Source organism: Passer montanus, unplaced genomic scaffold (assembly GCF_014805655.1).
Source record: "Passer montanus isolate IOZ18808 unplaced genomic scaffold, ASM1480565v1 scaffold50, whole genome shotgun sequence".
NCBI lineage: Eukaryota > Metazoa > Chordata > Aves > Passeriformes > Passeridae > Passer > Passer montanus.
Window position 1 is genome coordinate 704020 of NW_024369930.1, and position 72089 is coordinate 776108.

Genomic DNA, 72089 nt, shown 5'->3' on the forward strand with positions numbered 1-72089 from the left:
CAGGTTTAGCTGGAAACAACCCTTGCCTGGGAAGCTCAGATATTATTTCAGGTTTATTGGCATACATGTCTGGAGTCTTTTCACAAGACTGGGTATCCTGTATGGGCTTTTCTTCTAGTCTGGAAGGGCACAAATATTTTTGGTAGGTATTTATGTCTGTCCAGCAACTTCAGAGCATCTCAGATCAGATCAGGTGTCCTAGCTTGAATCAACCAGGCCAGTGAGTTCATGCCTCTGTTTGCTTTCTATCTAAACCTAATCAAGACTGAGGCAAAAAGCTTCATCCCCATCTGAGCTTTTGACTGGCTGCCTATGGCCCATTAAAGTGCATCTAATGCACAGAAAGATGATGACTCTCACTAAATCCATCTGACACAAACCCTAATGTGCTGACATTGGATCAGTAAGTAATCACAGAGGTGGCTTTTAGTGTCATAATGTACCACTTAGACCACTTGCACAGGAAGTGAGGAAACTGGTTTCTCTTCCTTCCTCAGACAGAGGGGACCAGACCTATATTTCCTCATTCCCAGGAGTGTGAATGACAGCCAGAATTTATGTCAGGAGGGTTAATGGGGGAGGGCAGAGGCACCTCCTACCTCTCCAATGGGGAAATGGATACAAGATTTACTGTCCCCAAGAGTGAATTAGGAAAAAAGAAATAAGCTCTAACTGTGTAATATGATGGTTAGGGCTTCTTAAGAAGAATAGAGTCACAGGTTTTGTTTCCCCAGTTAAAGGTCTATTTTGTGTTTTCCAGTAAATCCTAATTGAATAAAATTAGAAGGCTAAGTTCCATGATGTCAATTGAGTGTCCCTACTCAGATTGTCAGTAGATCTTTTTCTACCCTTGGCTTATACTAAGCAGAAAGTGTAAAAATATTTTGTTTTATAATGTTGCTAATTTAGAAAAATAAAACATTCCAAATGAGGTGGCTCAGGGGGAAATTTACCACTCCCTACAGTTATCTGAAAGGAGGTTGTAGCCATGAGGGAGTTCTCTTCTCCTAGGTAACAAGTGACAAAAAAGGAAATGGCCTGAAGTTGCTTCAGAGAATGCTTAGGTTGGATATTAGAAAAAATTTCTTAACTGAAGGAGTGGTCAAGCATTGGAACAGGCTGTCCAGGGATGTGGAGGAATTGCCACCTCTATATTTGTTCAAAAGGTGTGTGGATGTGGCACTTGGTGACATGGTTTAGTGGTGAATACTGCAGTTCTGGGTTAATGGCTGGAATTAATGATCTTTGAAATCTTTCCAACCTTAATGATTCCATGATTTTATATTTTTTCTTCTGAAAAAAATACTGTGTCTGGATGGCTGAGAATTTAAACACGCAGATCAATTTGTTTTCAGGGAAATTGAGGTCTGTAATATGTATCCAGGACTGCATCTTTAAAACTGCAGCATGCCTTTTTAGAGGAACATGTAGAAATGGTTAAATTTTTAATTAGAAAAGTAACAGTGTCATTTGAAAACACTGTTGGTGTGTCCTGGTACCTCCCCAGTTCACTCCAAAGTGGTGATCTGCATTTACAGGGGCAACCTCTGAAGCACACCTTAGGTTTTTGGGCTGTGCATTAGACCTGTAACTGGGTGTCATACATCCAAAGAGCTTTTGGATGCAGCACAAAAAATAAACGGGAAAGCAAGAAAGTCACAATTGTTTTAAAAGATCATATTTTCACATCTGCCTTGCAGGATATTTGGCAGTTTCTTTTCTCTGTAGAAGGGGCTACATAAAGAAAGTACAAAGTTTTTTTGATCTAAAAAATCCCTGTGGGATTTAATAATTTATATCAGAATTTACCAGCCCAGAGGAACCCATTTTTATATACTGGAGTAATTTTGCTTTGCTTTTGTCAGACCAGCTCTACTTGAAACAGAGACTTGCTATTAATGGAACTGAACTATATTTCAATGTCTCAGATACTTTGGTGGCTTTCATTCTACCATATTTCACTCTGGTTCCAGTTCAGCAAAGATTTTAAACACATTTCTAAATCTAATAATTTAAATGGGACTGAAGACCATATGTAGATATTTTATAAAAATTTGGTCAGCTTATAAACTCTTCTTTATGATACTTTTAATGACAAGTAATATGCTGAGACAGATCCTTTTTGTTTAATTTTCTTTAGTAACTTACTGTATTGATTGAATATGAAATAAGGCACAGATATGAGGGCTGGAAGAAAAAAATCTTGTTATTTTCTTCTGCACAGAGCCATAGTAGCAGGAATCACACACATCTGACATAACCAATATAGTAGATGCCCTCATTTAAAATAGACATCTACATTTTCTTTAATATTAGTGGGCAGAAATACGTGTGTTTACAATTCATTTTGCTCCTCCCTAATACAGACGCCTGAAACAACCCAAACTTCTGTACTCCAGAAGTGTCTGTTGCTCCTATCAGATGATGAAGAGGACTTTCACATGGGCATTTACACAGCAGATATGGAGTTTGATGCAAGTTGACATTCATCCCATGGGACATTTAGAGCAGAGGGGAGAAGACCTCTCAGACCAAGGTCCTCCTCACTCCCATCTTCTCCCTGAGTCTGGGCAGCAGCAGACACATAGGCAAAGAGGAAAGGAGCAAACACATGTACAAAAATGTCTTGGTCTAGCAAATTTTCCAGTAATCAGTGGTTTTAGAACTTTATGATCCAGATTTTGTTCTGGCAAATCATGTTTAGTAACACCAGTTGATTTACTCTCCATTTGTTCCTTTTTACATCCATGTGTATTTTTTACCTCCATGAAATCCTGTGGTTATGAGCTCTATAATGTAATTACATGTTGTGTGGAAAAAAATACTCTGCTTTGCTGTATAAGTCACTCCTTAATGCTTTCATTATATGTCTGCTGATCCTTGTGCTATGAGGTGGAGTGAATATTCACTCTGTTCATGTTCTGCACACAGTTTATGACTTAAAGCCCTCTGTCATTTCCCCCTATCAGTCATCTTTTTCCCAAGCCTAAGAATCCTAATGTATTTGCTATTTCCTCATATGGAAAACATTCAGATCTAGACATTAGAGATACAAAGAGGATTTTCAAAATCAGAATTTAAATGGCTTTAGTATAAAGAAAGTCAACAATGACAGGGGAACTAGACTTCATTAGAAGAAGTCCTCACCCTAACATGGTGATGTGCAAGAAACCATGCAAAAATATTGAATGCTGATTAATCATTGTTTAGTCCATTATATCAAATTTTGTGTGGTTATTGTGCATTAATTTATTTATAAAGCAAATTGAAGCTGGTTATTGTTTAGCTATAAGAAAAACAAAATCCTTCAGAAGAAAAAAAAACTTGGACACACTTGGTTACTTCTTTTATCTCCATTTTTATATATGAGACCCTTCAAGTTGGAATGAAGGGCATGCAGACTCTTCATGTCTGCATTAACAGTTACAAATCAGGCAATATCTTAAGCCCATTTGGTTGTCTCCATCATTGTGGGAAGATTGTATTTTGACATGAATTGGTGGACTCAGTCCAATTCCTAATTGAAAGAGTCATTACCCCACAGTGACAGGACAGAACAAAGAATTGAACATGCATGAAGGTATTTCATCTCCCTCAAGATATTTCTGTGACTCTACAACCAGTGGTGTAGCCAAACGTGTGTTCTGGGTTTGTTCCTGCTATTTATTACAAGTATTAGTGCACCCCCTAGAAGCTCCCATGAAAAATGGAGTCCCATTGCGAATAACATACTGATTTCCAACACATTTTATGCACACATCACTCAATAAGAAGTGTGTCTTCCAAAGCAAAACAAAACAATGTGTTTTGCATGATTCACTATGCTTTGCTGCAAGAAATACAAAATAATTGAGCAAGACTGCAGTAACTCTCCAATACTTTGTTATGGTTTTTAGCTGTACTCAGCAGAATAAAGTGACCCTGGTTCACAACTCCCAAAATGTATTTGCAAAGGTGAAATTACACATTGAAAGGTTTCTGTTGAGGACATAACTCTTAGGGCTGACATTTTAAATCTGTAAAGTTCATGAAAAAATGAACACCCTTTCCCTGTGGCGTGTGACACGTTTGAGTCACCACAATTTTGCTCTCAGTGGTTGTGCTGGAGAACAATATATTCACAAATTGTCACCCACATTCACCATTTGAATTTGTGGGGTGTTTAAAGCCCTGCACTTGTCAGTTGTGTAAAGAGGGAAGAACACTATTCCCTTCAGTAAGGCAAGAGCTGGAAAGAAGCAGGTGAGGGCTCAGGTGAGCAAGCTGACAGGCCAGCTGTGCTCTTCATGCACTGGCAAGAAAATCCCCATCAGGGAATGCTTCAGCTTTACTTTGGTGTTCAGTGCTTTAGCAGAGCAGTATTCTACTCAGCTGCTCTGTCTCATATTGGAGCAATCTTCACCCATGCCTCTGCAGTCAGCAGGAGGGCAATTACCAGCTCCATGGCCATATAAAGGCCACAGGAGTAATCTGTGACAGATTTGATGACAGCAGGGGAAATACTCCTGAGAATTGTAATTGTAAGGGCTAACTGCAGACCCAGATAGCTCTCAGCTGATGATCAGGAATAGCCCCAGAGTCAATGGCTACTCAAGCTTCAAAGATAAGGACATGCTCTGATTTAAGAGCCTATTTCTGTGGGCAAGGCTGTGAACTCCTTACTGCTGTTGAAGACATCCATCAGCCCTTTGACATTAGCAGCATTAATTCCTGGTTAGGAGGGCAGCAATCTGGCTCAGTGACACTGATAAATTTCTGCTTGTGTGTTGTCACATTTTTGCAAGCATGCACAGGAAAAAACCCCAAACATGGGCAATGCTTGTTGCATAGAAATTCTCTCTGCAAGGGTGTATAAGAATGGAACATGGTTCTAAGGATTTGGCTCTCCAGGATCAGTGTCAGCTTACTTCAGCCCGGATGCATTTCTGTGTCCTGGCCCTAGTGCTGTTGTCTGGCATGGCTCCCATGTATCAGTTTGTTACAAAGAATCATAATTAACTGGAAGAATCTGTCTATATCCTTAGGAAGGAAAATAGGTCAATGTATAGTATAGAAAAGGTCTCCTTTATGCGCATTTCTATCCTGATTAGTTATACAAGAATTGACCTGCTTTTGTGGTCCCAAGATGAGTGTGTCACAGCAAAATAAGTGTACTCTCATGGCTAAGCTTTTCACCCAGTTTAGTCTGGGAGCATTATGGACATCCCTTTGGTGACAGTGTAAAAATTGATCTCTGTATTTTGTAGGCTCTTCTGGAGTTCCAACCTCCAATCAAAGTATCCAAAATCTGGCCTTGGCTGATAAATTCAGCAATGGTCATTCAAAGATTTGTCCAGTAGAAATCAGACTGTTTTCAGGTCTTCTCTGAGATTAGATGGCAATGATTAAGAGACAACAAAACCTGGGCTTAATTTAAATATACAGTAATCCTTTAGCTACTCTAGCCTCTTTCTCTGCAGTGCCACAAGGAGAGCAGTCACAAGTCAGCAGTGAGACAGTCCTGACTACCCATGATAAAGTCATGCAGAAAAATGGAATTCTAAAGTAAAAAATTAACATTTTCAAGTTGCTGGAACACATCCTTTCAGTTTCAAATTTTTACATCCATTCCACTCATAAGAATCAGAAAAATGGAATTCTAATGTGAAAAATTAACATTTTCAAGTTGGTTGCTGGAACACATCCTTTCAGTTTCAAATTTTTACATCCATTCCACTCATAAGAAAATTAATATTCTTTTTGCCTGTTTGTCAGACTAGGAAGACTAACAAACAACTTCCCACAATAATGCCTGTAATTGTGCAATTCTTAGATTAAACTGCTAATGCTCTGCAAAGAGGTAATGGGCTGGTCTAATTTCAGCACATTTTCTTCTCCAAATTTCAGAGTGGGCACTTTTGAAAGAAATATGCAACCTTTTGTCTCTGACTGCTATAACTAATAACCATATTTTTTGCTTATGTGTTAAAGAGTGAGATAAAGGATTGTGGATCAGAAAAAACACATTTTCTGTGATTTGAGCCGAAGTCCATCACTGGAAAATACAACAGTTCATCCAGATTATGAAGTGACCCAGAAGAAGGCCTAAAAAATACCAACCAATGCGTTACTTACATGTGGGGTTTGTGCAGACTCTGTGTATGGAATATAAGAATGTAATGAAATGCATTCACATTTTCATATTCCATAAAATAAAGACTGTATTACTCTATAGCATTACACAAGCATGGTGTCATGAGATGAAGCAGAAAAACTCCCAGGCCTGTTTCTTCAGTCATGCTTGTGTTTTGGTTCAGTCCCCAAGGTTTCTGGCTTATCAGATGCAGACAAAGTGAAAAGAAACAGTACCAGTGAAAACTACTATAGATCCATACATCGCGTGATGCAGAGTGGAATGAGACTGAAATGTGTTCTTTAATAATGAATACTAAAGTCAACATTTATAATAGTAACAGGAGATACTGAGTTTTCTTTTCATTTGAAGGTCAAGAGTTGATGTCATATCTCAGCTAGGGAGCTTAGACATACAGTGCCCCATTTATTACCACTGCAGTGTGTCAGTCGGACGCCAGCAGACAATGTCAGTATCTGGCACAGTTTCATGAGGAATGAAGTTTTTACAAAGGCATGATCACTTCTGTATTAAAGTTTGATGATATTATTTCTTAGGTAAGCTGCAACTTCTCTAACACTAGATGTTTTCTGGCTGAGACTTTTGCTGTGAATGACAAAATATTTTTGCCTTGTTTCCATGGCTCATTTTAGCTATGGAAAGGAGCAGAGTTGGAAAATGGGTTCAGGACACAAACAAGGCAAGGTGCTTGTTTGTGTCCTGAACCCAGCTTATTCCAAGTCAATAAGGTAATAAGCCAAATCCAGTTGTTCATCTCTATACATGTGTGCATGTGTTTATAAGAAGATTGACATTTGACCGTGAGTTTTTGCCAAACACAGACTTATAGTGTCAACACCAGTTGGAGAAATAAGCAGGGAAGTGTGCAAGGAGCCACATGCAGACTACTGTGTATACAATACCGATCCTGGAAGTAAAAACAGGACCTTAAATTAAACAACAGGCTCCCCTGACTGTCCTTCTCTTTTTGTTTTCAGTACCACTGGCACAAAATTGGTGTTTTCATCCAGTACAAATGTGAAAATCTAATGTGAGTATCTCAGTTTATGTTAAGCCTCAGTTGACCAAGTCATCATTCTCATGCTCAGTGGTGAATATTGACTTGTATCTTGTGCTCTTTAATATTCCCTGTTTGTTCCTGCAGAAGTCATGGATTAAAAAGAATTATTGTTACCCAAATGGTTGTTACTCAAAATGCCTTTGAAATGATAAAAAATATTGCACAGAGGTAATTCCAGATGATTTTCTAACACACTGATATAAGAAAATACAGAAAGAAGATCAAATCTCCACTTATGTCTTGTAAACCACTGCTGAACATCTATTCAGCACATTCAGATGCTCGGCTGTGGCTGCTAAACACACACAAGTTTTTACACATCCTGTTCAAAGACTTGAAATACCACCTGGAAGAGGTGAAAGAGTTTGAAAATTTACTATATATACCTAATTTAAGAATTTTCAGAACTCTCTATTGACTGAACAAGGCACAGAAGTTTGACATTAAAATCACTGAGGCATCCCAGCTGACATTTAAGTTTGTGGTAGCCTTCAGAGATTCTATTGAGAACAGAAACCTTTTCACCTGTTCATACTTTCAAGAGAGGCATCTTTTCTCTCCTCTGAGGTACGGAAACAGAGCTGCACAGACAGCAGCTTGGTGAGGGTATCTGTTCTGTTGCGTGACTTCTGGTGGGGAGGAGACCACCCTCTTTTTTTTTGAGTGTCACAGAACACAGCTTGATTTCTGTGAGCTGGGGCCAAAGTTTTCTTTCTTTTCTTTTTTTCCTCTCCCTGCTCCCCTCCTTCCTTCCCCCCGCATGGTGTCTGCTTTCAAGATTGCTTCAATAGCCAGCATTGTAACATACAGAGATGGATTTCCACAAAATTAATTTCAGGGCTTGGATAGGAACTGATTATGAATCTTTGTAGTCCTACAGATGAAGTCATTAAGAAAGAACTCAGAGTGGAATGCAGCCAAGGTTCTTAGCAAGAGCATGGCAGTGGTTGCACAACAGAATATGGGAAGAGTAAGAAAAATGACACAACATAATCATTTCATATCATTCATTAGTTTCTCCAAACAATGAAGGAACACAGTGGCACATGTTAAATCAAAACAGGCCTCTACAAAAAGTAGCAGAACTACACATGTGATCCAGCAGGATTTTGAGGTGAAAGATATTTGGATTAAAATCTTAATTGTCACAAATCTATTTGAAATACATCCATAATATTGTAGTGGTTTCAGTGGTATTTTAAACAAGCATTTAAAGTTCCTCATGTGCAGTAATTTAATGCAGTAAATGGAATTATAAAAATTGTAACAGTGTATACAAAAAAGTTAGAAGTCATATACTTCATTATATTATAAAATAGATTGATAATTTTCCATCATATTTTTACTAGAATTTTTTTCTTTATTTTTTTTTTCTCTTGAAAGGAGAGGAAAATAGCAGTAGAAGAAGGAGAGTGATAAGATCCTCACGTAAACTAAGTTTTGCTTTTTGCACAGTTTTTTATGGTGCTCAGCTAACATTACCCACAGCATTCCCAATAACATCATTTATGCCATCTCAGCTTTTACAAGATTAGGTTTGTTCTAAAGACCTGTAGTTTGTTTTTCAAATCAGTATTTAATCTTCAAAAAAAGCCTTTATCAGTTAAAAAAAAGCCAAACAAACAAAAAAAAAAACAACCCTACAAACATATATGTCTAGTGTTTTAATCCCAAGCACTTTAAGCTGAATGCAAAATATACAAAATATTTGGACAAGACGCAAGACATGTTTAGGATGGATTCATTTTATTCCCCTTTCTGTAACTCAGCTGTCCAGTGTGTAAGATTACCACTTGGAATCTGGAAAAGAAATGCTCAGTTTCCTCCTCTATCTGATCTATACCATGGATTTCCAACACATCTCTGGAAAGGACTCCTCACCATTGAAAACGGGATGTCTTGAAGGATTCATGATCTGTAATTCCTGCAGCCCTAAGGATAACTAGTTCAGACATAAAAATTATCTGATAAACAGCTGAGACAATTCTCCCTTTGAAGTTGTTTGCTTTACAGATGGATGTGCTGTTGAAAGAAGTATTTCTCCTTCTTTTCCACTAGTGCTCTATCCATGTGTCCCATGTTCTGGCTGTGTGACCCAAGTAGGTGACTATAATCCTCCTCTGGGATATTTAAGTTTTGTTTAAAGTCAAACTGCTTCAAAAATAATAATGGGAGAGCATCAGGCATTATTTCATAGAATCATAAAGAGTTAAGGGGCTGGAATGGACCTTAAAGACCATTTAGTCCCAGCCTACCCAACATAGGCAAGGACAGCTCCCTCTAGACCAGGTTGCTCTAGGCTTATCCAACCTGGATTTCATTATCCATTTCTTTGCATTACCCATTTCTCATGAAAGGATGTGATTTCTGTTGCAGGTTACAGCTACACATCCCAGTGGAGTGTTGCCCAGAGAAATTATTTTTCTCAAAACCAAATAGAGATATTACAACAGGCTTATACCAAAGCTATCAGACTCTGCTTCTGAGTTGGAGCAGCTTAATGCTGACTTCCTGGGCTGGCTTCAAGGCCTTTTGCTCAGGTGTCTGTGAATTACAGTCCCTATCAGAGTTGCTGAAATGGCCTTAGATAACTCGAATAGAAATGGATTTGCTTCTTGACACAGCATTGATAGTGGTGTCAATTCGTGTGAACTGTAGGCCTCTGAGATATGGATTTCTGTGCTAATTTTCCTATGCTCTATTTATATTCAGTGAAGAGAAATAGAAATTCTTGTGGCCTAATTTATCTCATCTACTGAAATATTTCAGTTGGATTGCTAAGATATTCCTTTTTTTGACCAGTTACTGTAAAGAGAGCATCTGTTCAGCAGCACATGCTTATACTGCATTTAGTGAAGAATCTCACCTTAGTTGTCTGTCACTTGCTTCACACTTCTTGCATACTAAGAACACATCATTATACTGATCCTGAGAGTCTGAATGCTCCAGGCAGGATTCACTGATGCACTGGGGATTGAATAGCACAGAGGAATTTCGTAGATATGAAAGAGTTAAAATGACATTATGAGGTTGATATTATGAGCTGATAAAGAAAAAAAAAAAAGGCAAATAAAAGCAAAATTGCAGAGAGAGAGAGAAAAGGTTCATATGTGCTGACATGCCTGTCCTGGCACAGTTTAGCTTAATCCACCCTACTTGCTTTTTTCACCCTATTCTTCAATCCTCCCTTCCAGAAACAGATTTAGGTATCCCTTTATCTCTGTGAGACTGTACTTCAGTTACCTTCACTAGTAACTTATTCCATATGTCTCCTTCTCTGAGAGTGAAGCAACCCTGCCCAAGTCCCTGTTTGTTCATTCTTACCTAATATTTCAATTTAGTCCCTAAGTTTTCCCCTTTAAGTAGTAATAACAAAAGACCACCCTTTGAGGTTGCTTTATATTTTCACTCCCTTTCTTAATACTGAAAGTTTCAACTACACCATCTCCCAGATTTTCTTTCCCATGGAGAATAGCACCACTTCCCACATATTTTTTTCAATTTACATACACATATATATGAGTAAAAAAACCAGAACTGTTAAGAATAAAAATTTAACATTTCCTCTTTTATTTTTTTTTTATCACATAGCAAGAACTTGGTCCTGAAAAAGTCTTTAATCAGGTGACAAATCCAATTAATCCAATATAGCAGACAACATCTAAGAGGTCCTAAATGCTGACTGGGAGGACAGAGAAGCAGAACATAGTCTCATGTCAGGTAGTCATAACACATATGGCTTCTCCAAGTCATGCCACCAGGAATAGGTGCAGCAGTATATTATAAGCAGAACCAGCAGAAAGGAGAAAGAAAAGGTCTGAAAAGCTCTGACATTTCTTTTTGGAAGGAAAATGTCTTTTAAATATTTTTCTGTTAGAACTGGTGCTAATGGTGAAAAATCAGATTTTCTTATCTAGAGACATATAGTGAAGTAATGAAGCACTGATGTGCCAGAGTAAGCCTTCTTTTTTTTTTCTTTTATAAAGATAATATAATTGTTTTTATATACCTTCAAACAGGATTAACATTGAAGAGATAAAAATGGAAAAATGGAGAGGAAAAAGACACTTTTTACTGCCTGATTCTCTTCTGTCTTACATTGAGCTCTGGTTTACACTGGCAGCTGTCCAGTGGCTTGCTGCTGATTTATACCTTCATTTGTGAACTTCAGGCTTTGAGAACAGGCTGCTGTTATAGTTAATACACTAGACACAGATTAAAACAATTTGACTTTAATTCCTGGGGTTGCCAAACTGTCCTAAAAACAGAGCCTAAGAAAGATGTTTCTGAAAGCAGATCCATGATTTTGGAGCTTCCTAACCATTTTGCTGAGTTGCTTAGGTACTCTGTCTGATCAGTTTTCCTTGAAAAAGAGTTCTTGGCTGTATTCATTAAGAGATTTACAGGTCTGCATCTTTAGATTCAAAAATGAAAATTGAGTTTTTCATGGACCGCCTTTTCAACTGCTCCTAAATTTGTGGATACTGTAAGTCCATCACCTTCTTGTTAGAATGGTATTTTACAATCATCTTCAGGTCTCCCTAAGAATCTGCCTCAACTTCATTTGTACTCTCATCTCTTCCATACTCAAGTGCACACACAAAAACCTCCAGCCCAATCCACTTGGTGTTGCTCAATGTACTTGGAATATGAGATTCTGCAAAAAGCATTGATGAAGATTTTTGCATTCCCAGGTTCTGCTATTAATACATAGCTCAGGGGTTAGGACATATGAGGAAACTAGAAAGGCTGTCTTTCTTTTTAGCTATAAGGAATTTGAACTTAACTTGCCCCACACTTTTTTCAGTCAAAACTGCTCCACTTTATGCAGAAAAATTAAATATTAACTGGGCCCAAGACAGTGACCTAGTTTACTTCTAGCTCTTGCTCTACAAACTAGTTAGTATAAGCCAAGGAATTATTAACTAGAAAAAGAAATAGAAACCAGAGCTATTTTTGTTCAGGTGAGTTCTATAAGTGTTTAAAAAAATTTGTTTTCTTTTGTTTTGACCTAATTTGTGCTTGAATATTCCATGCAAAATACAGCTGTTTCCACAGGAAAGAAAGACATTTTATAATATCTGGGTCACATCAATTATTCTTCTAGAAAGTAATACAATAGATTTGGATTACTATAGGTATTGTGAAAGAATATATTAATTATTAATTTCAGGGGAAAAAAAAACCCAACTGTCAGAGTTACACATTAAATAGGGGGTGGAGAGGGTGGGTGTTCTACAACCCTACAAACTCATTTTTGTGTGGCTGTTCTTTGAAAGACAAAATGTGAATAGGACCCAGATCCTCCAATGAAAATTTGGTGTTTTTCATTCCCAAGAAGGAGACCTTAGGGATCAGGTAAGAATGTAATGTCTTGGAGGAGTTTTATTGTTTCCTACAGGCCATAATAAGTAGCCACAAACTAGGGGATTCAGATAATAGGGCATGTTAAGGATTTTTAGAGAACAGGAGGTGGTATATTTTTCATGTATGACCTCCCAGTGGAATTCACAGCCTCTGAAACAGTAACATAAGCTTCCCAACAATGAGGAGTAAAAAATAAGCACCTGAAAACAGAACTCAGAAAAGCCAGAATTTTAAGTGAATAAGTGGTTATAGTCAGGATGGAAACCCTTAGGAGAAGATAAGGATTACTTAAGTAGTAAATCCTTCCATTCAAAAAGAAAACAAACCACTTTCCCTTCATAATAAATAACTCATCACATCGAGCGCTCTGACATGAGATTAGATAGCTCAAATTCAAAGCTGACTTAAGGGATTTGAACCTACAAAACATACCTTCACTGTCTAAATCTTCAAACAATGAAACTCACTGGGGTGTAGCTCTTGTTGAAACTTGACTAAAAATAATATTTGAGAGAGGGGAGAAAATACCTTTTCTGCAGGTGACTGCCACACTTTCTTGAGAGACAGATTTAATTATCTAATTTAGTACATACTTGAGTACTTCACTAGAGGTAAAAATATTTCAGAAAGAAATCCTGATTATTGCCTAAAATAGTATTCTAGACCAAGGAACAGGACATCTCTGAGAGGTGAAAGTGGACTGGAAGCCTTGTGCAGCAGTTTGTGACAGGGGTGCACAACTGATGCCCTGCCTGAGCCACTCAGCCATTGAGCAGAGCAATGCAGATGTGTCATGGAGTGGAGCAATGCAGATGTGTCATGGAGCAAAGCAATGCAGATGTGTCATGGAGCAGAGCAATGCAGATGTGTCATGGAGCGGAGCAATGCAGATGTGTCATGGAGCAGAACAATACAGATGTGTCATGGAGTGGAGCAATGCAGATGTGTCATGGAGCAGAACAATACAGATGTGTCATGGAGTGGAGCAATGCAGATGTGTCATGGAGCAGAGCAATGCAGATGTGTCATGGAGCAAAGCAATGCAGATGTGCCATGGAGTGGAGCAATGAAGATGTGTCATTGAGCAGGCTTCCCACACCCATACCCCAAGGCCTCCACCCTTAGGAACTAAAGGCCTAATGCAGAGGAGAATTAATTGCCTGCAGGAGTTACTTCCACTGTACTGTGGAGAAACCAGGGACATGGAGTTGAGGGATTCTGTGATTCTGAGTGTCCTAGAAAATGTCTTCCTTAAGCTCTCTGCATCTTATAAAATAAGGATGATGCTTTGTCCTACTTTTGTCTCTTCCAGTTTAAGTAATTTCTACCCTGTACTACCCAGCAGTAGTCTTGTGACATTTCCCAAGCTGGAGGCATGTGAAAACTATTTGTTATTGTAATAAAAATAATAACAATAGGATCATCTTGAATCAGTGCTTCTCTCAATTTCTGACTGATTTAGGCTGCCTGTGAGGCCTAAATCATATAATTAACAAATTTTCTATTGAGCTTTTACCTATTTTGGCTACAGCTGTTAAAATGTGATTATAAGCTGTGAGCTGGTTCTGTTATAAAATGCCTCTATAATGTTTTTATAGAAAAAATCTTAGTTTACTTTTGGTGATTTCATTGTACTGTGATTTATATTTAACACCTCTGTTTTCCATTGTCAGCAAGAGCTAGTACTTCCAAGTGTTCATTTTACTGATCAGAATTTTATTAACAGTACAGAAAGCTCACAACAAGCTGGTATTCATTACTAGAAGTATAGAATTTTAAGATTAAATTTATAGTTTAATAACTCACTGATATTTTCACCAAGAATGTGTTCACTGTTGGATACCCAGTTGTTTTTTTATAATTTAGGCCCGCCATCAGAAATTAATGCTTTCTTCTTCTGAACTTAATCTGATTTATAAACTACAGAGGATACACACACACACACATGTCCACACTCTATCATCTTACACAAAGAGCAAATGATATGTGACATGACATTGCATAGCCTGTTGCTTTAAGTCAATACTGTCAAACAGTATTGAAGAGTTTAAAGCAATGGCTTACAGGAATTCCAGTAACACATACAATGTTTTGTTTCTTCTGCTTCTGAACTCAGTTTCAAGCCTTTCTCAGTGATGGAGAAGAATAACAAGGATGTTCCATACCACTGCATGAATAATTGACAGCAATGTTTTCTCACTGACATGATACATTTGAGCTATATAATGCAATATTTTGTGCTCCGAGATACACATGCTCATACCTGCACACATAAATATAAACATACACATGTATGTCTACTTTTGAACCTGTTAAACAGTTCCACAGAATGAAACAGTCCTATAAATATACTCCTTTTATTGAGAAAAAGTATAGGTAACTGTGCTGAACCCAATACAGCTGTATCAGGTGACACTAAACAAAAATTTGGTCCAATATCAAATGACACTAAATAAAAATTTGGCCCAAATCTTCTCAGCTAGACCTACACAATGTAGTAGCCTTTTTTATTGTGTCAGCAGCTAGGTTTCAACTCATGTAAATAATTAGTAGTTGTACCATTACCATGATTAAAACCTTGGTGTTAAATACTGTTTAAGTCTTGTAAACCTAAGGTGACAGAAAGCAATAACTACTCATATTTCCTTTTAAATGAATTTTCTTAGTAATGAAATAGGATGGATTGAATCAGTGTTCAAGTAATGAGAGTGAAGAGTATCAATAGAATAATCAGGATAGGAACAGCTGGGTTTTTAAGAACATTTGTTAAATTGCTGAGGAGATTGGTGTAACTCTATAAAAGGCAAAACCAAATTTTCCTTTCATAATATATTAAAAACGTCATATTTGAAGGAAAAAAATATATTACTTGAAATAGACACTGGTTTTGTAACGAGATTTTGGAATATAATTTAGCAACCAAATAAATTTTTTGGGAAAAAAAGGACAAGTCAGCATGTAAAAAAAATACTCTGTAACCCACCATTGCCTTGCTTTCATTCTTGCATACATTACTTTTTTGAGGCTAGGAACAATTATCTTTTTTTAATCTGAAAAAATATTTTATTGCAAGGATTTATCCTGCTCAGCTGTTGATTCCTTTAAAATTGTTGTTTTTCTTCCACAGTCTGTAGTTTTAATAATTTCAAGAGACATCTCATTTAACATACGAGAAGACAGTATTTTCAAAGGTTTCCTTGAAGTAAATTCACTAGATGCTCATCTGAATTGAAATTTGTCCATGTTTTTGATTTGACAGAAATTCTGAGAGGGTTTGGCTCCAGGCTGAGTGAAGAAGTGCTTACTGGCAGAGCCACATGGCCAGCGACCTGGGCACAGGGCAGTTTCATTTGAGGATCAATTAGCTTCAATTTACACAATTAAGATCCATGGCATTTGGCCAAGCAAGGACATTAAGGTTTGTAAGGTAGGAGGGAAAGGCTCAGTAATTACTGTCGTTAATGACCAAACTGGAGAGGGCTTTAAGCACCAAGAGGATCAGGATCTGATGTTGATGCATGCTCTTGGGGGACCACCAGAGGACCTTGTCAGCAGGTGTGGCTCAGTGTTTATCAGGGTGGCTCCCTGGAGCTGATAGCAGTGCTTGACTCACAGCACACACAGGTGTGAATAACTACTGAAAAGGAACGTGGGCCAGTGAATTTCAAGTTGTATTTCTCTCACTCTCAAGCTGGAATACTCAAACATATGTTTCCCAACGAGGATTGTACTCTTTTAGAACTTAAGACTCAACATGTTTCCATTAATTCCAGTCAATGTGTTTTAGACTTTTCCTTCATTTGTCTGGAAAGCATCCAATACATGACATGATTTCTCTTTCCTCTCTATCAGTTATTCTTATGCTAAATGGAGATATGAAAGCACAGAAATGTTCCCAATATCACTTACTCATTTACACAGTCTTCTACCCTCCCACGTTGCCTGCTGTGCTCAAAATCCCTTGTCTTCAGTTACATACTTAGTTAAATAGATTTCCTTTAATCTTAAACTATTTCAAATGTAAATCTTGAAGGGCATGATATTGCACCCATTGAAGTCTTTCCAATGTGCAGAGATGGCCCAACTATAAAGAAATATCACCAAGGGAACTCTGATGCAGTGGGGAAGATTGAACAAAAGGCTGAATAAAGATGACAGTATTTCATGAGTGACTGTGTTCAAATGTAGATGGCAATGTTGTACTTTTTCTGCCACTGGTGGATCTTGGAAAGTCAGCCCTTATGAAGACTGTAAACTTGACTTCAATATCATGACCTTTTTTGTCAGAATAACCAACAATAAAATTATTTTTTACAATTTTCAGGAGGCCATAAGAAATACACTATGAGTCTCTTGCCTCAACTGTCCTCACAAAACTTTCTGTGAAGATTCCCCATTGCCTTATACCTGGTATAATGGGACTTTGATTTGTGTCCTGCTCACAAAAATTATAAATATGGAGGGTAAATGAGTGGGGCTGTGTGATCAGGAGATCTATCCCAGTAAATATTTCCTGGTAGATGGCTGTAAACCAAAATACCTGGAAATCCCCAAATCTTAGAGCTGTCAGTGGTTATTGCTACCATTAGTGTTGAGGAATGGCTTTAAACTGAAAGAGAGTAGGTTCAGATTGGATATCAGGGTGGAGAGGTACCAGACCAGGCTGTTCAGGTAAGCTGTGGATGTCCCATCCCTGAAAGTGTTCAAGGCAGGTACAATGGGGCTTTGAGAAGCCTGGTCTAGTAGATGGCCCTGCCCATGGCTTGGGGTGCTTGGAGCTAGATGAATTTAGTCCCTTCCTACTCAATCTTAAGAGAAATGTCATGAAAAATGGTATTTTCTGAAGAACAGGCACTGCTGCTCACAGCTTGAAAAATGTAGTTTTCTACATTTCTAATCCTTTCACTAATTAGTGCCACTTGTGAGAATTCCATGGTAATAGTGATATTTCAGATATGTAACTTGGTTTTAATTTTCAATCTTGTGAAACATTTTCACATATCTTCCAACATAAAATGATAAATGTCTGAAGGAAATGCTTGGTTGTATTATATAACTGGTAATCCATAGATATGTTTAACAAGAACTGTAAGCAACAGGAATTATTAATATCCTTTTACTCCTGCCCCTTACCTAGCATTACTCCAGAGTGAAAAGCAAGATTTTGAACCACTGATTCATGGTTGATGGATTTGTTCTCTGAATTTTGTTATGTTATGGTGGATTTGGAAATGGAAACCTTGCAAGTGAGATAATTTCATATCACTGTTGGTATTCTCATATACCCCTTTCCCACAGCTTTGACGGTGTTGTTTTCAGCTAATGGCATGCAATAAATATTTTGTGAAACATAGAACATTTCTGAGGTTTTATTAAGGGATATTTAAAAATATACAGCTCTACAGCATTTCCTGAAGGATTTAACCTTGATTCTCTTTAATGAGCAAGTAATGCTTATCACAAACCTGAAATGTGTTACTGTAAATTTTCCAGTAGTTATAAAACACCTTTTTTTCCAGACACTTGCTTTAAAGCACTATTGCAAAAAAAACCCCATGTATTTGCAAATGGAAAACTGGAAGCCAGCATTTTAAACCATCAAAACTGGCATTTAAAAAATTCTGAACAGAAGAAAAATGGAGCATTAATTTCCATATAACCAAGTAAGTCTAAAAAAATAACTATTCAAAAATATATTTCAGATTTAAAAAAAGAAAAAAAAAAACACATGCAAATTCTTGTCTGTGGTATAGCAAATTAATTCTTCTAATCATAAATGTAGAGATGAATCTGAATTGTAGAGTTATTTTAGGCCAGAAGGAACCTCTGGAATTATCTGATCCAACTCCTTTCTCAAGAAAGGTTTAGATAAAGCAAGTGCTCAGGACCTTGACCACTTAAGTGTTGAATGTCTCAAGGTCCAGTCTGTACACTGTCCCTCCTCATACAAGCTGTAGTGCAAGAGAAAGCAAGAACTTAATCATATGTCATTTACACCTCATTAAATTAGCCTTATGTTTTGGATCATCAGCTTATATAAAGACAGCCTGTAGATCAGACATCCTTAGGATGATAAAAAAATTTGTTTCCTTGGGGCTCTAAGCAACCACACCTCTAAGCCTCCAACAACTCCAGCTTTGATACATTTTGGAAAAAGAAATAAAACTGTGATAGAAAATCAGTAATGGGGGAAAAAATCCTAAAAATACCCCACAACAACAAATTGGCAAAATCAAAGCATAGCTACAAGTAAAGCTTTGAACTAAACCTCAACCATTGTGGCATTTCAAAACCTGGTGAGAAAAGCATGCTGCATATAGAATGAGTGGAAACTTCCAGTTGAGAAATATAATTCTCATCCAGGAATTCATATTGGTGAACTAATACTGAGATGAAAGGTTGGGATCAGCAGAAGCCTGGGTTGTGTTGCAGTCCTCTGCTGTGGGTGTTCCCATATGAATCTGCCGTAAACTGTGGTGGTTTTTTTGTGCTGTGCATAAAGCTTTTTTGTTTCAGACCAAGGTGAGACTTGTAAATTTCTTCTTTCATATTTTCCTTTATTTTCTGCAGAAGTAAATCCATACTGCCACTGTCAACACAACCATAATCTCAGTGATTACTTGCTGGCTATTTCATGTTCTATTAACTGATAAAGCAACACCCACTAAGTGGGTGATTATTCAAACCACAAAGCTGTGATGATTAGGTATTGAAAACAGAATTGTTTTAATACGACATCTTTAGCTGAGTCTTTTTGTAATGCCATAAGGACAGAAAAAAAATGCACTGTAGACAACCAAATTATAATTTTATTTACAATTTTTCTTTTTAAATTGGAAGTTTCACAGGGAATTTGCATAATGAACTGATCTGTATGTTTTAAACAAGAAATCTAATCTTATTGGAATATGTTTCAGGATTCTTGGATTCATGAGCCTATAAGGAAAAGGCAAATCATGCGCTAATTAAAGGAATTTTTAAAAGGAATTTGGGAAAGACCTCTCAGGTCTGAGGTCTTTCCCAAAAGAGGTAAAATGTCAGTAAAATCAATGCAGATAAGTTAACTTAGAGCAGTATAAAATCTGGTCAGAATTTTTTCCTATTGGAATTCCAGTAACTTTGTAAAGATCATATTACTCTGCTCTCCTGGAATTGTGTGGAAAATGTTGTGACATCTAGAAAAACTTCTTGGAGAGATTTTCTGTGTTTTCTGGGTTTGGATAGGCTGTGGCCCTCATAAAAACCCTCCCTCTGAGCCAAATGTAGTAAATTTAGAAATACAAACACAGAGCTGATATTCATTTTCTTCATCCTCAATGAAAAAGTTTCAGCTCAATTGACTCTGAGTTCTGATTCATTTAATTATATTGAAAATGCCATCTGTCCATCTGCCCTACACATATTCTTGAAATGTATATTCTAAGCTTTGTATCTGAAGAAGAGATGGAAGAAGTTCAGGTTTAGCAAATAATTAAATCACTCAAAAACTGGCCTGTGATCACAAGAGTTATCTCATTAACTTGGACCACAGATTAAAGATCTTGACTGGAATTGTCAGCTTGCTAAAGCCAGTGGGATTTCTGCCATTGTTTTCCATAGCTTTGAGATTTCAAATATCCTTTGAATACATCTTGCAAAATATTCCACCAGAAACCATTTTTATTGGGGTGAAATTCTCAATTACTTATCAGGATATGATCATTATTACCTTTTGCTTGGGGTTGTCTTTGGAATAAATGTTCAGAATTACCTTCCATTGCTCCTCATATGTGACATGACTGATTTTCTCACTGGCTGCTCTCCATGCATTAAATTAATTGAGTTGCAATAGAACAATTGGAAATAAAGCCCATTATTTTCTAAGAACATAAGGAAAGTAGTATTTAACCTTCCTTGAAGTCAATAGCAATTTTACACTTAATTCCTTTAGGCTTTTTGTATTATTTCATGCCTCCAGTTAATAAAAAAGTAAAGGTTTTTGGCCTCCTTTATAAAAAAATATTCTATACATCCCAGTGTACCTACCATTGCAAAGGAGCTGTTCCCTTCTCATTTCCTAAGTCCCTTAATTTTATCCACATGCCTTTCACCAGTGTCTGTGCCCAGACTGGGAAGTGAGATGTGTGTCCAAATGTATTTTTATGAACAGACTGCAGAACCCATTAGGCTTTAAAACTTGATTGCCCATCAGCTGTTCTCTGTAATTGTTTGCTTATTTTTTAACTTTAACAGAACACAAAGAGTCTCAAAGCTGAGGCTACCATGGGTACATTTTAACTCTTTCTCTCCTTGTCTTATTTCATATTACCTTTACAAGCCATTAATTAGCATCTGTAAGACAGGACCTTAGCCATGAATTTCTGCAACTGGGAATTCCCCAAAGTGCTCTAAATTCAGCAATGCTTGCACACATGAAAAGGTTACAACAATATTGTAACATCAGGGCCCTGCAGTCTGTCAGGACTTTTCTGTTCTGTTCCTGATTGTATCTCTGTGTTGATATAGCAACTTGCTCTTCACTACAGATGGCAGGGAGAAAACCCTCCCATAGAGCAGCTTTTCATCAAAAAACACTATTCCACCAAAATAAGAATGTTCTGTGAAAATGCTTCACTACTGGATTTATTTTGTTCAAAAGGAAAAATAGAGAAGGATGCAACAAAGAAGGGGCAGGTCTGCAGCCTGCTGCTCCTTGTCTTAATATTTAATTTTTATTTTTTGAGATAATGACAACTTACTCTTGGGTGAAAAACTGATATCAGCATCAGGAATGTTGATCTGCTCCTCCTGCCAAGAGATGCAGAAACAAAGTGGTGGAAGAGGCTCCTGATCCCTCTGGCCCCAGGATCCTTTTGTCTGTGGCAGTGGCTGCAGTGCTCTGCCTTCAGCAAAATGGAGATGTAGAAACAAAGTGGTGGAAGAGGTTCCTGACCCCCTGGCCCCAGGATCCTTTGTCTGCGGCAGTGGCTGCAGTGCTCTGCCTTCAGCAAAATTGTAGAGAGGACAAGGGCTCGACTGGGTGGTTTGGGCACCTGCTTGAGAAAAAATTAACTGTAATTTTGGGTAACATTAAGTCAATTTTTACAGTCTAAATCTTGCTCCTTAAGAAATTTTACAAATTTTTACTTACAAGCACATGCACTCAGGTTTCAGGTACTCAATTTAGCTATGCAGAAAACTGAAGAAAACACTTCCTCTAGATTAAAGTGTTATTTAGTGGAAAAACATTTTACAAAGTGACAAAAAAATTCTTGCCCTGTAGGATTAGATTGTGCTGGAATTGTAATTACATATAGATTTTCAAAGATCCAAGCAAGAAAACATAATTTATCTTTCTTTTTCTTGATTTCATTTTGACACATTAGTTAAAATAATCAAAACACCAATCAAATCAGTTGAATATGGTTTGTTCCAGGTCAGCATTTTTGAAAATAATGTCATTTTTAATTCCATCTAGTGTGTCGAATACACATATAAAAATGTTTCACACTGTAATCAATTAATCCATGACTCTCATGAATTTCAGAATAAAAAGAATTATTTACGTATAATTTTCTATGGTGTAATTTTTCCTAATTGGAACATTGTTGTATCATTAGGAAAAAAATCTGGGTAAAACAAACATGGGAAACTTAGAGCAGATAATTACCCAGAGATCACTAAATAGAAATGTTATGCACCTCCAGTACTAAATTACTGATAGCATGTGTTTAACAAAAATTTGAAAAACATGTTTTTATTCTTTCTTATAGTGATCCATGAGCTGTAGTCAACTGGCTGAACATCCTGGGATAATACTGATGTCCTGTACATTTTTGACATGTAAGAATCTCATTTGTAGTGACTTGAAATTGAATCACGCCTGCCAAAGGGAAGTAGAGTGTCAGTATCATGTTTCCCAAAGTTTAAGAGAGCAGGCAATACTCTCTTTTCAAGCTTAGTTGATGTACTACTCCACTAAATGCCTCCTGGCCACTGAAAACATATTCCCAAATACCTACACTTTTATAAGAATATGGGCAAGAGCAGACACTGATAGCAAATATTTTTAAAGGATCTAAGAAAAAATTGTGAATGTGTAAACTCTAAAGAAAAATGGTACAAAGGCAGTGGGGTTTGCCTTAAATTTTTGTTAGTTTTTGTTTGGGTGTTTTTAAGGGAAAAAAAAAAAGGCAGGGACTCACACTGTCCCCAAACAAAAACAACAGAAAAGGGACGCACACAGTCCCCAAACAAAAACAAACCACAAAAAAGGGTAAAAATCTGATGCTATCCATAATGATCCTGCCCTCTCAAGATCCAGGATAAAAGGAGGAATCAGCTCTTGTCTTCACAGCCATTGCTTCGATCCACCAATCCAAGCCAATTCAAGTATTAAAACTCCACAGATTTTCTGCTGATCCCTAATATATCAATGCATGTCCCTGAATAGGCAAGGAGGGAGTGCTTTGTCAAATCAAAGTTTGATCATGCCTCTTTAATGGGGAAATTCTGCTATGAAGGTGCACTCTAAATACCAAAAAAACCCAGGGAAATTTCTCCCGGGCATAGCTTGTGTTTTTTGACCATGTCAACAAGGTATAATGGACTATGGTAGGATACTGTTTTATCAAGGATGGAAATGTGGAGAAGGACAAAATATGTCCAATTTTATGGTCCTGATTTCAGTTTATCTTTAAATTAGAGACATGTGATCTCTGTGTGAGCCTCATAATCAAAATTTAGGGCAACCATCATGTGAAAAAGCATAGGGAAATTAATATTTTTCACTTTTTTCCTGTGGCTAAAGAACATAAAAAGTGTCAAGGCCTTATGCCAAAGTGTTCTTTCAAAAGCTGCCATTTGTCCTCACAGCTTCTGTATTTAAAGCTGGAATTTTGAAAACACCTGGAAAAATAAATCATGAAATTGTAAAAATAAAGATTTTAAAATGAAATAAAAAAAGAGACTGACCTAAACTACAGTGAACTATTTTTCCTTCCCCAGCAAAAATGTAAGTATGATTGGGTTTTGAGTCCCCCAAAGCTCATACAATCCCTCTTAACTGTTAAATTCTTTCATGCCTCAAAACGACTCTAATATCAGTTGAACCTGTCTGAACTCCACACCCAACAGAGCCTTTGGCAGTCATTTGACTTTCAGATTATGTGAGTGACTATAGCTAACAATTAATCTGTTATTTTACTTCAACATCTTAAAAAAAAACCTACATTATGTCAAACAGCAGTAAAATCAATTGCTCCTCTCTCTCTGGCTTTTGCTTTGTGTTCTCAGTTTTGCCTCAGCCTAGAGCTCTGTGAACATAAGAAGTGAATATCCAGCCCTTGGTGGTGATGAGAGGACACACTCATCCAGGTTCAGACAACATGGGAAGGTAAAAGAAGGTGTTATTGGGGTAGCTGATGCCTGCATTCTATTTTTTCTCCTAAATTTCAGGGACTCATGTTCTTAGAACAAGCAGTTTGAACACACTGCTTGAATTGAGTAGCACTGCCCACTCAGTGAATACTTAAATAAGTGAATTTAAGTGTTAGAATAATAGTCTGCAGGATTAAAATGCCTTTTCTGAATGCTTCACTCTACCAGTCCTGGCATAGATAATGCCTTCGATAAAATTCCATCCAGGTTTTTTTCTGGTTTTTTTGTTTAAATTACAGCTGCATATATTGAGAAGAAGGGGTTTTTTCTTCAATTCCTCTCTCCTAAATACATTTTCAAATGTAATTTTAAATTATGTAGCAGTTCAGAAGAAAAGTGAATCACTCATTCTCTCCATCTTTAATAAAAATTCAAATAATTTAAAAAAAAAAGAAAAAAAACAGAAAAAGTCACATCTTATCTCAGGATCTTGCTTAAAGATCATGTAGATATCATCTGCACATACTGACCATGGCTTATTTCAGGGAATTGTTCACACATACAAAATCCAGAGAAGTACAAATTACCCCAAAGTCCAGGGCATTTGTGTTGGACAGGTGAGGTAAAACACAGTGGGCTTGTTCAAATTCCATTGATGTTAGAATCTGAAATGCCACAAAATTTCCAGTTTCCAGATACATTAATTAAAGAAGCATCATGTGATGTCTCTGACAAGGTGACACAAAATGGATAGAGATTAAATAGATTTGCTTAGAGGCAGACTGCAAAATATATGTATTTTGGATATGTATTATTTGGGGCATATAAATGTATAAAGCTGTTTCTTGTACCAGTCAGTCACTGACCATCAGTAATGAAGGCATAAAACTTGACTTTTATTTCTTTATTTTACTTACTTGTTTACCTTCTCCTACCACTTCTTTCCTTTTCTCTTTTTTAAGCCCTTTTATTCAAACAGAAGATGTCTGCTAATATCTAAACAGGATAGAGCCATTTACAAGTAAGATGACCAATGTGTCAAATCAAACAACATTTATTTTACCAGGGGAGAGGAATATGTTGGAAGAGAAATCTGTTTTTATATTTAGAATATACTCAGAATGTTTGAAGGGAAGCAGAACAATCTCCCACAGTTGTCTCTCAACAGAACACACTGAGTCACCAGTAAGGCTGTGTACAAAAGCAATAGTTTTACCTCTCTCTTCTTCCAATTTTCCACCTCAGTTTTTCTCTTCCTTGAAATGGTTCATGGAGAAACCAGAACAGATATAAATCAATGAGCTTGCAGCAGACAGATCAGCTGCATGCTGAGTGTCCTTCTCTGAGAGAACACTGAGCACCTCTGGAAGATGATTTGTGTAGCAGCAGAGGTTGAATTCCTTTGAACATCAGCCTGCCATGATAAGGATGCTTAGGAGGGTTTGACCCCAAGAGTATGGAACTGCAATAAAATCTTTGTAAGGGAGAAATCATCAGCAAAGCTTATTAATTCATGTGTTTTTAAGGGAGAATACCCAGCAACATGAGTCCCTTGGTGTACACTTTCTGCCTGTATGAAAACATTTTTACACTTTATCCTTAAATTTTTTCTTACTAAAATTGCAAAGAAACCCCAAAACAAAAAAACCTCATCCTATAAAAGACCCAGCATTTTTACAAATTTACTAATATTATTTTAAAAGGAGCAGTTATTTTAGAAAATCTTTTATGCTGGCTTCATTCTTCAAGAAGGATTCCAAAGTAATTTATGAATATTATTTATTTTAGATTGTGTCTACTAAGAACATGCACCTTAAAATGTAATCTGAAATGGGTGGCACAAGCACATCTCTGTTCAAGTATGTCCATAAGTGAGTGATGGCCTTGTGTGATAAAACCACTGTATTTTTATGTGTGTTGGAGGAGACTCCTTTACTTCTATCTCACAACACAAGGTATAATGATGGTATTTTTGACAAATACTTCTATAGATAAACATGTTCTAACTCTTGACATATTTACATTAAATGCAGCTCCTGAGCTATGATTTCTTTGGATTTGCTTGCTTCCATGCATCTCTCTGAACAGACAGCAAGGTTCCAGGAAACTCTCTGCTAGGCAGCCACATGCCTGAATGGAGCTTTTCTTCTTAAAGTTTGGGTTCTTCTTGGGTCTTGCTAGATTGTTGCTTTCTGCTTTTCACTTTTTCAAGCAGTCATTTGTCCTTCTTTGATAATTTCTTCTTTTTTTTTTATTTAATGTGCTGGTTTATTGGTTGAAATACCTGCTTTGCTTTAATAGAAGGGTTAGGATTTTTTTTTTAATAAGTAGGAACATAGAAAATTCAGCAGGTCATAATCATAATTTCAATCTTTTAACATTGCTTGCAGCATTCATGGAGCTTTTAACTGAATTTTACATTAGTCCATAAATAAACTCATACAACCAGAACACCTTAGAATTGATAGTTTTACTTTTATCCAGGTAGCCTGAAGGTTTACAGCCTTGTTTCAATAAGTTCACTGATGGGAGGGGTCAGCTTGGCTGGAAAACATCCAAGGTCCCTACAGGTGTTAGAAATTCAGCAGTAGTGCTGGCAATTCAGCAGTTTGCAGTTTTCTCCTTTTGCATTTCATAGCATCTTCTTTAGGATTTTATTAAAAATATGAGCTATCTTACAGGTGGGTCCACCTCTCAGACAATCAGAGTGATGTTCCAGTGCTGAAAATCTGGGCAATCACACTTTTTGGAAGGACTAACACACGTGTTATCTAACAACATAACATTTTGAACTGAGCATCCTGACTCAGTCAACTTGATTTCTAGTTTCAACTTCTGTGCTCTAAATTTGAATTATAATAATCTCTATAAAATGCATCCATGGATTAGTGAATGGATGTTCCAATCTTCTTTTCTCAAATTTATGAGGAGGTTAAGAATCAGAATCTTTCATATACTCAAATATTACTTTGGAAAAAAAATCCATCAAGCTCTTTGTGTGTAAGTGCAATGCCTGAGTACATCAAGCATTGATGCCAATGGTTCTCTCAATGATTAAATGTTAGCAATATGCTGAGTTTGTATCAGCTCCAAAAGGTGTGTCTCAAATTATGATTTACTGACACTTGTATGCACTATTGACCAGCTCATGTCTTGTGTGCTCAGCAAAAAATGATTTTCAGCTTGCCAGATACTCAAAAGATCATTTGACATGGCTTTGTGCATTTCTGAAGTGAAAGACACATGCTTTCATCAGCTTTTTCATGATCTTTATATCAGTGTGCCCAAAGTCTTCTATTTTGCCCTTTAACATTGACTTATTTCACAGCTATATTTGCTGAGTGCATTTCTGCCATTTAGTTTTTATTTTATTATACTTTCCACTTCTTTAAATTTCCCCTTTTCTTGATAAATTCATTTTGTAAATTAAATCAGCATGGCCTGACCCAGAACATATTAAAATGCCATTTGAATCAGTTCCAAATTCAGGTGCTTATAAAAACAAATTTGAGGAGCAACTGTAATTCCAATCCCTCCTATGTTATGTGAGCAATTTAAAATTATGGAAATACTTCCAATTTTATAGGCAATTTGAAATGGAAAACAACCAGTGTTCTGGGCATGTGCTCTGTATATAGGGATTTTGCAAATAGAAATGCTTTTAAAGTTAATTTCCATGTGCACCCAGTTACCTGGTTCTGTATATGTTAAAACTAAAATTGCACATTTATATTTTAAAATTCAAAATGCTGCATTTATTGGACTTCTAGCCAATAAAGAGAACATCTGTACTATAAATGCAATCTGTCTGTTCAATTTGTACTAAATTCATGGATCTTATAATGGATCTATATATTTACTATTCTTTCCATATAATAGAACACATTTTGTGGGGAGAGGAAGAGAGCAGACTGTGTTCATTGGCTCCTTAGGCTATAAAATATTATAATAAAATATATAATATTTTACTTATGCCCATATATTGCTATAAGCACACAAAATCCTGACATTTAGACATGAATCTGTTTTCGTAATGCTTAATTTTTATTTTTTTTGTTCCTCGCACTGCATGTTATCTTGGTTTTATCATTTTTCTGCCACTTAGGATAAAATCTTTAGGCAGGTGGAAGTACTAGGAGAATTAGGTTCAGCTGTGAATATCAGTGGTACAGAACTTCACTTTAGCAATGCTGCTGTTTATTCCTTCATTAAATGAGCAATTGTTTCCTAGCTGACAGCTTAAGCACCCCTATAAATTATGAAAGGTTGTATAATGAAAAATTAGGAAATATTTTTCATATAGTAAGAATAAATCTATAGCAAACTAAAGCTACCTCTAGTCAATATGGTGTATACAGAGCTGGTGTAATACCTGTCAGTGAGAAGAAATATTACAGTTAATCAGTAAGAGCAGCAAAGACAGATCATCTCAAAGTGGACTTACCAGTATAGACATACCCCTGCATTTTCAGATATCTAATTATTAATAGGTGATTAAATAAAAAATAAAATCTTTTTTAAAATTTAAAAATTAATAATAATCTAGACTCTTCCCTGAGGAAGCTGTGCTTATACCTGTGTATGAAAAGACATCAGAGGAAAGGTTGTTAAAAGCTTGTGTTAAAAGCAGGTTTTTGTCTGGTGCAGACCACAATAGCTCCACAGATGGATCCAGGCACCATCAGAGGACAGCAGCACACAGCAGCAGCTGGGGCTGCTGGAAAGTGAAGGCCCAGAGCACTCACGATGGCAGAGAACTGTAAATTAAACTCCACATGACCAGGCAGAAATTTGGAAAGGCAAAGGCTTATGATGACACTGCAAGGGTTGCACAGGGTAGAGTGGTTCACATTTTTCAGGAACTACACTATCTGTTAGAAGAGGAAGCATTAGGTATAGGTTTTGTCTAAGCCAAAAGAGAATTAAGGGTCTAAAGGGAAAAAATTAAACTGAGAGTGAAAAGGAAGCATTAGGTATAGGTTTTGTCTAAACAAAAGAGAATTAAGGGTCTAAAGGGAAAAAATTAAACTGAGAGACTAAAGAATAAACTTTATTCTTAGGCAAAAGAGAGTCACTAAAATATCCTTGAAAGAAAATGTGTTCAAAACCCAGATAAAAAATAATAAATAAAATCTGAATAAGGACTAATCATTTTGAATACATTTTCTCCTGCACAAGAAGTTTGCAAACAGAAAAACCCTTAAGCTTAACCAATTGTTTTAAAGGAATGCTTTTTAAAAGCAGCCCTCCATTTAGTCTTTAAATTCTTCCCTAGACATCCATCATGACTGCGAGAGAATATGTGACTGGAAGCACTATTGCCAAAATCTACAGCTGTAGAAAATGCAGAATACCAGAAAGTTAAATATCATACAAGCATACTTTAAACCAGAATGTAAATAATTGTTAATATGTATAAATCTGTTCCTGTAGGTCAGAAAAATTACTCTAAATTAAATTGGTTTTGTCCTAGTCATGCCTACTATGAAATGTCTCATTTGCTGCCAGTCCTTCTTAAAAGAGGTATTAGAGGGGTGGACAGAAGCCACTTTCCTGCCACAGCCAGCAGATCACTTTGGGCAGTTTTTTCAGTGCAGTTGGGCTTTTTTGCATTTTTAGTTGTTCATACATTAATAATGCACTGTTGTGTACATTATATGACTCATATCATGAAATATTATATTAATATTGTTTATAAGCACAGGGTGTTGGGCTGTGTGAGAAGGAGCCTTGCCCCTTATTTGTCAGAGAGGCATAAAAGCCTAACTTTAGTACACAAAGTCAGAATTCCTGTTACTGTCTCACCATTTCAATAATTTTGGTGTGTTTCTGAGGCTCATCTTCTTTCTGTCCAGGTTAGAACTCTGAAATATGAAAGGTTCAGAGGTTTGTATTTATCTGTCAATACTTCTTGAGTGATAAATTAATAGACACCAGCTTAATAAGAAAGGAATTCATTTAATGACATGACATTTCTTGTTTATTTGTTAGCTTCTTCATTAGCTATTCCATTATAACGTCAAAGTAGCTACACATGACCTCTGAGATAATCTCATTCAGACAGTTGTGGAACCACCCAGCAATTTCATCATTCCAATGCCATTTGAAATTTTCAAAAATAGGCTTTATTATTGTCTTATGATTTCACCCAGATTTTTTCCAATCATAATTTATAATCAGTTTATGCATTTCCAAACTGAATTCTCAACTGTTATTTATTAAAATATTTGAAAAACACATCCAGCAGTAATGGCTGTGGTGTTCCCCACTTCTCAGAGGCAAGTTCTGCTTCAGAAATCAGTAAGACACTGGACTCAGTGATTTGGTTCTTTCCACTGGCTGCCTGTAAGCACCATTCACAGCTTACTGACTTCAACGGGAGAGTCCAGTGACTTCCATGAGTCTTTTATTAGTTCCATAAAAGGCAACCGATTAGCATGACATTCAATTCTGTTGGATGGTTCTTGTATTTAGTCTTATTTTTGCACACAAAAGTGGCTGTTTCTTATGATGGCATATGAATAATGCAACAAAGAATGCATATGTTCTAACATGTAAAATTTATATTAAAGAAAAGACATAAGAAGAGACTTCTATGCAGTTGTAATGGTGCTGCATCCAGTTGGCATCAGGCGGTCCCCATCAGGAATCAGCCCAGTTCTGTTTAATATCTTTATTGATGATCTGGTTGAAGGGATTGAGTCTACCACTAGCAAACTTGTGGGTGACACCAAGTTAGGTCAGAGTGTCATTCTGCTGGAGGAGGAAGGGCTCTGTAGAGGGACCTGGACAAGCTGTATGGATGGACTGAGACCAACAGCATGAGGTTCCACAGGACCAAATGTCTACAGGAGGGTGTAGTGAGGTGTGGGTTGGGCCCTTCTCCCAGGCAACCTGTGACAGGACAAGATGACATGGTCTCAAGCTGTGCCAGGACAGGCATAGGTTGGATATTAGAAAGAAATACTTCACAGAAAGGGTTACTACATGCTAGAATGGGCTGCCCAAGGAGGTGGTGAAGTCCCTGGAGGTGTTTAATGAAAGCCTGGACCTGGCACTCAATGCCATTGTCTGGTTGACAGGGTGGTGTTCAGTCATAGGTTGGACTTGAGGATCTCAGAGGTCTTTTCCATCCTAACTGATTCTGTGATTCTGTGAATTCAGACAGTTCTATCGGTAGGATTTTTACCAGTATATTTCACTGTGCCTTGAATACCTCTCCAGGTCTCCAAGAATTCAGTGCATTTGCAGTTCATCCTACAAAGGAGTTAATCAAGAGTACTGGATGTGATGAAATAGAAAAAGTGAAAAGAAGTGACAAAAAAGCCCTGACTTACAAAGCAGATAATAGGATTAAAACCAGATGTGTAATGTAAATGTTTTGGACCCTTTTAGGTGCAATGAATCTGCTGAAGCCGCCAGTGTTTCTGTGCTGACTGCAGAGGAAGACCAGATGATAAGTTAAGGCAAAGTTACTAACATTTGAATGGCTAAAATTAGGGTGAGTTAAATGCCACCTACACACTTATGAAGGAAATGTGAGACAAGCTTATGAAGCCGCAGTCAGCCCAGAGATGGTAAGGTCCTGATGAAAGAAGGGAAAAGCAAGAAGGAACACTTGGGAGATTTATTCAACCACCCTGTCCCAGACAGCCCTGCTGTGCATGATGGGGATGATTCATTCAGGCAATCCCAATGCCAAGGAAAACAGCTCTATGCAATCTGAAATGAAAATGGGCCGTCATGAAGCTGAGGAACAGCACATTTCCCCGGGGTGGATAATATCCATGCAAAGCTACAGAGGCAGAAAGGAGACTTTAAGATATTTGGTAGATTATTCATCATTGTTTCTTTCAGAAGTGAGTTGGATGGCTGCCCTTCAAGTGCTGAAGCACGAACAATTATGTATTGTACATATTTGAAAAAAAAAATATCCCAGTAACTTGGACATATAGTCCCACTGGATTTTGCTGAGATCTGAGTGCAGACTATTTATTAAATCACACCAGCAGAGGAAAACACAAGTCTACCAAATAATGTAGCAAAAGAGCATTCTTGACATGATGACCAGGACTGGGCTGTCACTGAGGGAAGAAAGTTGATTGCATAGCTTAGGGGAGAATGCACTGGGTAGTGACTGTATGAGAAGTAAAGAGTTAAATAGGATTGCTGAAGAATGTTGCAACAGCACTGGTCTGACAGTGGATATTTATATCAGTATACCTGTATTATACCACTATACCAGTTTTGTTGGTTTATCAATATATCAAGATTCATGTGAATACCAGAAGATATAAATATACAGATAGATGGATTAGATATAGATATAGATAGATAGATAGATAGATAGATAGATAGATAGATCTCATGTGAATACCAGGAGATATAAATATACAGATGGATTAGATATAGATATAAATAGATAGATAGATAGATAGATAAATAGATAGATAGATATACATCAGCAGTAGCACAGAGAATCCCACCTCAGTTCAAAAGTTAAAGTAATCAGCTTAATTGTCTTTGGCATATTATTCTTTCTTCTAAATATAGAAGTGGGAGTGAAGCTTTGTCAACAGAAAAGGCTTCCCAGGGGAAGTAGTTACAGCATCCAGCCTTCCAGAGTTCAAGGAGCATTTGGACAATGCTCTCTGGCAGTGGTGTGATTCTTGGGTTTATCCTGTGCAGGGCCAGGGGTTGGACTTGACAGTCCCAGTGGATCTCTTCCAACTCAGCATATTCTGTGATTCTGTGATCGATGAATAGCAGGTGTACTGAACACATGCTGCTCAACTGGACTTACTGCTAGGTCCATGCTTGTGTACAAAATAAACACATACTTTTGCGAGAGCCTGAATTTTACTGTCGAAACTTCTGCAATAAGATTAACTCAATTAGTGGCTCTGCAGACTACTACAATCTATGCTGAGCTAAAACACATGTGTCTGGGTGACCTGGGGTCCAAACACCTGCAAATCTCTTTGCATGTTATTCACCATATTTATTGTGGTTTTATCCTATTTATTTTGATTGGGTGTCATTTGTTTTTGCACAGAGCTTCATGTATTTTAGAAACAGAAGTAATATATACATAAATGTTTCATTATTATTACTATTACTACTACTACCAGCATCTGGAGGTTGAGGAATTAGTTTGGAGAATTTTCCCAGATGTTAGACAGAGTTTGTTTTGGTGAGCAATGAGCAGGAGAAATGGGACAGAACAAAACTGATGTGACAGGAGCACCTGCAAAGTGAAGAGAAAAATCTCAGAACCATCAGAGGAATAGATTTGACACCTTCTGAATCTCCAACAGAACTCTCTAGAGGAGAGTACCATGATGAAGGATGGTGTGATTTAGCTCCTGAGTACTACCTTAAATTTTTCCTGTCACTAGCCAATCTAAGTCTCATTAACAATGCTAGGGAGAAGGGTGAAATAAAGGCATATATGTCAGATTTAGAGGCTGTTCCTGAAGCTCCCACACATGATTTCTGTTCTGCTGAAATATGATTTCCTGTCACCACATTTGAGATGGTTGTTTCACTTGAAGCCCAGGTCTGTCTAAGAGAAGGCCTTTTTCCAGCAGTGAGATCAGAAACTGATTTAACTTGAAAAGATGATTGTTACTTAATAACACAGATAGAAGCCTTCACATAAAACTCAGTTTATGGGATGAAAAAGCATGGTGAAATGAGAAAAGTGTGACTAAACATGAAGGAAATAGTGAGGGATATTTACAGACATGGCTAATAAGGTATCTTTCAACGAGCTTTTGAGGCCTGCTCTGGAGTTACTCTTAGCACCGTTTGGAGACTAAAACTGGCTATTCACTATTCACTGTAACCTAACCAGAAATTCGGGCACTTTTCTTGAACCTGGGTGGGCAGTTTGGCAGTTTTTTAAAAGTAGGGTTTTAACATTGGTTATTTTTTTTTCTTAGTCAACTGGTTTCCCTCTGCCCCTTGGCTCCTGCAATTTTCTGATTACCATGCAAACAGATCACAGGCGTGGGTCAGGAAGAGGTTCACAAATGTACCTCATTTTGCATATGTCATTAATTTGAATGTTATAACTTATATGTTCATCACATTTAGATCTTCTGCTTGGTGATGGCTCTTAGTTTTTGATTTACTGAAGCTTTGAGCCTTCCTCCGGTGGAAGGGTGTTTGCACCATGTTCTTTTCTGACCAAATTGCACAGTAATGCTTCTATTAGTTCTGACTTCAAAACCTATTTCTGCCTTTATTAAAACCATTCCTTCTTTTAAATGATTTTTCCTTTGAGATAAAGCAAATCTGTGTTAACATCCTCCCATTTAGTTTGCATGGAAATCCACTTAAAAATTCCCCAAATCTCTGTCAAGAAAGTAACTAAAAAAGTACTAGTAACTACTTCCTTCTTACACCATAATTACTTCTCCTCTTACCAGAAATCCTCAAAAAAATGTAATACATTCTGACAAAAACTGAAATTTGAGTGTTCTTTTCAAGTTGAGAAATGGATAATGCAAGAAACAGAGAAAAATAAGTTGAATTTGGTTGTATTTCTCCATATCTTTTTAATCAGCATTTATTTATACTTGGAAAACCACTTCCCTTTTGAATGCTTCCCTAACATTAAGGCCAGAAACTTTCATCAACATTTTACAAGCATGACTGAAGCTAAACAGCATATTTATACTGGATGGCATCAACCCAGTTATAACTTCAAGGAGATAAATATTGCAGCTGAATGTGTTGATGCAAAACTGTGGTGAAAGAAAAAATAACTTGATATTCTACTCAGAGATATATCAAAAATGTGACCAGGTTAGTGCTTTAATTCAGAGCTAGATGTTCCTGAAGAGTCTGGGGGGACTGTTTGGTATTTTGAATATCTGCCATGAAATGTCTAGCATAGATTTGGAGAAGATTTTATACAAAGTTATTCCTCTGCAAACCTTGAGTCATTCGGGTTATGAGTTTTATATAAGAGCAAATATGCAGGGTCAGGATGAAATGTTCATCTAGTCCCGTGTCCTGTCGCTGACATGTCAGCCAGTGGCCATGTCGGGGGAGGACACGGAATGAACAGGAGAAAGATTTAGTGACACTTTGCAATTATGGTCCTCCAGCTTCCAGGGATATCTCCCAGCTCCAGGACTTTCTTTGCCAGAAATTGTAACCTTGTGGTTTTGGGAACATTACAGAAACAAGTCCAACATTTATAATGATTGAATCCAGCTTTTTTCTTTCTCCCCCATTTTTTTCCTTTTTTTTTTTTTTTTTTTTACTACATTTCACAATCCCTCAAACTATTGGAAATATGTACACAATTTTTTCATACTTGATCATGGAAAGCATAGATATTTCTCTCCTGTGACTTATGATATGTCACAGGAATGCACTCCCTTGCAAATCTCTGTAATTTCAGGTTTTTAGCAGAAGCTGAAGTACTTCAAATTTATATATGTGTGTGTATATATATATATATATATAAAGAATGTGTTGTTTGGAACAATGCCCACCTTACTGCAAGCAGGAATTATTAGAAATCTCACAGGAAAAATTTTTCTTATGCAGATTTTTCCTTCATTTGTAATAAGAGTCAGGTACTTTGTAGTTTTCTTAGATAGTTCATTCTTAAAGTACAAAGCTAACTCTTACTCTAATAAGAATTTCAGTTTAGATCAAATTAAGATAAGAAGAGATAATAAAGGCATCGAGCCTTATACCAAGGTATTACTCTACTGTTATTTACACAGAATAATAGATTATGTACATATATATTTATTTATTTATAGATAAACACTGTGGACATGAGGTCACAATGATGAAGGGATGTAGGTAGTATACATGCATATATCAGACATAGTTGTGTTTTTTCCTTGTGTTGACATGTATTGTAGGTCCTGGTTTTCCAAGTGGATGGGAGTCAAAATTCCTGCCATGGCCCTGACTCTTATATTCTGGAAGCCAAATCCCCAGAGTCCCTAGACCTCCCTCCAGATGCAGAATGCAACTCCCAGCCAGACAAGTATGCACTACTATAAGGTTTTTGCTTTTATAGCTAGGTATAATTTCGCATTTTATGTGTCATTGTTCTGCAAAATAGATACACAGGAACAACCACAGAAGGAAATTTGCCATGGCTATTCCTCTGGCTTTGAGAAGTGGTGGCACCTCATATTGGTCATATTGATGGAGATCCCAGTCAGAAAGGAGCTTTCCCTATGTCATTTGTGCACTTTATTTTTTACTAGATTGCTACTGATATGTGGAGACATTTCTCATTTCCAGAGATCACAGAAATAAGTTTTGTTCTATTTCATTTCACCTACCTATCTGTAGACACCTTGCCAGAGCACTGCCCAAGTCCTAGGTACTGTAGTTTACTTTTTTATTGCCATCATTCTGATTTTGGGACTTTTAACTTTCTTCTATGTGAAAACTTCTCATAAGCAGAGAGGTTTTTTACACTTTAAAAAAACCCCAAAAACAAAACCAAAAAGCCACTTCCTTTATTTGTCAAGGTGAACTGAAAAGCTTTAACAATAAAAATCCATGTGTCTGAATATCACAACATTATGAATGTTCTTATCAATCAATTCACTGTAATTTTATTCTCCCTTTTGTAACATGGCAGTACAACAGTTCAGTGTTGCTTCCCCAGTCAAGGAAATTGATGATGCATTGTTCTGTACCACTATCTTCTCTCTTGTGTGCCAATGATTATGTATATTACATAGTAAGATATTTCTTATTGCACATTTATCTTATTAACATATTACAGAGTAAGATATTTCTTATCGCTGCTCAGTGTGAGTTTATTGCTTTACCACATGTATTGCTTTACTTTTATGTTGCCTTCATGTTCCTAGCAAGAAACACACATGTTGTCAGAAAAACAAAGGGGAAATATAGCTCCTCAAGAAAATTTAGATAATGCAATATTCACACTAAAATTTTTGAAAGTAGATCATCAATTTTGATCCCTGGCAGAGCAATACTTCTCTGAAGGTTTGTGTGTGCAGAACCAATTTCTAAAAGTTTTAGGTAAGGATCCACAGTTGGGTGTGCAGTGGCAAGGCCTAGCTGACTTGCTGACCCAGGGGAGAAGGCACACTTGTCTTTTGTCACCAGCAGGTTTAAAGTGGTTGCCTGCTCATCTGGACAAACATCAATGGCCTCCAAGAGGATGAGGCCCAGTGAGAAGAAAAATTACCTAATCACCATCCAGCCCTCGTGGCCAAGGCAGGAACAGAAGCAGGATTGCCAGGAACGTGGCTGTGTCTGGAGGCTTACAGAGACAGCCTGCCAACAGAGGCCTTGTGTGCCACTGCGCCCACCATCAGGGTACTGTGTTCCAGCTATTCCCCATTCCATGCTTCCAGAAAGATACCCAGTAATGCCAAACTCAGCATTTCCAGCTAATGGACTTCCTCCTGCCTAAAGACGGCCCCCACGCTCCAGCCCTGAGCTCTTTGGAACAGTAGCCATTTATTTCCACTTCCTGGGACATTGGATATTATATTTTTCTTTTGCTATGCTGTGGATCTCTTTGTCAGTGGTGTGGTTGTATTTGATGGGTTTTTATTGACTGTGATCTGTATTCCATGTATCTTATCCTGTGTCCAGCAGATGACCAATAATAGTCTTAATAAGATAATGGCCTTACAGGTGCTGTTTTGATATGATAGTAGACAAACTCTTTGCACAAAAACCAAAGAAACAAAAGAAACAATGAAAGGGGAACACTGACTCATATTCACATTCCCCTGAAGAAAAAGGTCTTCTAGACACTGTTTAAGCATTGTCTAGTGAAGGCATGGATCAAAAACAAGCCAAAGTCTGGTCTAGCACACTACAGAGAAGAGTAGGTAGAAGGCCCTGAGCCCTGATCATGCAGCACTGAAATATTTATGGGCTTTTCGGACAAGCAGTAGCAACTCAGACTCCTGTGGTTCCTAACAATGTTATTAAAAAGAGCTGTAGGTGAAGATCAGAAATAATTTATTCATGTAATAACCAGCCCTACTGGAAGGCTTGGGTGTGCAAGGGCAGGAAGGGGATTATTTGAAGGTATGCAGTTTAAGAAAGTCATTTCACAGCAAACCTTGGAAAATAGTGTGGACCTTGTCACCACTTCGTTTTCTCTTAGTATAGAAGTGGGTGGCTATATTTGTTGTGGAAAGCTTGTAAAAGTAAACAGCGCAATTATTTTAATCTCTTAATATGTTTGGAATTACAGCTCATGGCTGTTCAAAACACTCTGGTCACTGGGGTTTGCATAACACGTATGCCATAGAGTCAGCAAATGTCTACCATATGGGCAACAAATATAGAATGATAAAATAAATTCAGAAGAAGACCTTTCCAACCCTGGATACCCAGGAGACAAGGGAAGCAAAAGTGACAGCTGTCTTCAGCAAGAGAAAATCTATTCAAATATTGTTTTTCAAAGGATTCCTCTAAGTAAGAAAGATTTATTTTACCATGGGCATGCCAGAAATGCCATGATGTTAGGAAAAATATTAGAAGAGTTATCTGAGACCCAAAACTCCACCACACCATGAGTCAGTTATTAAAAAACAAATAAATGGATACTTCAGTCCTCAGGCACACAAAGTAAAATAGTACTGCCACATTTTCTCCTTTTGTCTAGGATATATTAATTTTCTATAATATTCAACAAAATAGATTGGATCCAGATCAAAACAAAGGTATTCACATTGCAGATTCCCATGCAGGTTAGTTCAAGTCCTTCTGGATTAAAAATGCCATTCATATAGTTAGGTATGGTCATTTTACTAGCTGTGTTTAGAAAAGAGCAATACTTTATAAAGTATCCCACTGGTGCTTTTTATTAAAATGACATTTATCCTAAGACATATTAATTCAGTTTGTTTATTATATGAATATAGCAAAAATACTTGAGTATGAGAGCCTTTCCCCTCAATGTCTTAGCTCAGAGCAAGGATTGCTGTTGATTCTTGCAGTTCAGTAGGGAGGATTCAGTAAAACATTACTTAGAAGAAAGGCACATGATAAGGTTAGCACAATAAATACGGCATCTCCTTGTTGGTAGACTTAAAGTGAAATTAACATTTTTAAAGATATTATTTCTGAGCAAATCCACTTTCTAAAACACAGTTTACGTGCACTGTATCTTTGACCAGAGGTATGGAGCTGGACCCCATCAAATGCCTATTTCTGGCTATATTATCCAAAAGCTCTGATCTCACTCCCTAGTCAGCTCTTGCTCACTTGGTCACTCATCTTGCAGAGGTACAAGTGCTTCAGTGCTGTTTATTAAACATACTTGTTTATTAAATTCCATTGAAACTTTTTCTTCTTCACTAGAAACTAGTTTTTTGATTTAATAAAACATCAATTTAAAAAAATCCCAGGCAGATTTCTCAGCTTCACCACAAAAAATTTTAGCACCTACAAAAATGGAAGAAAGTTAACACAAGACGAAAGAGGCATTCACAGCTTTCATTTAAAAAACAATTTCCCAGAAAGTACCACAAGCATTTTCAAAAGCTGTCAATTTTCCTCCTATTGGTCATAATTACTGTTAGAAAGCTCAAAGAATAAACTGAACATCACATCAAGCACTGAGCAAGTAGCCTCCAAGGAAGTCTAAAGGCAGATCACCTTCTATAAATTTACAACACAGCACGAGAGTACAAATTCCAGAAAGAAGTTGTTGAAATACAGCATTAAACTCCTTTATAAATCATTTTTAGTACAGGTAATTAAGCAGAGGCAAAAGCCATAGCAATTTGGATTAGATTTGGAACTATATTTTACAATCTGTTGTGTAATTCCTTAGTCTACATGAAAAATTTCTGCTTGAAATTTATATTCCAAATGAGAATAATATAGTCCATAAATGAAAAATAGCAGGAGTAACTTGATGAATGGAGGCAAAGATATGATTGTTCTCCCTGAAGTTTAGGATGAAGTTGGACACAGTAAATGAGAACAAATTTATTTATTTTTTTAAATCTAACACAGCAAGAAGCATGAATTGCAAATGGCTGAAAAATATTATATTGCATATGATACTGGTTTAAAATAGTGCTTGATTAATTCAGCAGCACACAGCCTCAGTCTCTTTAAGCACTATAGACTTAGTAAATCATTCTCAAGGAGAGAGAAGCTGAGATTCAAAGAAAGCAGGGACTAAGCTAATGAAAACACATTACTTCAAGAAAGCTTTCTCAAAAAAAGTGTTTATTTAATTTAAATTTAAATAATCATACTATTAGAGATTATCAGACATTGTGGTTTTTATACTCTGCTTGTGTGTTAGAAAGTTATCTAGGCAGGTCTGTGGGATCTTGTTTGGGAAGAGAAAATAGAAATACTAAGAGGAAAGATTTTTATAATAATTTTTAGGACATGTCTATTTGCTTTCTGAAGGATTTAAATATAATATGACAAGATCAAATTACAAAGGAAGAATTCATCACTATCAGATCTAGAGACTATACAGTTCTGTGTTTTACCAATTAATTAAATAGGAAAGAATTATGAGATTAAGGAGGAAGTAATAAAACTATTTGAAGATTATGAAGCCTGACAAATCTGAAGATTTGTCAAATATATAATGAATTTAATCTAACAAAGTTACTCTAATTTTAACTCATTTCAGCCTAATGTTTTTAAACTGAATCTAGAATATTGTTTTGCATTAATGACATTTATAATAAACTGGAAAAAACCCAATGGCATTCCCATCTGGAATATCCCATGTGAGCAAGCCATGCTGTGCTGCTGATCTGTTTGCATTCTGTCTGGGCTAAGAGTTTTCTGTGAAAGGACAATTCTGCATGTGAGGAACTTCAGGCAGGAAGAGCTGGGATGCACCTAACAAACATCTTCAGCTGAAGCTGGAAATGGTGCAAGGTTTTAAAAATTCCTCCACTAAAGAACACTAAACAGGAGAGTTCAACCTTAATGGTTGAGCTGCAGTTTATGGTGTAACTGCAGTTCTGAAATGGGACATAGGTTTGTGATGGTGTCTTTCTGAAGATGGAGGTCATGTGGGGCCAAGAGGGAAAGGAGGAGCTCAAACATGCTGGGGACTTGGTGCAAATTCTGAAACCAACAGATGAAGTCAACAGCAAACCTTCCTGTGGCTTCAGTGGCCCCCAGATGCATATTTGAACTTCTGTAGGCCTAGCAGGACCAAACCAAAGCTCTTGAGTTTCAGTTATGATTCATCTGGCAAAAGCTGCTGTTAAGTCTACTCAGTAACTAAAATGAGACATTGCTAAAATCTCCTTGGCAAGTAACTGCTACACTGGAGCTGCCTTTCAAAAACATCCACAACTGCAGTTTGTTAGGATTGATTCTAACTGCTGGGAGATGAAAAGAGGGAAAGTCTGACTGGGGTTGAATATTGGAGAAAGCAATTTTAATCTTAAGAAAAGAAGGAGGTAAATTTAGAAGTTCAATAGCTTCTGAAATGTACATGAATATGTGTAGATATATATAGCATGTGTGTATAAATACATATACATATAGATAGCATGTGTATATATGCACATATAAATCTACATCTACACATCTAAGATTAAAAAAATATTTTTCCAACTTGTGAAAAAGTTCCTTTTCTCTGAACACAAACCATTAAGCACTCTGCAAGTGTGCCAAATGCTGCTTTGAATAAAAAGGGAACCACTGACATTGTTTCCAGCCCGCCAAAATAAACCCACCCCGGCTGCTGAGATGGAGACCAATGGGACATATGTGTGTGATAACCTCATTCCAGAGTAAATCCAACCACGATACTAAGGTGTAATTTGAATAATAAAAACGTTTCATTAACTGTAAATCAAAACACATTTTATGCCTGGAAGGCGATTTTGAGCTTTCTTCTTCTTCCTGCTCCCTTCCTGTGCCCTTTATTACAGCATAATCAATTAGGAATGAGCTTGAGTCAAAACTAGGATGCCAAGAACCTCTGTACACCAAAGAAAATGTGAAATTGTCTATATCTGCATTCAGTGGATGATTGCACATTTCTGGCAGAATTTTAGTAAACCCAGGTAAAGTGTGTTTTCACCAAAGGGAGCTTTCTCATGAGTGGAATGACTTTTGCCTGTGACTCGATTAGCAGTAGCTTTCTATGTGATTTCCTGCCCCTTCCTACTTGCAAAGTAATGTGCTATGTCCTTAATCTCCTGCAAAATGGTTTATGCTACAACAGTTAATGCATATTTCCAGTTATCCAGAATGCCACGGTCAGCAGTCACAATTGGGCTGGAAAGCAACAATGCATTAAGCTGTGATAAATTAATCACTTGGAAACTTGTGAACATGTCCTGAGGAACTTATGGTTTCCCCTTAGCAGAGAATTTCTTCCACTCTATCATTTTAACGGCTTTAGCCTCTCAGCACTCCTGTGACAAAAGCAAATTCTCTTTTCATTCTTTCCTTTTTTCCTAAAAAAGATATTTAAGGCACAGAGGAATGGTCACATAGAATGCATATGTCTGAAAAGGAAATTAAGGCTTAATCTTCTTAATCTTATGTGGATTCACTAATTGCTGGACAATTCTTCCTCTTGGGTTTTTTTCAGCCACAAGTTTCTAGGCATTTGGGAGGATGAGGTGGGCGAGGAGTCATATTAACATTAGAAATAAAGAAGACCAGATTCAGATAAAGTAAGAACTGGCTGAAATCCTTCCTCAAACCTCAAAGCCCTTTTGAGGCTTGAAAAAGTTCAGCACACTCCTTTTATTTGCTTCATCTGCTTCAATGGCACTTCCTGACACTGGAGTGGGGAACAGAACAGTGAAAATACCATTGAAAAGCTGAGGTTTGAGTGAGTTCTGCCAAGTGTACACTCCCTCAGTGTTTTTGTTGAGGATGTTGTTCAAGATTATTTTTATTAGGCTTCTATAAACAGAAAAAAACAATACCAGCACAGTACACTCAGATATCACAGATATCTGAGCATCAGGCCTAAAGAATGCTGTGGTATGTGGACTAGACACAGCTCCCTGGGCTCCAGATCAGCTATCAAGCCCTTTGGATGCACCCTAGAATTGCTTCAGGAGTACTCTAGGGAGCCCATGAGTGTAAGTGACATCACCTACTTAAAACCTTTCATGGTGGCTGTCAAACACATGGAAAAAGCTGTGGGATAGAAAGGAGGTAAGATTCACTACTGATGAAGTATTTTTATTTTACTGATGTTCTTTCAAACATAATTTCTGACAGTCACAGAAACACCAGAACCACTTCTGGGATGTTTGAATTAATCGTATGTTGGTTACACATTTGTCAGATTATTGAAAAGATATTTTTGAAGACCCCAAACAAGCATGCACATCTGTATTCTCATCATCAATCTCCCTGAAATCCAGAAATTGCAGGAACATCCCCTTGCAATGTTCAAGTGAAATTGTCCTTTATGGCCACAACACCCGACACCCCCAAAACCGCCTAAATTGTCAGGGTAATTTTTCCCCAGGCTTTTGCCATAGATTGTACTCCTTTTATTGCTTTGAGCTTTTAAAAAAGTCATGCACATGTTCAAGGTATTCCAGAGTCACCGTTTTTGAGGTTTTAGCTGCTTTTTAAACTTATCCAGTCCACCTTTTACTATCTATATATAATCTCAAGTGAGAGTTTGTGATTGAAAGATCCTGGCAATTTTCGGTCTAGATGAAATGAGTTACTGCTATCAGACGACCATCTAGAAACCTTAGCAATTCAATTAGCACTAATTGAAATGGTAATTGATAATGTCAGCTCAATGGCCCCAAAACAAATGAGCCTTAAATCTGAACTGTTCCCTTATCTCCAGTACTTAGATTTATATCCTGGAAATGCTTATTGACACAGAAATGCATTTGTTGGCAAATTCATTGGAAAAATTCCTGGAAGTGAATCAAATGAAACTGGAAGAAATGTAAAACTGGAAGAAGGACCCATGCATGTATGATAAGGTATAACTGGCTTGATAGGAAGGAAAGTGAAATGTCCAGATCTGTTATTCAAAAATAGGATTAATTTTCCCTAACTTTAGGTGTTTATGGCATAAGCTTTGTAGCTAAGGTTTTAGTTCAGGGGTCTAGTAACCGGCACCTAGAGCAATTTCTGTTGACTCAAGAAAACCTGTCTGATACCCAGCTGCTGCTCCAGGTCATCACAGATTTTCTGGGAGTCCTATGGCATTTTTTCCAGCTGCAGATGCATTTTTGGGATGCTATAGAGCACCTCAAATGGCAGTGGATATCAAAGTTGAAGCAAATGAATTATGCCTGTGGTGTCTACACCCTTTTTAGGGGAGAGGAGATTTTTATTCAAGGAAGGAGTCTTACAGCCTTGGTGAAAGGCTGCTCACACGTAGATAAGCAGCACAGTTTGAGATGCCTTAGGACTGGCCTAAGCACACACCTCCCATAATTCACATCCCTCAGCAAATACCACAGACAACCCAGGGCTCCTCAAATGGCACAGGATACAACGTGTGGGCAACTGAAATGAGCCCATGTATCTCTGAATGTGGAGCTGTATCTCACATTTAATGCTAGGGGAAGTTAATCCTGTCATTTATGTCCCTATTTAAGAGTATCTTCTGGGTGTATTCTGCGATTCAATACCAGGAATCCATGCAAAAGAGAAGGCATCAGTTTTCTGTGCTGTGGACACAGCACTCCCACTCAGCTTTGAAACTGAGGATGTGGAAATGAGAGTGGAACTAATACATGGGGATCTCAGCAGTTTAAGGTTCTAACCTTAACCTCTAACCTTGTCTTAGAGGGTTATTTAAGCAGCTAACCTGGCTGGATTATTGACATAAATCTGTCTTTGAAATATCCATCCTAAGCTGTCATGGTAAATTTATACACTCAGAACAAATAAGTAAGAACAGAGAACATGGGTCAAATCTCTAGCTGAAGAAAATTCAGTGAGTACCTGGCTACATATAAGTCCTTGTAATGGAAAACTGTGTAGCAGAAAATCCATTTCCACAGTTACTGAAGGGATGGATGTACACATGACACCTGATGGTCTCCAAAGGGAACCCACAGGACAAATTAATTCCCTAAACTTGTAATTTATCGAGGCTGTGGTCCAGAAAGACATTTAAGACACTTACATTTGAGTATCTTTCATCATTGCTGTGAAAAAGAATAGGCCTGCAATCTTGCAAGAGTTTAAATATCTTATTCCAGTTTGTCAGAAAACTACTTTGTCTAACTGATCTATTAAACTGTTCTACCCAGCTGGAAAACACTCTGCACTTTCATGTCCTATATTATTCCACCACTCTGTTTATTTTGCCCATTAATGAAAATGCTTTCAGAGTGGATTAGATATAATCAAAATATTATGATCTCTCCACCTTCAAGGTTTGGCAGAACATTAAACACAGGCCAATGCAGCTGACCAGGCAAGGAACAGATTATCTGTGAGAGATAGAGAGTGTCATGTTGCTGTTGCAAAACAATTCCCTGGATGTGTGAGTGGCTGGAGGGAATGCATTAGAGAAATAAACTTGCAAAGAAAATAGGATATATTTGTAAACACAAAATGCTCATCTAAGAGTTGCATAACCTAAGCACTGCCTATGAATACCACTTGAAAAACTACTAATATACACAACATAAACTTTAAAATTAGGGTTTAATGATAAGATGACAACACATTTCCTAAATGACTCAAACTTCAGAGAATATCAAAGGTTACCAAAGGTGACAATCTATGAATGAACAAAAACATGTGTTAAAATTTTTGGAAATGGTAGCAACTTCAGAGATAAAATTTATTTTGACCCAGTGCTCCCATGAACAATGCACAGTTCCATATTTCCCACATAACAACAGATAGGATTTTTCTAGTGGATGTAAAGCTTACAGAGTGTAATGTTTGTATTATGGATCACTATAATGATCAAATCATCCTAACACACTGAAGGCAGCTAAATATGAGCAATGCCATATAAAAATAAATGAGAACAGAGTGGATATTCATACACTTCCTTCTCCAGAGGCAAATAGGGGATTAAGTACTTCATGAATGATGATGAAAAGACAAAGCACTGCAGTAAACTCAGTCCTGCTGTAAATAGACACAACCCCATTGACAACTGGATCTGTTCTTATCCAAAACCATATTTAGGGTGGAAGGTTTCCATCCCCATGGTGCATTCATTACATCTGTCTCACACTGAGGCAGCTCCATTGCTTTCACTAAATGGAGCATGTCATTTTCTTAAATAAGTCCCTGCCCATAAAAAGACCCTAAGCATATATAGAACATTGTGTGAGAAAAACAGCTTCCTATTCTGATCCATGCCTTTGATTTCACAAGTCCTATTTCCATCAGCAATCACATTTACAGCACATTCATTTTAATTCCCCAAAACACTGCATTTATATGATGGAACAAACCCTTATTATCAAAACTGTTCTGATGCACCTCCACAGTTAAGCTGACATAAAACACCTGACCTTAGCTCTTGAGAAAGTGCAGCAAGTTCAGATTACAGGCTCAGACAGCAGAAGTGGGCATTTGAAGTTCTTGCCATCAGTCCAAATTCTTTGGGATTTAGCTTTACCTGGGATTTCTCTCCTGGAGCTGTGACACAGAATCCAGTCTCTCTCTAAATTTCTAGAAATGCCAGGGCTTAGGTACCAGAGTTCCTACAACAGTTCAGGGTTACAAGAAAAAGTGACCACAGACTTAATCAACACATTGCTGGGTTCTCATTCCCCAACTATCAACATCAGGTTTCTTTTGCATACTGAAGTTCCTGCCTGGAACATTTGCCTGGATTTCCTTTCTACAAAATGCCTAAGCACAAACAAGAAGTTGCTACAACACCAAAGTTTCTGGGAGATTGGCACATTTGCTGTGTTCAGTATAAATTAAGAATATAACATTTTCTGATGGGTCAAAATAAAGTTGTTTTGTTTAGTTATGAAACCATTTTGCTATGGCTACATAGTTTTCATTACAGATATGATTACATCAGCATCATGGTTTATCACTAATTGTCAGATCATGATATAGCTGTTATTTCCTGCTGGCAATTAGGAATTTTGAAAGTATGTCTATATCCTTTTTTGTGTCCAGAGAAATTTCATCAACCTCAGAAGCATTTGTGTCAGAAATACAGGGAGGAAATCCATTCAGACTGGGTGTCAGAAGGAGAGAGTGTTGAGCAGATTTGAGCAATGATTGAATGTTTGCAGCAGACTTCACAAGCCACAGTGGGTTCCTCCAACAGATGTGACTCTGCTCCTGAGGAACAATTGCCTACTCCTATACAGGTGTGCATTAAATTGATGTAGAAGTGGCTGAGATTTCGCCATGCATTTTAGAAAGAATTGGATTAGAAGTATGATCCATCTCTGATTTCCCAGCACGTAGAAATATCAATATGAGTAGTAATGGGTAGAAATGACTTGCTGAAAACAGTTCAGACTGAATAAAACCTAACTGTGCTCTGATTTCCCAGCATGTAGAAATATCAATGAGTAGTAATGGGTACAAATGACTCGCTGAAAACAGTTCAGACTGAATAAAACCTAACTTTACTGTTATGTGCATCTTTACCCAGTCTCTTCTGGGATGGAACTGCTGTGTTTGCTTCATGGGTGTATAAGGAAGGCATTCAGATAAATGGGCAGACCTTGCAGGATGCCTTGCATGATGAAGTGTATGCAAAATAAAAAACATAACCTTTGTTACCATTAATCCTGCATTTAACTGGATTACCTAAAGCATGGAACCAGGGTTAGGAAGGAGTATATAGAAAAAAAATAGACAACATATACATTTATATGAGAGAAAGGGTGGAAATGTATGGTTCATAAAGACAATGCATCATTCCTTACTCTTCAATTCAGAATAAATAAAACAACTCTATTTTTTTTCCCAGCAAATCAATCAAACCATTCCATAAGTACAATGACACCCTATTGTTTCTTATGGTTTCCAGAATGAATGTGAAGTTATGAGTGTTTTGCTTGGCAGAATTGAATCTTCCCCTCAAATCCCACTAACCAGGTCCCAAGACTTTCCTTTCTTTGTCAGAACCCCCTGTAAATAATTATTTTTAATTTGAAGGATCTCTCTGAAACCTTTCCTGCACTTCTCATTTCAGGTATCCTCAGGGATGTTGTGTGTCTTTGGAGCACAAGAAAGTGCTGTCTGTATTCAGACTTCTTTGCTGTCCCCACCCAAAAGCCACTAGCATTTTTGAAGAAAAGTTGAAATACTTCTGGCAACATCCTTCTCCTTCTGATTTTTAACTGAATGGGAATGTGAAGTGAAGGCATGCACCAAGACCAAGGGCATGGCTGAAGTGCAGCTCCAGGGTAGGGAAGCAGCAGGTGAGGCTTCTCACTCTTTCCCCACACACTTTGCTGTGTTTACAGAGTTTAATACAGGGTTTTGTGGCTCCACCATATCAGACCTGGCCTTGAACACAAGCTGTTAAAGCCCTATGAGGAGGGAGAGGAGCTGCTGACCCTGTGGATGTACTTGAAGATTTGACACCTCCTTGACCACGATGCTGCTTACTTGTCTTGAAAAATGTCCCTCTCAGAATGCCCCAGAATGGACACTGGGTGGCAACAGCTCACATTTTCCCCAAAGGGGAGAGGTGAGCACTGCTCCTGCACAACTCAGTGGCTGTGGATCAGCACTTTGAGCTTCTCTGGATCTTTTCACATATTTACAGTGATGTTAAGGAGAAACTGAATTTTTAATCTAAGTCTTGCTCAGACAACTTAAAGTGGCACTTAACAGACTGCCATCTATTGTGCTATCCATGCTCAAAAGTCAAGGAATACAGAATTTCCTTTCCCCCCAATCTTATACAGTTAGAGCAGAAAGGCAGGATCAGTAACTGAACTGCTTATCAGAAGTGATCTGCTCAGTAATAATTTCTGACTGTGTTGGACTCCTGTGCCATTGGAAATTCTTACTTACTTTTTCACAGGTAATTGAGACACATCCTTGTGAAACAAAATAGTGGAATTCATTGTTGTAAGTACTATTTTATAAATATTATCATTCGAAAAACTAATATGATTATCACAGGAAACAAAGGCCAGCCTGGATCCATAAAGTCTTCAATTTTCTGCATTTCTGTGCTTTAATTGACATTTATGCAAAGGGAATTAGATCTACCTAGTGGTTACACACTTAGCAGTCTGTCCTTAAAACATTTATTTTCATCCAGTTCACTAGCAAATAAATGTTAAAGCCATCAACATTGCTTTTACGCACTGTGGTCATGCTCCTGACTTCTCTGCTTGGCTTCATCCATGTGTAGAAAGACACAATAGAGAAAGGGACTTGTTAATGTAATTGCTCTGTCACTGACGAATGTTACAATAAAATAATACTAAGGGTTAAGGAAAAGGACTCTGCAGTAATGTTGGTTATGTGTCTGTGAGATGGCAGGAGAGTTGGTGAGATAGTTCTGGCAGAGAAACTCTTGGGATGTTGTGGCCTCTTTAAAATTTAGTTTAGCAGCAGTGGATGCAGTTGCTGCACTTGAGTGGGTCTTCTAGTGCCATAGAATATTTGGTGTCACAATACATTTATTTCAACTACATTTATTGCATCCAAACATTTCTGTTTAGTCACATTGGAAAAATGTGGAGATTGCTGGAAGTCTTCCGTATGCTCATTTCTTCTTCCAATTTCTCATTTGCTTGAGGCAAATGATTTTCTGAGAACCTTAAATGTGACTAAAGATGCAATAATTCTTCCCAGAAAAAGCAATAATACCATCCAGCAGTATCACATTCCCACTTCTTAATTACAGTATTTGTTGACAGTAACCAACATGCACATATTTAATTACAGTTCTATGCTTTGGTTATTTGTTGACAGTAACCAACATGCACATACTTCGGCATAATTATACCACAGGTTCATTAGGATCTATGCACATATATGTGTTTGCCATTTGGAACTCACATCCATCCGAGCCTGACAGATCATGTCAGTGAAAATAAAATTAGTCTTAAAAAATGAAATCTAGTAAGCTATGGGTAAAAACAATTGAAAATTTTAGAGAAATTGGACTTTATGGAGATCGTCACTTTTCCACTCTACAGAACACAAGTGTTCCTAATGTAAATTTGGGAAACATAAAGTAACAACTGAGGTACAAATTGTTATATTTGTATAGGTATATACAAATTGTTATATTTGTATTGAAATTTTGCTCCTGGTATTTCTCAATGCGAATTGCAGTTAGTTTGCACAATGTAACCTTGGGTGTCACACTGGGATTTAAAGTGACTTTTCAACAGAAAAATTATTGCCATCAACAACTAAACCCAAAAGTGTGAAGTTTAATGGCTATGGCTTAGTTCATGAGAGACTTTACAGTGATGCCTGATTTGAAATATCTTGTGCAGCTGCAACTGTCAGGGCACATCTTTAGCAAAAGGCTCTAGAGACTCTTAGGACCAGATAGATTTTGCAGACATTTAGGAAAGGGGTTTGGTCGTCACAGACTGTTTGTTAGAGTTAATGAGGACAGATAAAGACCTGCAGAGGGAGAATCAGTTGCTAAGTAGATTAAAAAAACTTGGCATGTATATGGAGCTGAAACACCTCTGACAGGCACAGCTTCCTCCTATCTATTGACTGGCACCTGAAGTGGAGAGGAAGGAATCCAGCCTCCAGAGCACTACTGCTTCCTAAGCATCCTCCCCAGTGTAAATATTTCAGTGGCTGTGTCAATTCTGAGTTCTGCTTATGCTCTTTGGCAAACAGCAGTTTTGGATCCTACTCCTTCCTCAGTCTGGAAAACTGCAACTCACTTCTCTGAAAAGTGACCTCATCACCTATAACTGAGATTGCAGTCACTATTTACTCCTTCTACTGAGAATATATCACTGTGCAGACACTAATGCAGAAAAAAAACCCCAAAACCCACAAAGATGACTGGCTTTAGCTGAGGTACAGCAGCATTAACCTGCACTGGGCTGGGGACAATGTCTTGAAGCTAAATCCAGAAATTTCAGGAATCTCACTGCCACCCAACTGCTGATGTTTCACACCCATTTCCTTTATGGGTCTGCCACTTAAATACCCAGTTAGGACTGGATATTCACACGGTGCAGGAATCATTGGGGGAAATAATCACCTAGGTCCTGATGCACCAAGGACAATGCTGGAAAAAAGAGATGTAAAATACCTTTGGACATAAACCTTAGGTGTATGATAGTTCAGTGTGATGGATTCATCTGAATTCAGCCAATGAGCTGGGAAGGTAAAATCTAAAAATTAATCTTGTGTTCTTATGTTATTCTCTTGTTCTAAGAAAAAAAAAATCTTATTAAGTTGAATTTTATAGGGTTCTTTTATTTAAATTTCAGCAACAATTATAAAAAGAAGGGGAAAAACATGATAGATAAATTTCAGCAGTACTATGTAAGGTCCCATTTCCAAATTACAAAGAAATTCATTTGGAGGAGGATCATGAAATGTGACTTGTTATAAACTTCCTGGGAAAAAAAATGGGACAAAAGAGATTTCCATTTAAGGACTTTCCAGGACATGCCAGCTGCTATTAGCTATCTGCACTGAACAGCTAAGGAATGCTAAAGTAAAGCCTTTAAGTATGATCCAAATTTAATTTCACTTTCTGATATTTATTAAATGTTGCCCTGCTACTGAAAACAGAATTTTTAAGTTAACCTATCTTTTTTAATTTCAAAGCTTTCTTTGATAAAGGTAATTCTGAATAATGTTCCTGCTCCTGTTTAGGGCAGTGATTTTCAAGAGCAGGAAACTGAAACGCTTTCAAAGCAATCAGGGCACTTTCACAGATTCCCCAGGGTTTCTTAGAAATGTCTTGACTTGAACGAGCTACTCTGAGTGCTGGCAATTCGTGGATCTAAAGACAAGGCTGTAAGGTAGTAGCTAATATTAGCCAAGAAAGCTCTGTGGTATCCTTATGTTTGAACCATGAGAGTCCCAAGAGAGTTCATAACATCTGCCTAGAACTCTAACAAGGTTAGCTCTACTCAAAGCTCACTCAGCTTTTGTAAAATAAATCATGACATAATGGTAAGTTAAGTACTCCACTTCCCCAGCTTTATGTGCAAATCACCGAGTTCAGCTATAAAACTATCATCTGTTTCCAGATACTTAACATTTATTTTTCCTTCCATAATCAAGAATTACAATCATAATAAATAAAGCTCAGTTTACTCTGCTGTTATTCCATGGCATCCCAGTGATGTGAAACACAAGCAAGCCAGGTTTTATTGTCAGATACAAATGTCCAACATCCCTTTAAACATCTCTGTGTACATGCACTTCCTGTAGGCTGAATAAATCCAGCTAGTAAAACTGCTGCTGTAATGAGCCTGAAGTGTAAAACTCAACAGAAAACATATTTTTATTGAAGTGAAATGGAATTCATGTCTGATTATGCTGTCTTTCTAAAAAATCAGCACCATGATATGCTCTGGGGAATCTCTGCAAGGCTTTCCAGGCTATATGAAAATAAGCTATTGAAGTAAGAATAATAAACAGTTAATTAACTGGTCCTTTTGCATGGCAGCTACTGGATACTGAAATAATATGGAATTCTCACAAGTCATATTGTCGCCTTTACTGATTCTGGAGGTTTTTTGTTGGGGTTTTTTTGTGGGGTTTCATTGTTAATTTGTTTTGGTTTTTTTCTTTAAGCTGAGCATTGTGAACTTTTTAAAAGCAAATTCAGTAAGAGTGAAGCACAGATGCTTTATGGGCAGCTCATTGTCCATAGTGTTTTATTCATGCTTGGTTCACAGAATTACCCAATAACTGTTTCCCCTCAAAATTTTTTAGATTAGTAAGAAATCACTAAATGGATTTCAGAAGTGTCCGTAGTAGTTTTGGGAGTTTTGTTAAGTTTTTCAAGCCACCATTCATGTGAAAATTTCTCTAGGACAGTTTTTGAAGACAAAATACTTTAAAAATCAATGTTTTAATTGCTTATGAACAGTACTAGAACCAGGGGTGCACTCTTTTTAAACCATGCTGAGATTCAGATTGATCTTGTCAAGTTTCAGCGCTAAAATTTATGTATGCAGCCTCAGTCAGCAGGGCAGGCTTATTCCATAGTGAAAATAAATGGAGAACTCCACTGGGACATTCATTTTGTGTATTCTCAAAACCTGTCTTCAGACAGATCAAATAATCTGTTAGCAGTGCCTGTATCTTTGGACTGATGAAAAAGCAAGCTTTAGTGGTGAGTTTAGTCCAGAAATCTATTTTAACCCACAAAAGTACTGCCAAAATGAATCCCACCCTGAATGAGAAAAGAAAGATTTCTAAGTGCCTTTGTGTGTTTCTGTTCAGAAGTTTTAATATTTTATGTATCAATGAGATATTCCTGAAGGCTTTCTGGATTTCAGAAACAAAGACATTAACATGCTCAGTTCTGAGTGTAACCTGGATGTGTGCTCCCATCTTTTGGGACATAACTGAAAATCAAAACCCATGCACAGGTGTGAGGTGCACTTACCTTAAACATCTCAGTTAAGCAACACTGTTAATCAAAATTAAATGTGGCTTCATGCTTAGACTCATAGAACAACAGAATTCGGAATTTTGTAAAATTGGACCTCTGGAGATCTTCATGCCTACTCCCTTGCTCAGAGCAGGTTGTGCAAGATTGCATCCACTCCAATTTTGTCTAAGAGTGAAGTCCCTACAGCATCCCTGGGCAACCTCAAATACCAATAGTTTTGTTTTATATGCTCTCTATTTAATTATTTTATGAAATTTGGTAGCTACTTCTTTGTTAATTATATTCAGAGAAATGGCTGCAGCTACTGCAGGTGTACCAAAATTAGTTTTAAAATCTCTGCTTTGGGTTTTAGTAGTAATGCACTAGCAACAGAAAGGGTGCAGTTGGAATGAAATAATTTTACTTTTTCTTGATTTTTGCAATCCTGAACTCTTTTCCTGTGATACAGAACAAGGTTCATCAGTCTAGTAGGTACTGGAAAAGCATTAGAAATATTTTTATCCTTACAGAATTCAGTCATTATTGGAAATGCTGCAGAAACTGTGAGGGGTATTGTTATGTTTTGAGAGTTAAATCTTGCATGTGTTGCTTTGTTGTAGTCATGGGGATTTTTAAGAAAAGCACACTACATTGGTGAACTGACTGATATTTAGAAGATAAGCTCTCCTAGAAAGAGTAAAAAATGACATATGAAAAACAGAAAAGCAAAATAGAAAGTGCATTAAAAACAATACGACAGAGAGAAAAAACATGATTTATCTAATGGAGTGACAACAGGCATTCACTTGTGATCTAGTAAACCTGAGGTGCCTTTGTAGTAAGAAGAGAGAATAAGGCATTTCTAAAGCTCAGTTCAGTCTAAAGCAAATACCTGGAAGAGTTTAGATAAATTATGTTACAGTTTCTCCCCCACTGACTGCAAATAGAGCCCAGAGTGACCAGCTCAGCTATTGACTCCTATTAGTATAAATGCTTAGAGTTAGGTGAGACAAATCCCACCCTAACAGTCTGCAAGAGGGATGTCTTTTCCAATCCTCTTTTTCTGTCTCTCTTTCTGTCTCTGGGGTAAGATGGAATTTCTGGGAAACCTGGACTGTCATAAGAAAGGAAGTTACAACTCCAGCAAAAAGTTTTGGGTGTATAAAGAGCCTATGAAGATTTAGGCCTCAAAACACCCTTAAGAGCATCAACAAAAATGGATTGCTTTTGTTTCCTAGGATTAAAAGGATAATTATTTTCATGCATACCTAAAACCAAATTGTTGGATTAATCCTCTCAAATATCTGTATTGCTTTTAGAAGGAAATTATTAGCCAGCCATGCTGTACTGAGACAATTATTAGCTCAGTGGAACAGAGGGAAGCTATTTGAGGAGGTGAATCCACACTGTGTTAACACTGTGCAGAGACACCATGAGTGAAGGAAATGCTTAAGGAACCTGTATCCCAGCCTCACTGTACAGAGACAATAACAGGGCAATGAGCCCAGTGTTACCCTCAGTTATGCAGGGTAACAAAAACTAGCCTAGCTCTACCATTATAGGCTTCCCAGGTCTCCTTCAAGATGGAAAGGCTTATCTAAAGACCAGAAGAGAATTAAGTTTTACTTGACTTCTGGACGATTCTGTTATTCCCTGTTAAGTCATTCTGGGAATAGAGTGCTTCCATAAATTTAGCTTTCCTGAAGATTTGTAGGGTCCTACACTGAGGACTGAAATGTATTTCCCTTTTTCTGGATCAATTAAGTGTTATGAATCAAGCTAGAAAGTGAAGTTACATTCAGGAAAAGGTATATATGGCTGCTACAACTTCCCAGCAAAGAGTTCGGTGAGTAATAAATCTGTAATCCAGTAGTGATGCTGAGAAAGGGCAAAGCACTGGCTTGTTCTCTTTCAATGATCTTATTTCATAAGGTAGATTGAGTTTATTAATAATAGAAAGTAACTTTTTATTTTTCTCTTTAACTTTGTAAATTCTCATGTTAGTCTTAAAATATCTGTTCTTCCAAATCTGCTTGCTGAGAGCTGCACAATACCAATATACACTGTGTTAACAAGCCATCTGACCTCTTTAAATATGTGCCTATGTAGTCTAATAATATTAAAGAAAGGGATTCAAATACAAATGATAGACTGTTTTATATCTATAGAGAAAGAGAATCCAGTCATTAGGGATGTGGAATATGGGGAAAGATACACGGCTATGTAGGTCTGGATTAGGAAACAGGTTCCAATTGCTTTTGTCTTTGATGCTGTGGAAATTATTTGCTTTGTTCTTGTAAAGTCATAGCAGAGCTGGTAGAGAAGAAATATAAATCTGTTTGGACCCCCAGAAATACCAGGTGTACAGGATTAAAGTAAAACCTTTAAAAAGTTCATATCAAGCAGACTCTATGAAGCAAACAACCCTGATCTATTCTTCCCTGGGTAAAAATTCAGTGAAAGGAAAAAAAAAAAAAAAGATGCAGTGTGTAAGTACAGAAGGTTTACAATTTTCCCTTCTGTATTCAACATTTAAATTGGCTGGACATGGGCCAGTGGCTAGAAGAGTAGAAGTTACATGGGACAAGTTAATATGCATTGGCACAGAGCTCTGTATTCAGGCCTGCTTGCATAGCTCCTGCTGTTGTTATTAAAAGCTCTGGATATCCATTATAAGAGTCATGTACTTTAGCAATCCATAGTATGGAGAGTTATACTGAAACAAAATGATTACTTTCTTCTGGTAATGACTTTTCTAAATGCCCTTTTCTTACTGTAGCAAAGTTATTTGAAAAATGTGATTTGTGCTACAACTTCAAACCAAAGAAAGAGAGAGAGATATATAAATAATGACTTTTTTTCTAATTTCTCCTCCATTTCTTTACAACTACAGTGTTTAAATGGCTTAAAATCATTGCACCAAGTGACTGCTTAGTGTGCCATTTCCATACTTTATATCAATTTGGAAATAAAAATATTCTGTGTTTTTCTGACCACAAGCTGAATACTAGCTTACCATCATGAAGGTTTATTTGTTAAATGTTTTGCTATTATGAAGTTGAAAATATTCTCCTTTTCATGAACTGGAGTACCTATGGTTGGATCCATTCTCCTTTTTTGTTTTTTGTCATCCTCCTGCTCCAATATCACCATGTGGTTCTGCAGTTTGATTCTGGTCATGTGGCTGAGTTTATCTGTGCATGGCAATCCTCCAGTGCCAATGATAATAAGTATTGTGATCATGGTTAGATATGTACACAGGAAACATGCAACCAAAAGAGACACTTTATCTCTATTTCTTTGGAATAAAAATAGGAATGATTTCTGTTGTTTTTGGAAAGTAAACAGATTCTGACTGGAAGACTGCATTTGGGGTAGGAGTTGGCCACAAATTTGTTACAGCTCGACTTCTAAATAGAAATGAGGGATCAAAGCCACTGCTGAAGTCCATGAAGATCCAGTCAACACAGTCAAGAGGGCTGAAGAGGGAAGGATGTCACCTTTGTTTTTACTTTTGTTAAGCTGTCTTCAGTGATATTTTTCATGCAGCTTTTCTCCCTTTCTCTGTTATCTGCTCCCCCAGACATCTTGCCAAGCAGGGATGCAATGCAAATCGAGTTTTGCAGCAGACTGGATGTGCCCACACATGATGATGGCAACACCTCTTAGCTACTGCCACCACCTCTCTCTCTCTTTCACTTGTTTTCCTGCTACAGCAGCTCTCTGACTGCCCCCTTTGCAGAGCTGAGGTAATGCTGCAGAAGGGAGCTGAACTGAGGGGTCAGAGCTGGGAGAAAATCACATTACTCAAGGTCCCACAGTGCTGGGACCCACAGGTGTGAGCTGCAGGGAGCAGCTCTGGACCACACTGCAGCAGGCACTGTACCAACAGAGGTAGCTCACCCTCATTCAACATTAATTTACTTTTCTCATGCTGTCAGGAACAGTCCTGATTCATGCCATGTTTGAATCATGTCAAGGCATTTCTGAAAGAGAGGGAATTGACACAAATCAAATGCTTGTCAAGGATGTGAGAAATGAAACACTATTTGTAGCTACAGCACAGAGCTTGAACTGGTTTAGATTCCCCCACAGACACTCCTCGACAGACCAAGGCAGCAAACAATGCACACAAATTGGTCTTAAAAATGGCAGCTTCTTTTTTTTTCCTTAGGGTGGATGAAATAAATTGGTTCAATTAAAATGTATTCAGGGAATGCAGGGGTTTTCTTCTTCTTTCCTGTCTACCGTCAAGTTGGGACAAAGGGAGGAAAAGGATGAGCACACTGGTTTTTCAAAGAAGTCAAGCTTAAAAGAACTTTTTGGGGGAAAAGGGTGAAAGAAAACATAACCATATCTTCAGAAATAATCAAATGAAATATTTTTCATCCTTTCTTGTGACCAGAACTATTTGCTACAGGAGTATTCATTGATTTAATTGTTCCTAAATTACATTCACAGAAACTGTTGTATTGGTCTGAAAAAGCCAACAGAAACAATTTTAATAGTTAAAGGTTACCATTAAAATGTCTTCTGGGAAATTATTTTCTTGAGTTCTCATGGCTGTCTGTGGTAATGTGGCAAAATGTCTGGTGCATGTGGGAATCCAGGTATTAAGACTCTAGTTGTGTCAGAATTCCAAACATAATTAACTGCTTCACTTAAACCCATAGGCTTTTCATTTACAAAATAATTAATTTTTTCAATGGCTTTACATTTTGTGTGCAAAATATATTCTTCAAATATGGATAGCAGCACCTACATCAAGTACCAGTTTAACCTGATATTATTGGGAAATATGAAATTTCCTTCCCATCTGTTTCATTGGAAGCTCCTGCAAATTCTACTCCCTCAGAGAATTTTGTCTGGGAATTGTGGCTTGGTTTATGCTAATTTAGGTTCTTGTTAGTGCTCCATGGGGCCGAATCACTGTCGTGTCTGATAAGTCTCCCTGTTATTTGTGGTGGATATGTACATAATCTAGTTTCACCTGGGGTAAAGATTACATTATTTATTGCTGTTTCTAAAGTATTCTGGGTGCTCAGAGTTAAGTCATGCAAAAACAAAACATGAGAACTGAAATCTTGAAATCTTTCCAATCTGTGTTTGGCTCAGAGAGAGAGATGAGAGAAAAAGGGAAAACCTTATTGTTCAACTTTTTGGGGTTTTTTCCCTATTAGTCCATAATATTCTGTTTATTTTAGAATGATGCTTTACCTGTAATCAGAACATGTAGTCAGTGGTACATGGATGTACTTGCATTGCTCTAATTTTAATTTCAAAAGGTTTAGAGATGTGTACTAACAATTATATTCGGATTAACAAAAACCTTGACAAGCAAAATTGACGTAAGCACTTTTCTATCCCTCCTTAATTATTTTCTTTTTTTTTTTTTTGGTCTGATCATGGTCTGATCTCCTACACAGAGTGAGGAACATGAAAGTCCAGAAATCATCTCATTTTCCTCTGTTCAACCTTAAAGCCTGATTTGGCTGAGATAAAATTAGCAATGGGTAAGGATTCAATATATTGAACACTGCTCTCCTCTTCCCGGCATTTGGCTTGTCTGAAGTGGCAACCCCACTATTACTGCAGTGCTTGTTTGATCACGTCTCCTCAGGTTTCCAGAAGCCTGCTTGCAAAAATCACAAGAGCTCTTTGCACATTCTCATTTTGTTGATTTGATTATACAAGTGACAGAAGTGAAACTGCATAATTAGGAAGCATCAGCTCTGTGAATTTAACAGCAAATGATGGAAATTTGCAGAAACAGAAGAAACCTAAGAGTGTCCCAGACTATCCTCCACATGCTGATGATACATCCAACCATATTTTTCATACATATTTACTTGCACTATTTTCTTTACTTTGGTCCCGTTCAACAGTTAGGACTTGGGCGAAACAAATTAACAGTGGGAGTGATAGGGAAAAGTAGAACTAAGTCTCAAAATCAATTATTGTCCTTCAGTAAAAACTTGAGCTCAAATCCTTTTTATGGACTTGTTGAGTTTCCTACTTTGCAAGTGAGATCCTCACAATTTACATACCGTGATTTCCCATTCATAGGAAAATCTCACACATTTGTGCAAACCATACTAATGGCAATACAATTCTGCAAGTCCATATGTTATGTGTTGAGGGGGTTTTGTTTTTCCTTTCTCAAAGTGCCACATGCTTAATGTTCTGGATGGAGGAATGGGAGATTGGTTGGAATATTCAGCTGTAGTAACAGTCATTCTTCACTTTCATATAAATTCCCTGCAAGCAAAAAGGTTATAAATCTACATGTGTAAAAAAAGAAGGAACTGTAATGGTCACTTTCTCTCACCTATGCACATGCTGACAGTCACACCAAAGAGCTCCCTTGGCAGCTGCTGTGACCCAACTTGTGCCCATCTATTCCTGTGTCAGAGTCACTGAGACACTGAGACTCCCACTGTCCTACTTGTCAGAAGCCAACCAATGTGCAGCCAATAGTGCAAGAAACACTTGTTTTTCTTTTGTTAAAACTTAAGAATTTTTAGCACACAATTTTAGTTCACACTCCTGACTGATCTGGGAGAGCACAAGGGAGTCCAGTCCCTCACTACATCAGAGCACTCTGAAAGTCACACCTGGTGCACGTGGAACACAGGAATATGAGCCCTGGCATAGGCCAATCATGTATATCTTGTCTCATTTTCTAAGAAAACCACATTTGCTCCAACACCATTTGCATGCTCTTGTGGTGTGTGTGGGTGCTAAGGCAACAATGATTCAGAGTGGAAGGCATGAATCAGTTTACCAGTGCAGATACATCTCTAGTCTCCCCTTTTGTAGCACCAGACTTGTGAAGAAAACTCCCGGATGCATTGCAACCACCTTCACAGAATGACAAATCACAGAATTGCAGCATGGGTGAGGTTGGAAGGGACATCTGGAGTTTATCTTCTCTACCTCCTCCTGTTCAAGCAGGGCCACACAGTTCCCCAGGACAATTTTTTGTAATATCTCCAAGGATGGATATTCTACAACCTCCCTGGGCAACTCATTTCAATGCTTGATTACCCTTACAATAAATAGAAATATTCCCTGATGTTCAGATGACCCCTCCACTGTTTCATTTTGTGCCCATAGTCTCTGGTCCTGTCACTGGGCACCACTGAAAACAGCCTGGCTCTTTTCAGCCCTTTGTATCCTGCCCTCAGTTATTTACAAACATCAGTAGGATCCCCCTGAGCCTCCTCTTCTCAAGGCTAAACAGTCCCAGTCCTCTCAGCCTTTCTTCATAAGCGAGGTGCTCCTTGCTTTCACATAATTGAAATGAAAAACACAAAGAACTGGAATTCACTAAGCATATGTCATGAGATTTTTTTTGGCTTAAAAACGTTGCTACATTTGTAGAACAGTCAAACACCAAAGGATAGTAGTTTTTAATTAGTCCATTTCATTTGCTCAGTAGTTTCAGTGTATGAACAAGATGAAAATCATATTTTAAAAGGTTCAGACAAGGACTCTGTCTCATTGTATGATGTCTGTCTCATTTCAACAGAAACCTCTCCTAGAACTTCCCCCTGGCTACATCTTGTTGCTCTGGTCATTATTTTTTATAATCTAGTATTTCAATACAGGAGGGAAACCCAGTGATTTTTATCCTTTGTTATTAAAACACACATGGGATCTGTATTGGATGCAGACAGCCTGGTCTTTATTGCTCATTCTGGTTTGTGCCATTAGGAGAAACTCTTCCTTGGCTGGTGTTTCACTGTGTCAATTTGGGCTTTGTTTATTTTTCCCTTCTCACAGAAATGACTACTGAAGATTTAGACAGAAAAATATAAAGCAGTTGCAGACCTACTTTACAAAAGGAGATCATTGCACAAAAGAGGTCAGCAGTGGGACATACTGAGGCCACTCTCCACCCTCAGAATATAAAAGAATGGTCTTCTCTTAGATAGTCCCTATTCTGCTTCAACAGACCTACTTCATATCAGGGTTTTCATATCAGAGAAATATCTTGTCTTGATAAAGCTGTTTTGGTTAGGAGCTTTGGAAGGCTAAAGAAAAGCTGGGTGTGATCTTAGCATTGCTTGTTGTAACATTTATGTGGTAAATCAAGATGCAGGTGCGTGTGTGGGAGTAGCTTGTTGCCACTGCTTGTGTAAGCTGTGGGAGGGAGAGGAGATCAATAAATCAATCTCACTCATGTCTGTGGTCTTTTGTAGGGCCAGAAAATCTAGCCAGATGCAGCTATAATGCATCCCAGGTACCTCCTGGTTTGTGTGCTGGAATTCGAGTCAGACTGCGGTTAAACGGTAAAATAAAGCTTTCCTCCACAAGCAGACATTTAACCACTCCACAATAATTTTGTCCCAGAGGGCAGCTTGGCAAAATGCTATTAATGAGGGAGTGTAGCAACGTGGAGAGCTTCCTGGCACAGCTTCTGAATGCTGGCTGGTGTTACGCAGTTGTAACTGGAGCTGTTTGTAAATGTTGTGGTACAGCTCTGTTCCTTTAGAAAGCTAAATCTGAAATCCTCTGGTCACAACATTTGTTGAACATCTTCCACCAAATGCAGAGTGTTGACTTCTTGCCATCTGCTGCATCCAGTGGCTGACAGAGCTGCAGGCATGGATGTCTTTACCAGGGAACTGATCCAGGATTTTGGATAGGTGGAAGTATTGTGTCTCTGGGTCTGCCCTGGGGAACACCAGAGACAGAGGGACTCCAGGGACTCTGGGGACTGGGACACCCCAGCTGGGGGATGTTTAGGCATAAGCAACTACAGGCAGTGAACAAAGGCATCAGGATAAGGGAATAACATCATCAGCTCCAAGGAAAAACCCAGAGTCTACTACAAGGGTTTTTCCCCCTGGATTGCTGGGGATGGGTGTAGGTAAAATAGCAGCTAGAGAGGGGTTTGCACCCCTTTCAAGTTTGGAGAGGAACTTGTACTATGTGTGCACGTAAATCTTTGCATTTTTAGCAGGATTCTATTCAGAATTGAGCATTCCCCTGTCATTCAGTCACTACTAAACATCTTTCCACAGCCTCCAGTTCAAGGCCATCAAGTGTAGCACTAATTTGCATTGCAGCTATCTCTGCAGCTGGATTTCCCAACGGGATCAGACTTGTTGAGGGTTAGCAAAAGCAGAAAAGGGCATAAAATTCACTGTTTCCACTCAGCCTGTAACCTGAATAAGCTTTTCTGTTATTGCTACAACAATTAATTTTCTTGCAGTTAGAATGAGTGCAAAATTGTGAAGGAAAAGATCGACAACAAAACACACAATGCCATAAATGCATAGCTTGATAGAAAACCAAGTATATTAGGTTCCTAATTCTTTGAATTATCTGTGTATTTCCACTCTGGCTGCCATCTTTGGGCACTGTACACTTCAGGAATCTTGTAAGATGGGTTAGAAAGAAACATTGTTTTTTTCAAATGTAATTCTCTGTATTGTATAGAGCAGTGAACCTCTCCCAGTCACATCCATGTTGTAATTCCTGTATTAGTTACAGCCTGAATATCACTTGCATATTTTTCAGATGTTGAAGATTGCACATGTTGGATAACTTGCCACATCTTTCATCAAACTTTTGTAATGATGAATTATTTATATTGTTGAAATGTGAATTTCTAGTCTGAATTTGCTTCTGGCTGTTAGATCTCACACATGCTATTTCTGATCTGTGAAATACATACTGTCAGAGGTGTCTCCCTTCACAGCACCTTGTGATATCAGACCTCAAAACAGCAAAATACCAAAGGAAAAGGGCTCTTTTACTGTTTGTGGTACATGTACCTTTCAGGCTGATTTTTCCTTCTATCTTCATTCAGCAGTCTGAAACCCTTCCAGCCAAAGCTGTCTATGAACAGCAGCTCTCATCAGCTTTACACCTTCCCTGACTTCCACTGAAAAACAGAGGCAAAAAGAAGCAAGAGTGAAAATTAACCCTCTGGACATGTTTTTCTCCTCACCTCATCTGCAAAGGGAACTTGGTGAACTTGGGAGGCCAGGCAGCTTTTAGAAAGCTGACTATAAGCGTGATGGATCCCTTTTTACGTGACACAGGCTGTTCAGAGGACAACTAGTACTTAGATACCACAGTGATTGGCACTCTCAAATGAAAATATAGGGAACAAGCCCAGCATGCCTAAAACCCTTGCTTTCTGCTTGTCAGCTGTGACATTTTAAAGTGCCAGCATTGTAAGTGCACTAGGGAGGGTCGTGGGAACCCTGAAATTTCTGGCTGCAGCAAAACTGAGTGATCCATCGATAATTTGCCATTATTAAGGCTCATTTAACTTTCCATCTCGGATCTGTGCAGGCCCATAGGGCACTCAGAGGCCCTTGGCTCAGCTGAACAGCAGCACCACGGGGTGAGCCCACAGCACTGCGAGGGCTGACCACAACCACTGGTGGTGGCTAAATGAGAGGGAAGGGCTGGCACTGGTGGGCTGAGGGGCCAGATGAGCGCCTACAGCCCCGAGGAATCCAGGACAGGGATGGAAGGAAGGGGACCCGCTGTGATCCGCAAAACCAGGCAGTGACCTCATCATGTTTATAGTGGAAAGCAAATGAGAAAGGAGAAAAACAAGGCAGCAGCCTTGTTATGAGTATAGTTTTTGGTGTTGTACATGGAGAATACTAGAGGTGGTGAGGAACTCTCTGCTGGCATTTTGTGGAAGGGTTTGGTAGCGTCTCAGTTTCTCTTTCTGTATTTCCTAGAACACAAAAAAAATGTTGACTCAAACTATTTTCTAAAGAATCTCTATAAGATCACCCTTCAGTGGAGCATTGTGTACAAGAGAATGGTCAGGGATGGCCAGGGCTGGGTGGAGTTCAGAAAATAGTGGGCAGCTGAGAGAAAATGCCTGACTCCAGAGCCTTGGAGAAGTAAGCCAAAAATTTGATGGAGCCAGACCATAGCTAAAGCAAATCTGCCTATTGTCACCACCTGCAACTAATTTAAATTCTGAAGGCCTGCTGAGAACTCAAGGCAACCCATCAGCTTGACAAAGGCACAGAAAATATATCCATTTGTTGTACATGCTTTTCACTTTTTAAAGGTCTTTAAAGACAGCATCCAGAGAGGCATCAGTCTGAATCCATGGACTGCAAAGCAGACTGGACCAGAGATCTCTCAGAGGTCCCTACAAATGCAGCTGGATTTCCTTATCACTGGACCAGAGTCTGAAGATACCTGTAAGATGATGATTAAATATGTACACAGAAGCCAGGCATCTGGGTTTTGTTCTCATCCAAGGTAAAATGTCCTACAATTTTAGTTGAGCATCCTGGTACTGTACTATTGCACTCTCCTACAAGGGGATAAAATCTCTCCCCCCTCCTCAAGTTTCTGAATTTTCTTTTTGTGTCTAGCACTTAACAAAGTACTTGCTTTCAGCATTTCCAAATTTATTACTATTTCTTGAATGAACAAAGTCCAATTTACAAACTGCATTAGTTCCCCAAACCCACATACTGAGTGAATAAATAATTTTTAGTGTGAGAGAGAGCAGAGCTGCTCTACTTTCAAACAAATTGTGGTGACAAAGGCAAATCTCCTTGGAGCCACCTAATTCACTGCTTTGTGGACAATCTGTGGATCAGATAAACTTTTTCTACAGTAACTCAGATTTAGGTTGTGGGAGTACTGTAGTTGCTGCTTTACTTTTTTCTTGTTGTTATTGTTATTGACGCAATCCTTTTTCTTTTAAGTTGTCTGTTGTTATATTTAGGTAGTCAATGCTCCTGAACTTTTACTCAGAGAGTACTTGGCATATTGGGCTCTTATTTCCAATATACAGATATTTCCTAACACAATGAGATCCTCAGCACAGCTGACAAATGATATTTTTATATTAGCAGTAATAAAAAAAAAGTCTAATTATGGTGAAAATAAAACAACCAAGACTTTCCCAAATGAAAAGACAGTAAGTTTGCTTCTGTTCTTAGAGATGTTTTCCCAACTGCAGATGGGAGACCAGAATCATTGTCAAAGCCCAGCGGCACCACTGCCCTGCAAATGCAGTTTGCTATGCAGGAGAATCATAGAATTATTTAGGTTGAAACAGATCTCTAAGGTCATCGGGTCCAACTGTTAACCCAGAACTGCCAAATCCACCTCTAAACCATGTCCCCAAGTGCCATGACTACACGTCTTTTAAATAACTCCAGGGAGGATGACTCAACCACTTCTCTGGGCAGCCTGTTCTAGTGTTTGACAACCCTTGAGGTGAAGACATTTTTCCTAATATCCAATTGCAACCTCTATAAGTACTTTATGGCTGTGGTGATGGCTACTATAGGAAAAAAAGATTTCTAGCTAAGAGATGCATAGTATGATTGATGTAAGCTGTTTTTCTTACTCATACATTCTCCATACTCTGAGAAAAAGCAGTATAATATTAGGAGCCATGCATGGACTGGTACTGGGCTGCACTTTTTTGTTTATGGTCTACTCTCTGAGATTTACAGCACGCTTCAGGCTGGAGCTTGGCAGGCTGTAAACACCAGAGTTAAGGCAGGGAATGCATTTTTATCTCTGAGTCACCAGGACAGGGTGGGTGACCACAAAGCCCTGCGTCCACCCAGCCGTAACGCTGAGTCAGGAGTCAGCTCTGGCACAGGCTTTACACACCCCCAGAGTGCTGAGTCTCAGCAAAAAGCTGAAAGAAGGGGATCCGAGTGAAGCCACAGGAGGAGGCTCCTCCAGCCAGCACAAACCCTCTGTGTGACACAAACAAGGAGGGCAGAAATCACCGGTAGGATTAGAGATGCATTACTTTACTTCAAGCACTTACTGTGGGGGAAAATGCATGCCAAGGGAGTAGTAAGCACAAACACACAAAACGTGCTCCAGTTGGCTTTGTAAAATTAATCTTTCAACACAAACATACCAGAGCTATTACAAATTGTAAACCCTGTAGTGTGCAGGGCTTTTCCAGCCTGTTTACAGCCTTCCAAATGCAGAGAGATGTGAAAAGCCAAAGTTTAAATAATTAAATGAGGCACACTAAGGCAGAGACTGGCTGCTGTAGATTTCAGCTTCATGGAGAGTTCAATACCCATTCAACCAACAGCAGTTGGTTGAATGAATATTGGGCATTTTCAACATTGAAACTGCTTCTTTCCTCCTTCCCAGTTCATGATTTGCTCCCAGCCCTCTACCATACCTTTACCTGTTGTCTCTAAATAATAAATAAATTAATAAATAAATGTTCTGCTTTTAACCTGGACATGTTCCTTCCTCTCATTCATAATCCATCCACTCTATTTTCAGTATTGAAACTGCTTCTTTCCTCCTTCCTCCTTCCCAGTTCATGATTTGCTCCCAGCTCTCTGCCATACCTTTACCTGTTGTCTCTAAATAAGAAATAAATTAATAAATAAATGTTCTGCTTTTAACCTGGACATGTTCCTTCCTCTCATTCATAATCCATCCACTCAAGTAGATGCATGAGAAAGTGAGTGAAGCATGGGCAGAAGCAAGCAGCGCCAGGAAAAGGGAAGCAAGTACTGAAGTCATGGGGTTAGCAGAGAAAAACTGTAACAGAACACCAGTCCAGACAGCCCAGTCTTTCAAGCATTCCAAAGGCTGTTCATGGCATTGGTAAGAAGTACTGGGATTCCTGGTAAGAGGCCAGTATGCCCTTGTGTTAACATAGAGTGAAAAGCTGGTTCATGCCCCGATCTGCTCAGAACTGCAGACTATAATCAGTCCTGCCTTTTTGGATGCTGCAGTGGTAGTTTATGATGCCACTGCCTCTTTCTGTTTTTTATAAACTCTCTCATCAAGCTGGCTATCCTTCCCACATCAGTAAATGCCACACAAACATCACTTACCCTGCTTATTACAACCCTCAAAGCCACTTGGACTGTTTTGCTCCTACCTGATCTTTTACCACATCTCAGTTACAGACGTGATGAATAGTAGGTCATGGGTAGTCACAGGCTCAACGTGTTTGCTAGACAGCTTCAGTGTATTTGCTAGATCTACCAGAGGACATCTGAATAAGTCTCAAAATCAGGACAAAACTGCAGGACCCTACCCAGCCTAGATGAAAAATATAGTTTAAACACTGGGATTGAGAGATGTCCATATCCAAAACATAAATCCAAGAGCTTGTAAAATATTTTAGCCATGTCTTTAGAAGTGATGTTTTACACTTAGAAATCATGAAGGCAGTGCATTATTGGTATTATACTGCATCATTCACTTCATTCCTGTAGGATATGTGGTGTTCATCTAATGTAGGTGTGAATTATGAAGAGAAGATACCTCAGGAAACAGAGGTTTCCCACTCACAGACCATGATACTGAATTCTGATGTCTGACTGTAGGTTTTGGACACTTCCTTCTCCCCACTAGTGATCTAGTACACATGGACCAACGAGCTATGCAGCTCTCCATAAAGTGCACACCTTTTCAGTCACCTGGTGAGCTCTATTGGCATCACTAAGCAATTAGGATCTTGGCTTGGTCAGTTGGCTACTCAAAGGAAGCTGATGTTATCTGTGGTGCACCAGGGATCCTGCCTGTTCACCTCCTGTCCCTTCAGGAGGTTGCCAGGTGTCCCTTAGGAGCCCATGTCTTTTCTGCTCCTGTTTTGAACAACATCTAGCACCTCATGTGATAAAACACACAGATTTAGGCAGCTGGATCACATCCCAAGCATCTGTTTCATTCTAAAAGGGGTCACAGAATGAGTCAAGAAAATCAGGAGGGTGAAATGGCCCCATGTAAAACTCCAGTGAAATCTAGGGGTTGCACATAAATGCTTATGAACAGTCTGTTGTAGGTGTGGGGACCACAAACACCACACAGTTCATGCCATTAGGAGTTCACAACCCAGCACTGTCATGTATAAATCCAATAAATGGTTCTGCCTGTAGGTTGCAAGACCAGGAGGAACTGTGAGTAGGGAGCCAGACCTGCTTGTGGTTAACAGAATTCTTACAGTAACTCTGGGAAGCTTACCTTGGAGCATACATTGATGCCTAGCTGAATGTTTCCAAATAAGAGCCAAGAGGAGCTGCCTCTTTGCTGCCAACACCAGGATCAAGTCCACATTAATTTTTATGTATTTTGTGTGTACATTGGCTTGAGGCCATGGTTATACCTGAGGTGTAGATAAAAATCACTGGCTACATCTGTTCTGGAGGTGCAAAGGCCCTCAGAGTTAGCTGAATACTCTGCTAACATGATGTGGAATTAAGGGTGACCCTGTACAGCACACGCAGGCAGTGTGTTATGAACTATGAAGTACAGTGCAAACGTGTGGTAAAGGTGGTCCCTATGTCAATAAATGTACTTTTTTTTTCCCAGAAGAAGTTGGGAGATAACAGCTACATAAGCAATTCTATGGGAAAGATGACAGAGTAAAGAAAACAAAGTCAGTCATTCCTGTACATGGAACCACAGCTCTCCCTTCACCTGAAAGTTTTGCACACATCTGCAGCTTTATTTTCACGTGTGTTTAGGGGAGCCTGATTTTCTTGTAAAATGTGTGGTTGAATTCTTAGCTCTAATGAGACTTCTGGGTTCAGTTTTCTGCTTGGTCTCCAGGGATTCACAGCAATACCTATAACTTTGCTAGTGCATCTTACATGGATGACCTGGCAATGGCACTCCAAATCTTAGCAGCCTGTGACACTGTTCATAAAGAAGCTGAATTTTTTTGTGTTAAGAAAGGAACATTTGTTCATAGCTTGGTTCGGATATTTGGATGAGAAAAGGAAGTCCTATCTATGAATCCTGTTAGCATGATGTATTTTTACATCTTGAGTACTTAGGTATAAAGAAATCCATGGAAAAACGTCAAATGGTTCAACTTTCACCCTTCAAATTTTTAGAAGGCCTTGGTGAACTCCAGCCCAAATCTTTTGCTCAGCCTTTCTGGACAGGCCACACAACATAGTCTGGAGGCAAGAAAAGGCCATAGGTTGTCATCCTCCCTTAGTCATTGAGCCATATAATCAATTTGTATATGCAGTAGATCTTATTTCTCTCAAGCAAGCTGGGCTTGCTGCTTGCTTTGCATGGCTACCGGAACAAGTTAATTTATCTGTCATTTTCAAAGTACACTTAGAACACCAAAGCATTGAGGAGGATCTCTTCCAGATATTTTATTTCTCATCAGCAGTTCTGGGACTCTCCAGTACTGTTCTGCCAAGACTGGAGCATGATCATATGTGGGCCAATTTCCCTCTGCTAACTCGTCCTTATATCTCCCAAAACTTAAGGGAGGAGGAACATGTTTACTACCTAACTACTCAATAAGGAAGAAAGCAGCCCCCAGTGTCTGTAAGGCAGACACAGCTTTCTAAACAGCTATGCCAGATGTACTGCCCATGCTAACATGGACCAGCACACCTTTATTCTGGGCCACCCAACCTTTCCAAATCTTAACCAGAGATCAACACAGCCCAGGCAGAAGTCTTTAAAAATGTGAGCTGGAGACATGGTATGATATAAGACCCAGCTCATTTTTATGACAAATACATGGTATGGACAAAGACACAGAGTTATGAAACTAGAAAAATTTGAGCTGCTTTCATTTACAGACACATGTTCAACATGGACATAATTTAAAGTACATTGTTTTCCATGGTGTCTGTGTTTTCCTGAAGAGCAAGCATGTTATCTAGTAATTTAATGAGCCAAGCTCTTTACAGGCAAACAATTTATGAAAAAGCTGTGAGATTATATCAGAGCCTGTCTATACCTAATATTAAGCTGGATTAATAAATATCCTCAGGCAGCATTTATTTAAATATTTAGGTTTGCATTAAGACCATTTAAGAACTTATTACTTGGAAACTAAATCCTTAATCTTGCTAAACTGCAAGTCTTTGCAACTTTTTCTGTACAGAAACACAAAGAAATAGATTTAATTTGTGTTTTCTCTGCATAGTGTAACAAAACCCAACCCAAGGTTACTATAGCAATAATAAAAAGATTTTATTCCAAAACCCGCATGATTGCATCTCTTTAACATCCCAGAACAGAACTGAAGCTGAAATGCAGGGCAGTTTGAGTAACTCGGTTCTGTCATTCCAGCTCACTTCAGTATTTTAGTACTGAATGGTCTCTAAAACAGTGGGGAAAATACGAGTTTCACAGTGCACCTGCTGGGACGATGTGTGACTCACTGGCTGAGCAGCCTGTGGAAGTCAGCTATCCTATAGCTGCAATATTAACAGCAGATCCTATTACTGTCATCCCCCATCAAGACCATGAGTAATGTGGAAAGAGACACACAAAGAGAATAAATATACACTTTTCTTCACTTACAGTAAAAGTTGCCATTTTGAGCAGCAGCAGCCAGAATATCTCCAAAGTAATTCATCCCTTTTGTGAGGCACCCTCTGTAACATCAATAACTGGAATTTATTTACCTTATAAAAATTACCTCAGTGCTATAGAAACATCATTCATGCTGCTACGCTTAAGGTTATGACAGTGTTTCCAGTAAAAACTTCAAACATACAGGATTCAGCTGTGCAAATCTGGGAGTTGAAATGAAAGTACACACACAGAACAGGCGCTGCAGTGGGACCTCATAGGGAGAAATGTACACAGAAGTTGTGTGGAGCTGGTAGCCTTCACATTACAGAAATTATCAACATGGGCAAAAAGGCAGGAGGAGCAAAACTGTTCCACCCAGATGGCTCTGCCCAGCGTGGGAGGCACATGGAGGGGATGGGAGCCAATGCTCTCCTCCTTCCCTCAGACCCCAGAAGCCTGCAGGGTATATCCCACCCTCTTATTTCCCAGCCTGGAAGCATTCTAGTTCACATGTAAATGGGAGCAAGCAGAGAAGAGTATTTTTGTCTTTGGGCTGCCAAAGCCCCACCACCCTCCTCTGGAGCAGTGGGCATCCAGGCAGAGGGACTGCTCATGACCCAGCTGCTCAGAGACCACTATTTACAGAGCAGAAGATTAAGGCAAACCAAAACTGATGATATTTTATTTTAAAATATTCCCCCACAAAGAGTGTTGTCCTTTTTCCATCAGCAAGTGGCTAGTGGGATGTTTTGTCACAGAAACTGTACTGTGTGGCCTCATGACCCCTCTAAATACATCTTTATTAGTGTTTTAATTCACATCAGAAGTGTGAATTTGAAGCTAGACACCAATTGTCCCTAAATATTGTGCTTTTGGTTTGCTTAAACAAGCAGTCCCAAAGCACACAAACTGTTTCTTTCACTAAGCCACAACTGTTTTCCTAAAGCAGAAGATAAGGTCAGGGAATGCTCTAATGCCAAGGGGCTTCCTGGCAGATTACAACTAGTTTGAAGTTTTATCCTAGAGAAGCCCTCATCTTGGGCTGGATTTCAGGTAAGGAACACAGTGTTAGTACTTGAAGGTTAGATTTCTGATGCCCTGGAGGATTTTCTTTTGCTGGATTTTTTTTTCTTTTTTTCCTTGTTTTTGTTGGTTTGTTTTTTTTTCTTCTAAAGAAAAGGTATCATCATTCCATGAAAATCTAGACTTTTCAGCTGACAAGACAGAAAGACACAAAATATGTATATTTTGATTGACAGTGCTGAAAAACATAATGTTGAATTGTACTAAATACCTGACAAACACTAGCTTTTTAAATTCTATTTTCTTGAAAGCAGCTGCTTTTGTTTGCTTTAGCAGATGAACAATGTTTTAGCTGCCTGGGGAAAAAATTAACTTGGACTTTT

The 72089-nt window shown here is 38.1% G+C and overlaps 1 long non-coding RNA gene across 2 annotated transcripts; it reads left to right on the plus strand.

Annotated features, from left to right (window-relative positions):
• The first annotated feature begins 12454 nt into the window (after positions 1-12454).
• Positions 12455-36017, plus strand: LOC120509301. 2 transcript variants are annotated; one of them, XR_005629223.1, is made up of 4 exons: positions 12455-12551; positions 22313-22382; positions 23835-23934; positions 35810-36017. It is a non-coding gene; the product is annotated as an uncharacterized LOC120509301 (long non-coding RNA). The 2 variants fall into 2 exon arrangements; XR_005629224.1 differs by lacking the exon at positions 35810-36017 and adding an exon at positions 31314-31881.
• The last annotated feature ends 36072 nt before the right edge of the window (positions 36018-72089 follow it).